The sequence below is a fragment of the Oryzias latipes genome, chromosome 21, assembly GCF_053564925.1.
Source record: "Oryzias latipes strain Hd-rR chromosome 21, Olatipes_Hd-rR_3.1".
NCBI lineage: Eukaryota > Metazoa > Chordata > Actinopteri > Beloniformes > Adrianichthyidae > Oryzias > Oryzias latipes.
The window spans coordinates 34591203-34662166 of record NC_136257.1 but is presented as its reverse complement, the minus strand read 5'-3'; the positions used below and the strand labels follow the sequence as shown (position 1 = coordinate 34662166).

Below are 70964 nucleotides of genomic sequence, written 5' to 3'. Positions count from 1 at the left end.
CAGGTGAGCCTCAGGAGAACAGGTGAGCCTCCGGAGGACAGGTGAGCCTCAGGAGGACAGGTGAGCCTCAGGAGGACAGGTGAGCCTCAGGAGAACAGGTGAGCCTCCGGAGAACAGGTGAGCCTCAGGAGGACAGGTGAGCCTCAGGAGGACAGGTGAGCCTCAGGAGAACAGGTGAGCCTCAGGAGAACAGGTGAGCCTCCGGAGAACAGGTGAGCCTCAGGAGGACAGGTGAGCCTCAGGAGGACAGGTGAGCCTCAGGAGGACAGGTGAGCCTCAGGAGAACAGGTCAGCCTCCGGAGAACAGGTGAGCCTCAGGAGGACAGGTGAGCCTCAGGAGAACAGGTGAGCCTCAGGAGGTCACGCGATCTCTGAGCCGCTCCAAACCACAAAAACCCAGAGAAGCCGGCTCCATTGTTGATGCGTAATTACCCGCCGCAAAGATCAATTTTAGATGATGAGCAGAGTGAGAGCGAGCCGCCACGTCTGAAGATAACCCCCCATCTCCACTGAGGAGAAGGAGCAATGGTCGAGTGTGGAGGAAGAGGAGGAGGAGGAAGAGGAGGAGGAGGAAGAGGAGGAGGAGGCGGCAACGCTTTGCAGGGTGGAGGGGAAGGAGCCACAGCTCACGCATACCAAACAGACGGGGGTCTCTACCACACCCCCCTCAGTGCTCCTTCTGCTCCATGGCTGCATTTCCACCTCCAAAACTCTGACGACCCCCCCCAGGCCCCTCCCACACACATTTTTACAGGATTCTCTGAAGATTGCCGTTTCCTGCGGCGGGTAAATAAATCCATCCTTATGAAGACTGAAGTCTTCCTGGATTTTCTCATCAGGACTATCTGAAGGTGAAGTGGTGGGGGGGGGGGGGTCATTCTGTGAGGACAGACTGAACTGAAGAAGACTATGGAGGAGCTGCTTCCTCCTGCAGAACTGGGATCCTAGAAGAAGAACCTTCATCTGTTCTGAGTCTAGAACGTTCCGACAGACGATGCTTCAGAGAGAGACACGGGGGGCGAGCTGGGGGGCCTGAAGGACCCGCTGCGGGACACTTTAGCGTCTGGATGCAGAGCGGCTGCTCGCCTCTCCGACAGCATCATCATCTGCTTCCAGCACGTGAACACACACGCGCACACGCGTGCACGTTGCCACATCTAAGTAGGCCGAGTAAGTTATTTTATCTCAACACCCCCCCAGGGAAACACTCAGCAGAGGTACACGGCGTCCGCAGTCACAGCGAGAGAAAGGGCAAAAGACGAGTTCTGATGATTCAAGGACCCATCTGGCATTGGTGGGATCACGGGTGTGTGTGTCTGTGCACGTGTGTGTGCACGTGTGTGTCTGCGTGTGCACGTGTGGCAGAAAAGCATGAAAGGCCTGAAGGACAACACTTCCTCTGGAGCTGGGAGCGTGCACGTTTCTGTGAGCTGCAGCATTCATTCATGAAGGAAGACCGGTGCGTGAGTGCACGTGCACTGTCAGACGTGCACTCTGTTAGACGTGCACTCTGTCAGACGTGCATGTTTGCAGAGCAGGTTAAGGTCGCTGCAGCAAACCAGACGGGCTGCAGCTCCAGAGAGTCCTTGGCATGCCGTGCACAGGGTGACGTGCACTAAGGATGTGCACGAGACAGCATGCACAGGAGGACGTGCACAGAAGGATGTGCACGTGAGGACGTGCACAGAATAGCTGGTGATGAAGGAGATTTAAGCCCTGCAGTCTTTCCTCACAGTCAGGTGGTTCTGATGGTCCAGGTCGGTTGGACGGAGATATTCCTCTCCTTCCGGGTTTTTCACAGCGACCCAGAACCATCAGCTACAGAACTACTTACACTAGAAACCCATCATTTATTCTGGAGGGCTGTTCGGGTCTGCTGGACCGTCAGCTGTTACATCCAAAGTCTGGAGCTGGAAGTTCTGCTCAGACTGAGACCCAAGAGCCTCATGTGTGCCATAGAGAAAGTCTAACAGAGTCAGAACCAGAACATTTCAACACTTAGATGAAGACCTGAAACCTGCCTGAAACGGAGGTTCTACGGTTCTCTGGTCGCTAAGCAACAGCGATCGCGGTTAAGGAGTTAAATAAAGTTGGATTTAAACGATCTGAGGAGAATCAATGAACGGTACCGATCCAGTTGAAGTGGACCGAAGCGTCTCAGAAAAAAAGCGTATGAAGAAAACAAGCAGATTCTGCATCGTAGACGCCCCCCTCCCCCCACCGACGGCCGCGGTTGTTCCTGGCAAATCAACCAAACACCTACATCGGCTCCAGGGAATCATGGGAACAAAGGGGGCGGGGCAACTATTGGGAGACGAGAATTCCTGTTCAGAGCATCAGCTTTACCGTTACTACGGGTGACAGAGGCCGAAGAAGCTCCCCCCCGCAGAAAGACGGGGCTACCAGGAACTCTACTGGGCCCCCCCACTGACAAGAAAGGACCACTGGAGGCAGGAGCCAGGTGAGCTTTAATTAGCTCCGCCCAATTACTGTTGTCAGAACATTGTAGTAAAAAAATGTGGGCGGAGCAAACCCTAGTCAATATGCACCCCCCCACTTTAAGTTTCATTTTTAAGAACTGAGATCAGAAATAATCGTCTTGAGCGATGTGTGTGTGCATAAATGTGTGTGCGTGTGCATAAATGTGTGTGTGCACAAATGTGTGTGTGCATAAATGTGTGTGCGTGTGCATAAATGTGTGTGTGCACAAATGTGTGTGCGTGTGCATAAATGTGGTTAAGTTAACGTGCAGATTGTTTCTGAGCTGAAGCTCCGCCTTCAACGCCAACTTTGAACAAGTTCCAGAAGAGAGCAGAGAGGAAGTGGATTCCCGGTGAACGAGTGCACCTGAACGCACCGCGGGCTGTTGACTGTCTGGTTTTGGCTTCAAACTTCCTTCTCAGCCGCTGTCCCCGCCTCCTTCCACGCAAAACCACTCCAACCAAATTCAACCAACCCCCACACTGATCCCAGTGATGAGGATCTACGTCAGATTTCCTCAAAGTTCTGCTCAGATGGAGGAGGATCACGGCGCTGCTGCTCCGAACCGACACCACAGCCCTAATACCCCACCCCCCACCCCCCAGACACTTCAGGACAGAACCTGCTGTTGTCCTGGGGGGGGGGGGGGGGGTGTTAACCCAACCCCCAACCTGAAATATCTGAATATCCTGTTGCGAGAACAGACTGACGTCTTATGAAATCCCAAAGGTACGGTGGCCCTGAAGGGCAAATTACATCAAAAATCACTGCTCCAGAAAACCATCTCAACCAAAATGTAGAAAAACTTTACATTTTAGAAATCAAAAGAAAAATCCAGAAAGCAGAAAAAAAAATCCAAAAAAAAAGAAAAAGAAATAAAAACATTTTAGAAAAAAAGTTATTTGTCAGAATTCCAAATGAAATGTTTAAAATGAAACACATAAGAGAGCAGTAAAGGTGGGAACTATGGGACGTCACTGATTGGACGACGACGTTTCTTCACCTTTTTAACAGGAAGTTATCTGTTACGAGGTCATCTCTTCCTCTGGCCGCTTTTGGCCACGCCCACTGGGTGTTCAGTGATCGGTCAACCAATCAGTTCAAACATCCTCCTCTTCAAACATCTTCATCCCATCAGTGACGTCCAGAAAACCAGCCTGGTTTCTGATCCTCTCTCTCTTTTCCACATTTCATTTGGATTTCTGCTAAATCTTTTGCTAAACGTTTTTTCCGTTTGTGTTTCTGAAATGTAAATATCATTTCTAAAGTGTAAAGTTGTTCTTTTATTAGTATTGGTTTAGCTTTTTATATTTCCATTGTTGTTGTGATCTTAATGTGTTTTTGTGTTGATGTGATTTGGACTTCAGGGCCACCGTACAGAACCGAGCAGAACCAGACCCGGCCTGGTGCTTCTGCATGTCTTAACCTAAGTTTAGGGGGGGGGGGGGGGGGGGGGGGTCTTCCTGTAATGTTAGGCTGCTCCCACCCCCCACCACCCACTTTCTCCACAGCAGACACTGTTCTGCATCGTGTTCTGGAAACAGGGTTCTACCCTGGAGACGGTGGGCTGCTGGTCCAAACCCGCCTGCTCCTTGGTTTTCATGCTCCTCCTTCTCCACAGCTTCCTGCTGCAGTCCACAGACGCACAACTGTGTGTGTTTATATGCACATCTGTGTGACTAAAAACGTTGGACCATCCTCGTCTCAGGGTAGCCTCCATCAACCCCCCCCCCCCTCCGGTTCGGAGCAGAACCCGGTCCGATCCGCCTTTTGGTTCCGTAAATGTCTGGAGCTGCTTTTGTCCTCCGTCCTGAGAACCGGACCGCTGACGGCGTTCCTGAGTTACCTCGTTCAGGTCCACAGAGGCAGAGGATCCGGTTCTGATGCCTCCAGAACTTTATTCTGGGTTTGGGTTTTTTTTGGGGGGGGGGGGGGGGGTAGAGTTTCTCCTCATTTTTTAGGATTTACAAAATAACTTTTTCCATCACAAAAACACATTAGGTTTGGAGGTGGGGGGGGGGGGGTCTCTCATAACTCATTCAGCCCACATCCACTAAGGACCCAGAGGTGCCCCCGCCGATGCCCGCTCACAAAGGCCCTTTGGGGCTTCAGGGTAAGCTGCTGCCTTTAAGGGCCCGTGTAAAGCACGGCGCTCCTTTGTTTCTGCTCCCAAATCCAAAATGGATTACCAGAGGAGGAGGTGAGTGCTGGGGGGCGGTGAGGGAGGGGGGCTGAGGTCATTTTCCCTTTTTTCCAAAGTTGGCCCATGACGGCAGAGCGCAAACAACGCGGAGGTTTCATCCACACCCCCGCAGATTGTGCAGGAATTAGACCGGCCCCGGCTCCAAGCGGGACCCTGCTTTACTTGGACGTCACAAACAGCCCCCCCCAGATACACACACACTCCAGCAGCCACAGGGCAGCACCGCAGTCCGAGAGGCTCTGCGGCCTTCACTCACTCTAACGGGGGGGGGGGTTACAACTCTCCCATAAACATAAATCATAATTAATCCAAGACACAGTCAGGAACGCACGAGCGCATTTTTACAGGTAAATAGAAGCAAATGTTCTCAGAAAGATTGGAATTAAAGTGAACCTGAAACATCCGCGAGGACAGTTTTATTTCTGTACGGGCGCGCGCGCGCCGCGCATTCTTCCTCTAACTGTTTTATTTTAGGCAGACTTTGGATCTTCTGAAGTTCACATGAATATTTCTGAAAAATTTTCAGAGTTTGATTAAACTCAAGTTTTTTCCTGACTTTCATGACGGAGCTTCAGTTGTTCAGAAAAAGTTCTGCAGAACTTCTCCTGAGCGGGAAAAAAGGATCCGTTCTAATTTATTTATGTAATTTTTTTACTTATTTAAATTATGTATTTAAATTACTAATTACTGGACTGTACTAATTACTAATTAATATACCATATGTGTGTGTGTTTTTATTTGTATTATTTTTGTATATTTATAAGCACACACACACACACACACACACACATAAATATAGTGCGTAACAAATAAATTCATTAAGTTTAATTTGCTTATAGTTGGAACTGTAAAGGTTGCATGTTTGAACCGGCGGGTTTTGTTTACTTTGGATCTATTTTACCCTCTGGTTCGGGTGGGTTCGGGTGGCCGCAGAAACTGCTCCGGACCGCCGGCCTGCAGCGGTTCGGACACCTGTTTCCATCCGGCGCAGAGAGCTCCGCGCTCAGGAGCCTCCCGGGCCGCAGGAGCGATGAGGAGGCGCTGCTCCTCCTCGGAGTGACGGGATGAAATGTTTTGGTTCCGTTTTTTAGCAGAAGAGTTCGGCGGCAGCCAGAAGAACTGCTGCAGTTCTGACGGCGGCTCCGCGCGCGGAGGAGAACCGCAGGTCAACAGAGACCGGGACCAGGCTGGGCCGCCGCGGTTCGGATCAACGTTCAGCAGATGGGGTCACAACGAGGCTCTCGGTTCTGACTCAGACCCGGTCCAAACGGACCAATTGCAGCTGATTAATCAAGTTATAATGAGAACAAAGAGCGCGCTCGAAGGTCAGCGGGACAACCAAGCCGGAACTCCCAGAACCGGGATGGGTGTTTGGAATCCCGAGCGGCCGGTCGGCCTCCGCTCCACGCCGCGGCTCTGCGTCTGACCGAAAATCCACAAACGGCGGGTCTGTGCGCGCGCGCGTGCGGCAGCTAGAATTTGTTTTTCTTCGTTTTTATTGAATTGCAGCAGATTTTCTGGATGACGGCGACGCACGCGCGTTTCCCTAAACAATACGGACTTTATGAGGAAGAATGACGCGCACGGCTGCGGGTCCTGCTCATCCGGTGCGCGGCGCGGCGCGGCTCGCGCTCACTCACCTGCCGTTGGTCGTGTTCCAGTAGATGGACTCCAGGATGAGCGCGCGGCACGGGTCCACTCTGAAGGCGACAAACAGAACTCCAAAATAATATCTCCACATCGAGTCCCTCCCCATGGTGACCCGGAGCCCGAGCCGAAGCCTGCGTCCTCAGGAAAAAACACGAGCAGAACCAGAACCGACAGGCTTAAATCCGGGTCCAGAGCGGGAGCATCAGCCTCTGCGCACGAGAGACCCGCTCCGAAAGGCTCGCGCGTCACTGTCCTCCGCGCTCAGCGCGCAAATACATCCTCAGACGCAAAAGTGGCGCAGCGACTGCGGAACATCCGTAAATCCTCACAGAGAAAACCCAAATCCAGACAGAGCGGAACCGGGAGGGCCGGTGCCGGAGCGGTCAGCCGGGGCAGGGGGGTGCGGCGGGGAGCGACCAACTGTGGGTGAAAGAGGCGAAAAAATGAGGAGGGGGGGTGAAGAGGAAGAGGAGATGATCAAATGTGAGAAGGAGACAAATGGAAGTTCTCATACTCGAGGTCCGACCAGCACGAACCACAGACACGCGCGCGCTCCGAGACCGGGATGGAGAGTGAGCGCCACGGCCGCAGAGCAGGAATATGTGCGGGGGGCGGGGCCTCGCACGCGCCTCCCTGCACTCTGCTGATTGGTCGCTGAGCTGGATGGGGAGCTGTCAGTCACAGCGGACGGCGGAGAAGTTCGGTGAATTCCCGAACGCGGTCCGGTTCCCTCCGTAAACCTTTTCATATTAGTCACGTGACTAAAGCGAGGCCTCACCTGAGGGGCTCACCTGCGCACGCGGAGCTGCAGGTTCAATTTTACATCCCAACCATTAAAAGATGACCCCCAAATCAGGACTCTTCGGATGTCTTCGGGTGATCTCGGGCTCTGCTGAAGGGTAAGAGCGCCCCCCCGCGGCGCACGCGGGCAGAGCGGAGGAGGCCTGGAGCGGGAACCCCAAAATGTCTCATCTTCCCGAAAACAAACAGCCTCGAGACAGAACCAGACCGGAAGTTCACTCGGAAGTCCCCACAAGTAGAAGATTGGCGCAGAAATCTGCTGGTTGTCACCCCCCACCCCAAAGCAAACACTCCTCACGCCTCTAACTTAATCAATCTGCCCCCCGCGGACGGAGGGGGGGGGGGGGTAGACGGGTCTCGAGTGTGACTCATTAGATTCATTCAGACGATGACTGTTCCCGCGGCCTCACGCGGGATCCAAAAGTAAACCAACGGATCCTCCTTTGTTCCCACAGAACCGGGACTTCAGTTCTGATTCTGACCTGAACGGGTCTGGACGCTGCGGGGTCACGCTCACGCGTCTCCACGCGTGGTTCTCGGAATCCTCACCTGTCGCTGCTGAAGCGACTAAACGGGTTTAAAATACAAATCCCAGTTTTAGGATGAAAAGGTTGTCGGTTCGATTCCGGAGGGGTTTTCCTGAAGCTCAGTGCGTGAGCGGAGCGGGGCCTCTGCGGGGCTCCCGCGTGTCCTCCCCCCGCCGCGGGGGAACGAGGAGCAGAGAAGCGGGTCCTGGATCTGATCCCGGTACCGGATCCGATCCGGAACGTTCTGTGGAGGAGGACGTCCACCGAAGCTGTGGTTTTAATAACTATAAAATGCAAATACGTCATAAAATCAAAGCAACTGCATAAACTCCTTTAACCTAAATAACGAATTCTACGCCAAAAATATTTTAATAAAAATTATTTAACATGTTAGAAAATGCAAACGTCTTTCACCCACGTCTGTTTATTCAGGCCTATTTTTGCAGAAATGTTTAAATCATTTTGAACCAAATGCCTCCACGAGCAAAAATGCATCTTATGGAACTTTTGTTCTCATAAAAATGATTTTGTGTTTTACGTTGATTATATTTGACATCCCATCCCAAAGGAACCGTATTCCTCCTGAATGTCAGGGTGACCCTCCGTTAGCTCATTCCGGTGCTTTTTTTCCGTCTTCACGTTTCTCTGGTTCACTTTAATGAAGCTGTGGCTCCGCCCCTCAGCCGTAGTGACTGACCGCCGTCAGCGTCAGTGAAGGTGGTGTCAGAGCGCGGACAGCAGCGCCCCCTGCAGGAATGAGGAGCAGCAGACGTTCGCATTCCATGAATTTATTGATTTGTTCAGTCCCTTAACAATTGAAAGCACGTGACAAACCCGAGTCCACACAATAAACTTAAAGATACCCACCTGAGGTCTCACACACACGCACATGCACGCACGCACACACACACACACACACACAGAGACCTCCAACCTGGTCTTACCTGAACTCCAGCATCCTCTAAGAATCAAACTGACAGAGACACGCCCCCAAACTCCACTGACTACAGAGAGGGGGGGTTCAGGGTTTCACACCTTCATTCAGGGACGATTCTGACACTATCTGAGCGGGGGGGTCAGGTGAGTGAGGTCCAATCACTTTGGAAGAAAAGAAGGGAGGGGGGTAACCTGTCAGGCTGTGGGCGGGTCTGTTTGACCCGTCACCTGGTTTCTCATCAGCTGACGGCATGGCGGTCTGCTGACATTTTGGGCGGGGGCTCAGATCAGATTAAGACTTGCAGGCTAAGAACGCGGTGGAGCGTCTACACGGTTTGAGTCCCACAGAGAAAATAAAAGCAGGAAGAAACATGAAATGAGTCCCGGGTGCAGCTGGTGAGGCGGGGGGCAGTCTGGGTCTCGGTGAAGCCGCCGCCTCCTCAGGTCCAGGGGGAGCGGCGCTGGCCCTCACAGGACAGGTGAGTTCTCCCACGCCGCCCCCCCCCCCATCCAGAGTTTCCTTTGACACTTCCAAAATGAAGCGAGCGTTCCGGCGGCGAGCAGTCATGAGGAGGACAGCGGAACGGACACATGAGCGGGGCGCCGAGGGTGGAGGTCAGGGGGGGTCTCAGTCGGCGGCCTTGAGTGTGAAGGAGAGTTTGGGGCGGGACTTCCCTTTGCCCAGGATGATTTTCTGCTCCTCCTTCTGCTGCCGCTGGCGGTCCTGCTCCAGCTTCACGCGCTCCTCGTGGATCTTCCTCTGCTCCTCCACGATGCGCAGCTGCTCCTCCGCCTGCGGGGGGAGGAGGAGGAGTCAAGGCGAGCCGCCACAGGCGACCTCAGAACTGGATTCCTGCTGAGCTAATGTGTTCTGACCCGGTTCCTACAGGACCGATTCTGTCAACGTAGCTTTGAATGAAGGGCTTTCAGATTCTTTCCGTTTTATAATAAAATCGTCAGCGTTGGTTTTGCAGAGAAAAGGTTTCTTTACACTCTTAAAGCAAACCTACATTCTTCTTTAATAAATCTACATCTATTATTTTTGCTTTGATTTCTTTAAATAAACTAAAACATATTTAGCTTCAACCCAAAAAATCTGTAGAGTTTTTCAGCCCCAGGTGGTCAAAGGTATTTAGTGAATTTTCCCCTAAAGAGCAGGACGGTCCTGCTTTAGTGCTTTTCACGATCAAAGCTCAATACCACGACTTAACAGCAAATATGACATCAGTGAAAACCACCGACTGTTAACAGAGCTGGACTGACTGGCCCCGCCCCCATGGCGGCTAACAGCTGTTAGGCATTCTATTGCTCAGAATCCGATACCTTTTTTTCTGTTACTTCAGTTATAAACTGACCAATCAGATGCCTCAATAAAAGTGGGTGGAGCCTGCTGGCTCTCACGTCCAACGTTCAAAATGTTTCACAGATTTGCTGTACCCCGCCTTCAAGTGGTAGGGGTGTGGCCTTCCAACAAGCTCACTCCTGATTGGTGAGTGGTCGACAACTCTGACTAATTACTGCTTCCTGATGACGTCTGACGCCAACATGGCGGCGTCCGTGTTATGAACAGGGGGCGACTGAATTGACTTCCTTTGGCTGAAGTGAACCATTCGCTGCTATGTGGCGTGACGCTCGCTCAGTCCAGGTCTCAGGTACAGACGACTGTAAAAACCGAACAAATACGAACATTTTACGAAGATCAAATCCACTCTTCTGATTATGTGCATTTCAGTGATTTAGAAAAATCATTTTACATTCTCCTTTTTTCAAAATAATCCTTCAAACACAATGCATTGTGGTCTATATTCACCAGACTCCAATGTTTTTTCGCTGAGACTTCTGGGAAACCTCCGGGCACTGCATTGTAGTTGTAGGTCGTGTCTGAATTCCTCCCCTGCTCACTCTACAGCGCGTTCTCCATGTTCTAGTTTGTCTGAATCTACAATCCCAAAATCCAGAGCCCTGGAAATTTCCCAGAAGTCTCTGTGAAAAACCAGTGAGCATCAATGCTCACTAGATCTGACAATATAGACCACAATGCATTGCGTCGGAACAATGTTTGCCAAAACCTGCATTTAAATGTGTTTTTAATAAACCACCAATGTTTTAATCTTCAGAAGACAGTGGATCATAAATGATCATCGATGACGTCACATCTGCCCCGGGGCTCGTCCTATTTAGTCGTTTGGGGTTAGGGTGGGAATTCAAACAGCCGGAGATGCAGACGCCCTGACAAAATGGCGAACGGCCTACGTGTCGCACTAAGTCATGAATGAATTCAGACACAACCATGACAGACAGGAAGTGAGGGTCGGAGGAAGAGGAAGAGGAGGAGCTCCCATACCAGTTTGGCCTGAGCTTCAGCGATCTTGCGGTTATTCTCCTCCAGGATTTTTTCCAGCTCCTCCCGCTTGGATTTTTCTTCCTCCTGGATGGGCGACACAGTGATGTGTTAGTGCGTGAACGGCGCCCGGCAGCGGCGCTCACACGCTCACCTTTCACCCTCACACGCACGCGCACACACGAAGCTCCGGCACAGACCAGCTCTCCTCTCGCTCATTGCACACCGACACTGCAGTTTGACAGAAACAGACGGGGCCGAACCCGCTAACCCCCCCTCCCTCCCTTAACGTGTGACGGCTAGGCCACCAATCTGAAGGGGCGGAGCCCCGGGTTACACTGACAGATAGAGCTGCTGCTTTCTTAACATCAGAAATGCAGGAGAAGACAGAAGAGGGTGTAGTTTTGGCTCACCGATGCACGCACACCTACGCCTCTCCTGGCCTGAGAACCTACATGAAAGCATGAAGGGGCGGAGCTTTAACTGGCCGCTCTGGGCGGCGCTCACGTGTTTGTGTCTGAGTGTGTTCGAGAAGAGCCCACCGCGGCACACTTACAGTACGGGACAATCACGGCTGAGCTGAAAGGCTGCAGGCCAGCCCAGGTCAAGTGCTACTTAGGAGGGGCCGGTTGTGTTTCCAAAAACAACAAACAAAAACAACAACAACACAAGTATTCACAGAAACATGTCAGAGAGCTGCAGCCCTGAAGGAGAAGCACGTTAGGAGCACAACATCAGGAACATCATCGGGTAACCTGGGCACACGGGAAACAGGAAGTGAAGCCCCTCCCCTGTTAAACCTAGCAGGAAACAGTGCTGTGGGCATTAGGGCGGGGCTTCCGGTGCCAAGTGGCGCTCGGAAGGCGGCAGAGCGATGACCGGATTGTCCCGCGGGAGGAGGCGCCCCGCTGAGACTAAACCCCGCCCCCTGTCAGAGCAGAGCCTGGTCAGTGGGCCATGATGGCGACAGCGGCGCCGAACAAGCTCGCTCTGATTGTGTCTTCATTACTGGGCCAGAACCAGCTGTGCCCCCCCCAGAAGAGCTGTTAAGTTGACAGGAAATGATCTCTTTCATTTGAGGTTATGGTGGCTGCATCCTCGCCATGGTAACTGTGAGGAGGAGGAGGGAGGCGTCTTCATCACAGTGAACCTCTCCAGATGGAGGTGAAGCTCTGGAGGACCTGAATGTGGGGGGGTCAGTTAGTGAAGCGGAGCAGCAGAGTGAAGCTCCAGAGACGCTGCAAAGCTGATGTGGGGGGCTCTACTGTTTTGGGGGGCAGTGCGTCGTGAACGACCGAGCGTTACCTCTCTGGCCTTCTGCGCCGCCAGCTCCGCCTGCCGCTGCCTCTCCAGCTCCTCCAGCAGCTGCCGCTCCATGATGCGCTTGGCCTCCTCCACGCGCCGCAGCACCTCCCGCTCAATCTCGTCCTTACGTTTCTCCAGCTCCTCCTCCACCCGCTTGGCCACCAACTCCTCCACCCGCCGCGCCGTCTCCTCCTCGATCAGCTTTTCCTCGATCTCCTGCTGCCGGCTGCCGGAGGTCAAGACAAAACAGAAAGGGGTGGAGCGATCAGCGGCTGTCAGGCGTGACGCCACATCGGGTGGACCTGCTGATCTGTCACCTCATTCACTTGATGAAGCTTTTTAATGCTTCCATTAATCCCACAGAAGATTAAAGGTCATGACAGTGACACGCCAATCAGGATCATGTCGCCGCATATGTGGAAAATCCCAGAAACTCTGCTTCTGGACCTCAGAACAGACATGGATCAGAACCGAAGGGAACACAAGCTCCAAGAGGTGCTGTGACCTCTGCCCTTACCTTACTGGTGTGGGGGCCTTCAGTGCATTTATAGAAGCAGTGGGACTGGCAGCCGCCTGTCAGCAGGTGAGTCAGACTGCTTAACACATTCAAACACCGAGAGCTCCTCAGCGCCGCACGGCGAGCAGCGCGCCACGGACCCAAACCCAACATCTACAACAGGTCAGACCAATTGTAGAACAGTTCTTACTGGGACCTGTTCCTACCCCTGCATTCCAAAAAAACATCTGGAACGTCTACCGGGTTAATTCAGGGGCTACAGCTTTCAGGAGGCTGCGGGTTTCTGAGGATGAAGAGCCCCCCCTGAGCGGAAACCCTCATCCATGTCCCCTCAGTCTGTTTTTATTGGCATCTCCATGTGTCAAAGCGGCCCAGCAGCCCTGTAACCACTGACCTACTGGAGGGGGGGCGCTCAGGTGAGGATCAGCAACACAAAACTGCACCTGGAGCAAAGCCCTCCATTAAACCAAGCTGCTCCTCCAGCCTGCAGGTCCTCCATGAAGAACGTCGCCATCAGGTTCTTCAGGAACTCTGATGTCACATCCGTTCTGTCTGGATGAAAACGTTGTCAAACTAAAGCAGAACAAGGCGAGCGCGCGCCCACACTGCCGTAGACAGCGGTCTGCGCATAATCTTGGCACGCGGGCTCACGCTGCCTGATGACGTCAGCGGCTAACTGTTAGCTTGCTGGTTGTTTAGCATTAGCCTGGTCGTATTAGCCAAACCCAAACAAACACGAGTCTTCTATTCCTCACATTTTCCTCTGTCTCTCCATCTCCGCCTTCCTCTCCTCCTCCTCCTTCCTCTGCTTCTCGTCCAGGGCGCTCCTCTTGCTCAGAGTCCTCCCAAAGATGTCGATGCGCTCCGGCGGGGAAGCGGCGCGCTCTCTGCGGGCCGTGACTGTCGTGGACCGGGACCGGGACCGAGACTCCCTGCGCCGATTCCGCTTCGACTCTCGGGACTTTGATCTCTTCTTGGAGCGCTCCCTGTCCCTGGACCGCGACCGGCTCCGCTTCTTGCTGTGCTTGCTACCTTTGGAGTGTTTGGACCGGGACGAGCTCCGGCTCCGCGAGCGGCCCATCTTAACCAGCTAAACCGGTTCTGCGCTCAGGTTCGGGGGCTGAAGCCAAACTGCTGCTCTTTGCACGCGATGCTCACAGAACCCGACCCAGTTAACTCGCTTGAATGGTTCCGGTTCGGAGAAAAACCATCTGAAACTCGATGTTTGTCCTTACGAGCAAAGATGGCGGCCTCCCGAGCTGCTGCTTCCCAGAATGCACTGCGGCTGTCGGTATTTTCCGTCACTCTTCGGCAGTCTCCTTTCCTTCTCGGTGAAATGCTTTTCAGTGCAGTCTTGCTCCAAACTGGAGACAAATGTCCAACATCTCAAAGAAACGTTTTCAGGCCCATATACCACCTGTTTCCCGGGTTTTTTAAATCAATGATTTTCCGTTCATTTGTGGAGGAGTCGGTGAATTTCAGACCTTCAGCTTTCAGTGGGAATACGGTTCATTTTAGTTCAGGATTGGGTTCATAATTAAACTCTTCAAAACTGTTACATAAAGAAAAGATATTTATTTCCAAGAAGAATCAATAAAGATCTTTAAATAGAAATGTCATTTTTCTTCGGGTCTGCACAGTGGTGTAGTGGTCAGCAAGGGTGCCGGTTCAAATCCTAGCTGGCTTCTTTCTGCAAAGACTTTGCATGTTCTCCGGTGGGTTTTCGCTTGCTTTCTTCCAGTGTGTGGTTGTGCTTCTGTGTGCGCCTGTTTCGGACTGGAGAACCCCCCACCTTCCCCCAGCACTCACAGGGATAGGCTCCAGCATCCCCATGTCCCCAAAAGGGATGCAGCCAATTTAGTAAATGGAATGACAGACTCGACCTTCGATGTTAGTGGAAACTTTAACAGAGTCCTGCAACGGTCACAGAAGTTCATGTTACTCCCTTAACATCTGAAAAGATTTTATGATCTTTTGTCCTACAAAAGTCAGACGAAGAAAAATACATTTAAAAAATGTTGACTTTCTAAATCTGTGATGAAGAGTTTTTAAACATCATTTCTCCTAAAAATCATCATCATACATTTTTACATCATTTGAATGACATTCAACTCAAGTGGTAGATTGTCCACCGTTAGATCAGGATGTTGTGGGTTCAAATCCACAGTGGAGCCGGTATTTTAGGCTTAGAGGGTCAAATGCAGAGACAGCCTTGGTGCAACAGGGTGTGCCACTGCTGATGGGACTTTAGAGTGTGAGAAGACTGCCAGGGCTTTGCTCCAGGAAGGGAAGCCAGACTCCAGCTGGTGTTTTCCATCAGAGGCTGCTCTGTGTGCATGGATCAGGAGCGGTTAACTCCAGCCGCAGTCTGGCTGATGCTGATGTCTTTGCCGCCTGACATTCGTGCAGGGACTCTTCAGTGCCCGCCGGGCGCGCTCAACACTCAAACCCAGCAGGCCGTCCCAAACGGGAGGCTTCAAACACAACATCAGGTGCTGGTTCAAAGACGCAAAGTTCAAAGAACTCTGAAATGAAGCCGTTTCAACAAGCAAACTCTTCAAGAGGGCCATGATGATGCAAGAAGCTTTCCCGTTTGGACATAATTTCCCATTTTGTTTGCGTTTGACCTACATCCCTCTCTGTCCACTTTTAAATGCTGCTGTCATGTTCTGTCAGGGGCTAAACTTTCTTCTCAGCTTGTAAATGTAGCCACTCGAACATCAGATAAGGGTTCAGAGAGCAGAACAAGGGAGAAAAGAGAAAACAACAAGCTGACAATGACACAATCCTCCGCAAAGAGGCTGCCATCCCACGCCGGCAAAATGAGGCCATTGTGATAACTCCCCCCGGAGAGCTGTGCTCAAAATAAACTGGATTTTCTATATTTGAAAACACATGACTCAGAAGTCCAGTGAATCATGTTCAGAAGGTCACAGCTCTCAAGCTCCAAATGAAAGAGCCCTTTATCAAGACAGATTGTTGGCATCACTTATTTCTCAATTACCTGCAGCTGCGTCTAATTTTAGTGAGAAGAACCGGCGAGTTGACGCGCGTCAGGCTGGTTTCTGGAGGAGCCGACGATGGTCGCAGATGTGGAGGAGCCTTTGAGCAGAACAGCTCTGGATACATCCATGAGAAGTTCTGTCAAAGTGAGAGTGGACCGTCACGGAAAACTGCTGCAGAGTCAGGAGAAGCTTTGCGATTCCTCTGAATGAAGCCGGTTTGAACCCCGTCTGGGGGTTTGTCATTGTTTTCTTACCCAGCCCTAAAACTAGAATCCACATGAAAGTCTTGACCTGATCTAGGAAAAGACTCATGAAGCCAAGGTCAAACACAAAATGAAATGATCACAACAAAAGATGCAAAAACTACTTTTAAAAATTGTATTTTCAACCAAACCCAGAAAGCATCTCTGCACAAGCTTTGATTTTCTGTGCAAAATATTTCCTGTGAAAATTCCTTTCTCCCTAAAAAAAAAGATGGTTTGGTCTTTGATCCACTAAATGTTCTGTCATTCTGTAGTAAAGGATTGAAATGAAGTCGCATCCTGGAAATCAGTAGAGTGGATGAAAAAGAAACACATATGTGCCCCCCCCCCCCCCCCCCCCCCCTGTATGCTGGAAAGAAGAGAGTAGATTCATCTGTTCTATTCCAGACACTCAAAGGTCTTCCAGTGTGTCCATCATTCAGTCACACTTGGTGATGGTATCTGCTGATGTACCGCCGCTGACCACGGCTCATCTCTTAACTCAGTGGTTCTCAAACTTTTTGTCTTCTTCCCCCCTTTGGAGGAGGAAAATGTTCATTTCCCCCCACCACCATGAAAAAACTGTGACAAAATAAATATGTTCAGCTTTAACACAGAATCCTAAACATAACTAGAAAAATGAAATAAAGGATCATTCACTTTGTAAGAACAATAACATTGAACCTGTGTGCAAAAAGAAACACAAAGTTGTGTTCATGGCTGAAATGTGTCTGCTTTGTTACACATCTGTTCTAAACCAGGTTGCAGGTTTGTTGCTGCAACTCAAGTCCTGCTCAGTACTGAGCCTCGCTCTGTTCTGTGTTTTCAAAGTGGCAACAGAAGAAAATGTCCCAAAGAGGACGGAGAATGGAAGCAGAAAGCCCCCAGCCTTCTGCCCCATGAGGGGATGCTCCCTCTCCAACCAGAGCTCGGTGTCTGTGCTGTAAACCTCATCCTCAGGGTGGGGTCTGAGGGACTTCAATGGACTGATCCTCCTCAGCACAAACAATAAGAGAAGAGATAAGATATGCCTTTATTGTTAATCACATACAAATCCAGGGCGCACGGTGGTGCAGTGGTTAGCACTCTTGCCTCACAGCAAAAAGGCCTCCAGTTCAAGTCCCGGCTGGGGGACATGAAAATCACAACATCAATGGGGGACTTTTCTGTGTGGAGTTAGCATGTTCTCCCCGTGTATGCGTGGGTTTTCTCCGGGGTCTCCGTCTTCCTCTCACCATCCAAAACATGCTTCATTGGTTAATTGGCAACTCTAAATTGTCCAAAGGTGTGAGTGTGAGAGTGTATGGATGTGTGATTGTGGACACTCTACCCTGTGACAGACTGGTGACCTGTCCAGGGCGTCCCCTGCCTTCACCCACAAGTGACTGGGATAGGCTCCAGCAGCCCCGTGACCCCGAAAGGGAAAAAGGGAAGAAGATGAATGAATGAACATACAAATCCACAAGACCTGGAATTCTGTTGCTTCCACTGAAGCATCTTTTCAGAACCTTTGGGTCTCCACCTTTGGAAAAGATCAAACTGGGTTCAAACCTGAAGGACCCAGAAGACGAATCAGGTCCGGATTCTGGTTCAGGCAGAGCAAACGGAAACTCAGCTGCAGAACTCCAGTTCATCAAAAAGTCCATCTCTGTCACATCCTTTGATCAAAGTTGGCCCTTTCTCTTTCACAAGCACCCCCCCCCCTCTCTTTGCTCGGGGGGGGGGGGGGGGGGGGGGCACTTAACAAACACAGGATCTCTTTTAAAAAGTCCTGCCACATTGTCACATTGTCATGTTGATGGCCCAGGAGTCTAAGGATAAAGAGCCATGGGGGGTGGGGGGCGGATCTGAAAGCAAGGTTCCCTCTCCTCCCTGTCCTCGCTCTCCTCCCTCTCCTCCCTCTCCTCCCTCCACCTCTGAATGAGAACAGCCTTTCACCTCCGGCTGGTGAGGCAGAGGAGGGGAGCAGAGGGACACAAAAGAGGAGGATGGTGGAGGTGGAGAAACTCTGAGGCCAAAGTAATGGATGACATGGGGGTGGGGGGTGGGGGTCATAGGAGGTTATTGAAGTGTAGAGTTAAGGGAATCCTGCCCCGCTTTAAGGATCGCATCAATGAAAGCCCAGAACGCCCAGAACGCCCAGAACGCCCAGAACGCCCAGAACGCTCAGAACGCCCAGAACGCTCAGAACGCTCAGAACGCTCAGAACGCTCAGAACGCTCAGAACGCCCAGAACGCTCAGAACGCCCAGAACGCTCAGAACGCTCAGAACGCCCAGAACGCCCAGAACGCCCAGAACGCCCAGAACGCTCAGAACGCCCAGAACGCTCAGAACGCTCAGAACGCCCAGAACGCCCAGAACGCTCAGAACGCTCAGAACGCCCAGAACGCCCAGAACGCTCAGAACGCTCAGAACGCCCAGAACGCTCAGAACGCTCAGAACGCCCAGAACGCCCAGAACGCTCAGAACGCCCAGAACGCCCAGAACGCTCAGAACGGCCAGAACGCCCAGAACGCTCAGAACGCTCAGAACGCTCAGAACGCCCAGAACGCCCAGAACGCTCAGAACGCTCAGAACGCCCAGAACGCCCAGAACGCTCAGAACGCTCAGAACGCCCAGAACGCCCAGAACGCTCAGAACGCTCAGAACGCCCAGAACGCCCAGAACGCTCAGAACGCTCAGAACGCCCAGAACGCCCAGAACGCCCAGAACGCTCAGAACGCCCAGAACGCTCAGAACGCTCAGAACGCTCAGAACGCTCAGAACGCCCAGAACGCCCAGAACGCTCAGAACGCCCAGAACGCTCAGAACGCTCAGAACGCCCAGAACGCCCAGAACGCTCAGAACGCTCAGAACGCCCAGAACGCTCAGAACGCTCAGAACGCTCAGAACGCTCAGAACGCTCAGAACGCCCAGAACGCCCAGAACGCTCAGAACGCTCAGAACGCTCAGAACGCCCAGAAAGCCCAGAACGCTCAGAACGCTCAGAACGCCCAGAACGCCCAGAACGCCCAGAACGCTCAGAACGCTCAGAACGCTCAGAACGCTCAGAACGCTCAGAACGGCCAGAACGCTCAGAACGCCCAGAACGGGTCACTCGATCCTACATCATTGTTGGACAGAGGGGGGTTCACGCTGGACGACCAGCCAGTCTATCACGGGCCGTTGTTGTTTTGATTTGGATCATTTCTGCATGGAGCCAAATGGACTCCTAAACCCCCCCCCCCCCCCGCCCTATGTGAACAGAGACACAAGCATAGAGGTCATTTGGACTCAGTCCACTTTCATGCATGGATTATATTTGTTCTCCTCCTTTTGGGACGCTCCCGTTTTGTCCAGTCCAGACTGATAATGGTGTCAGAACATAACCCACAACAGTGTGGAAACCACACCGAGCAGCTGATGCCTTTCTCAGCGTGAGGCTGCATCAGCTGTTGGAACCGTACTGACCCAGCACGGTTCCGCTGACCGGATCCAAGCACAGAACCATCACAGCTCACAAGCGACCCTGGGATGGGGTGACTGCACTCTGAATCTTTGGCTTTGGAGTTGCAACAGGAAGATCTGGAGCTCTGGCAGCTTTTGGATCATCTTCATGCTGGTTACACTGCAACACACCCAGACCATGAGGAGGTATCCCATAATGCACTGCATGTTGGACCTTTCTCTGTGCTCTTTTGGTTTCACATTGAAGTAAGTTGAAGGGAATTTCATGAAACCTCAAAACTCCAACGCCGTTCAGCACAGACTGGTCTCTGATGAAGATGAAAGCAGGATAACTGCTTTAGGTTGGGGCCAGGACCCCCCCCCCCCCTGGACCTTCTGTCACAGATGTGATCTCTGAGTCTGGAAGGAGAGGTGCTGGCAGCAACACAACACAAGAAGGCCTGTAGAGCCATGAGAGGGAAGTGGAGGGCAAAGAAAACCTCTTTGATTGGTCACATGGACCAATCATGTGACAGATTGACCCGGTTAGGCCAGAAAACAGTCCGGTCCGGCTTTCCCCTAGAAGCAGCGAGCTAAACGGACACCATCAGGCTGACTTTCTGTTTTCACTGATTCGGATCAGGAGTCCGAGCTGCAGACACAAACGGATGGCAAGCTAGGAAGGACAAACTGGAACACGACCTTTGACCTCTCCTTTGGACTGGTAGGAACGAGAACACGACCTTCACCGCCGGCATCCCTCACAGTTATAAGCAGACTTTGGTTCACTCTGACCGAGCCTCTCAGCTGTACCTGCAGCTCCAGGACTCGCGTCCGTCCTTTTGTCAAGCGCTTCTATCAAACCACTGGACGTCCAAACTGAGCTCTGAAACAGAGCGCAGTAGGAAATGACGTGACTCCTGTTTTCAATGAGCCTTTCTTTCATTTGGATGGTAAATCAGCAGGAACAAGCTGGACTTCTAGAAGAGTTGGATTCTAGCACAGATTGTGAGGACTGGCCCCCAAAGCCCCCTCCAGCACATCAGAGGATGGGTTTACTCCGTCTCCTGGTCTGGGGGGAGGGTGGGGGGTGACTAAAGACCTTATGGAGTCTCTTTCTGGTGCCACCTTTCTGTGTGATTGTCTGCAGACGTGAGGCCCAGATGTGAGGGGGGGTGACTCAGCATGGGAACAGCAGCTCTCCTGAGAAACCACAAACAGGAAAAGAGACACATTCACCCCCACCCCACCCCCTCTGCCGCCAAACAAACTGTACAGAATTCACAGCGACTGCTCGCCATCCTCTGTAACAATGGCCGTTTCCTGAAGACGGGGGTCACGGTGACGTGGTGCGCGGCCGTCAGCTGTGTGAAAGCTCAACCTGGAGCGGGGAGGAAGAATCCAAGGACTCACTCCACACTTTCCCGCCGCTCACAGCGCGGTTCTGGAGACTCAGACGTTTCCTCAAACGTCCTGAAGGAGCAGGACTCTGGTCTCCATCAGGGTTTGATCCGGTTCTCATACAGGAAGTCCTTCCCCAGCCAGACCCTCGAGCAGTGAAGCCACAAACACGAAGAACCAAAAGTTCTGAGTCTGACATGAAGAGCCAACATGAAGGTTCTGGTTCTTCAGGAGCTGCCACAGCAATGAGGTCTGGGGGGGTTCAGACTGTGCAGGTCTGTTTGTGTCGATCTCAATCTGAGCTGTGATTTAAGGACAGATTCATCTGTGAGATTATCATCTCAGAGCCGAAGCAGCCAACAATTCTGCCGTTTCCTGATGACGTGTCAGCCAGAAATAATTAACTACAATAAACTTACAACAAATGTTTAAGGACAGAGATGGGAGTTAAGAAATCAGCTGAACTTCAAAAAGCAGAGAATTCGCACTACAAAAAAGAAAATGTGCTAAACAATTTGTGGTGTGGATTTATGGAACGGACTGGATGAAGGTTTAAAACAAACCAATACTTTACATTTATTTAAGAAAAGATGTCACTGATGGAACCGTACAAGGCAAGAAAGGATCAATTAAAACAAAAATGTCACTTCTGCAAAGGTGCTGTGCAGAATGTAATGTCAATGTTCTGGAGAAAACTGTAAATAGATATATCACCAGGTGGTGTAAAAAAGGGGCGGAGTCAGACAGGATTTCTCTTCAACCCTTTTCCAGCACACCGTCTTGTTTCATCTGTTTTAAATTAAAAGTGAATTAAAATCTGGAGGATTTGAAAATCTTTGCAGCTGTGACAGCAGCAGCCCCCCGTCCCTGAGGATTGAACCCACCCACAGCTACACACCCTTATTCCACAAAGGTCTGAGGATGGGGTTAACCCCCCCCCCCCCCCCTGGCTGATGCCCGGTTGAAGCAGATGATTGATGGGTGGCATCCATCAGCTCCTGTCTCAGGCTCAGTGAGGGCTCTGGGCTTTTGTGCACCTCAAACGTGCACACGTGCACGTTTGAGGTGCACAGTGTGAGCAGCCGGGCCCCCGTCCTGAGCAGCGCTCTGATTTGTATTGCACATGTGTGTGGGGGGGGGCACGTGTTGGTTGGATGTGAGGTGAGAGCGTGTTTGATGTTGCGGCCGAGTGTCAAAAACTGTCCAAGACGTCACGACTCCCCACCTTCCGAGCTTCCCCCTCATCCATCTCACTGACAGTGGCAGAAACAGAAGCCTCTCTGAGCGCCCCCACTGCCCCCCAGCGAACAGCGGGGGGCCCCGGCCCGTTCTGTGCCGGCCTTGTCTCGCCAAGGACGCCCCGCCGTCAGCGGGTCGACCTCTGCCCGGACCTGCTGAGCCGTTCCGTCCCAAACCCATGCATCTACGGGACAGTTTAGCCCCTTCCTCCGGGGGGCACAGCCCCCTTAGGAACCCCATTTTAACCAAAACAACATGTTTTTTAATGTAAATGTTGCTAATAAAGTCTGGATCTCCTTCAGTCAAATGTAGATGTGGTTTGGATCGGGTCCAAACGGTTCCAGAATCACTGAACAGATCGGATCAAATCTCTTCAGATGTCTCTAGAAAGTGGTTTAATGGAGAAGTCCAGGCAGATCCAGAATCAGAACAATGTCAACATAGAACAACAAAAGGCTAGAAAGTGACAGAACCGAACCAAAGCAGAGGATGGAGAACTCAAACCTTCAGCTCAGGAACAAGAAGAACAATGTAACACAGCAGAACATGAACCCACAAACTACACACAGTAAACACAGAAACCAGGAGCGCCTGATCTGTTCAGTCCAATGTGGGGGCCACGGTCCCAGAACCGAAGAACCCCCCAAATCCGGAATAAAAGCGGCCCATCCTTCCCTGACACTAAGAACCAACCAGATGTGGCAGACGCATCACGGACCCGGCTAAGCATCGCTGCCTGGTGAGGGCAACACAGATCACTAGGGGCCCCACCCCCCCACTGGACTTTTCTCCCCCCTCCAGCAGAACCCCCCAATTGAAAAGGGCTCCTCCACCAACGTCAGTGTTTGTTGCAGGCTTCTGGTTGGTCAGCCCCGCATACGTCCATCCATGGCTTCTCAGGTTTAGCCGCTGCTCTGTCGGGCCTCAGCCACCTCACCTCCTCTGGGGGGCATCTTTGATGCTGCCCACAAACCAGAGTGTGAAGTCTGGACCACTTTGGACGGTCAGAGACTTAGTGTTGCAGTTCAGTGGGAGAAGCAGGCGGCTCAGCATCTGCACTGTAACGCCTTTCTGGGAACTACTGGATAAAGCTTTACAGTATTTTACACCAAACACCAATAAATTGTGGGGACATGTTGTAAAAAGCAATGGATTGTGGGAATTATCCTTGTTATTACTGTTATTTCCCAGTTAGAATACACGCCATCACAAACAAATACCTATTTTTACCTCTGAGTACACAGACTGTTTACTGTAAACAGGTTCCAAACACTGTTTCCATGAGGCGTCACTCAAAAATCCAGCGGACACACAAATGTGTCCCTGATCCCACATACCTTAGTTGTTTTATCATTGCGTTTTAGATCCATACGATTCTTTTGTTTAACTTGTCCAGCAGCTGATCAAGCAGATCAGAGCTGCAGGCCTCTTGTGTCGGACAGATTTTACTGTTACAACAAAAGTTTCTGGATCTGCAGACAAACAGAGTATATTTGTATAAACCCCTTTTGGATTTGAAGCTAAGCTTGATTTATGATAATTACTGTATATGTGTATGCATTCCTTGTTGGACTGAACAGAAAAGGAAAGGAGAGAGAGAGGGAGGGAGGTTAGAGATGGGGGGAGCAGTCAATTAAACAGAATCATGAAGATCCAATATGATTCTTGGTGGAAAGTGTATTGATCTAAGGGCTCATTCAGTGTGAATCATATCATCATAACATTACTGTACATTTACAATAACTCCTGGCAGAAACCACTGTACTTTATTGTAGCCTAGTACAACTGTAAAAGGAAATCCAGTAAAATATCTGTGTACTGTATTTCATTTTACAGTTTTATTACAGTAAAATGAAATGCAGTACACAGAAGATCTACTGGATTTCCTGCTGTAGCATAATCATCCAGCTGCCAGTAAGTCTTGTAAAATCGACAGCCTGTCTTCTGAAACCAAAGAGTGGATGAGGCTCTAGCTGCTGATGTGCCTGAAGAACCTGGATGCTTGTTGGTCCAGGGGTGGAGTGGGGGCCACCAAGCAGGGAGGTGGAGAAATAAAGTGGTTTGTTTGAGGCGACTGCAGCGCTGCAGGGTGGAGCTGAGAGCGCCCATCGCCCACACAATCACAGGAAAAGCATTCTGGGTTTCTGCAGAGACACCCTGAACACACCACAAAAATTCTGAGAACCGTAGGACTGGAAGGTGGGGGGGACACACGGGGAGAGTCTTTGTCACGGAGTCTTTTGACATTCTGATGAAAACGTTTTAGTAACCAATAAATCAGAATCATGGGATTTTTTATGTTAGCCTCATAAACATTTTGGGTTTGGACTTTTATGATGAATCCCCTTCCTCACATTGAACAGCTTTATGCTAACTTTGCAGTCGTTGAATTGAATGTTTAACAGGAACGTCTGTGGTGCCACGCTTCCTTCTCCCTCTAACCTTCATGGATTTCCTGCCTCCAGCGCGTGTTTTTATTCTCGGTCATTTTAATAACCGACTGTCGGTGCGCCGGCTCCATTCCAGACCAAATCCTGAAGAACCGTTTCTACGAGGCGACGGAGGAACGACGACATGAAGAGTGACGATGCTTTCAGAGGATTTGGTTTTGGATTCTCCGTTTGCCGTTTCCTCACAGCAGAGCAGAGCCCCCAGTCTCTGTGAGAACTGTCTTGTTTTCAGGTCCACAGTCATTGTGGGAGGGGTCATGGGGTGTACGGGGGGCAGAGGGGCATTTATGATGTCTGCGCCTGTTTTCACTTGTAAAATGCTTTGAGCTGCTAGGAGCATAAAAGGGATCATTTTATTAACTATTACTGATTAGTTCTTAGAGGAACATCAACAGCCCCCCCCCATTTGGTGGGATGCTGGGGGTGGAGGAGAAGGAGGTAAAATGTCAAAGTACTGTTTTCTGACCCCAGCCCCCGCATCAGGGGGCAGATCGGGAGGCTGATACCAGCAGACCCACAGGACCGTTGACATGAAAGACAATCTACTGCTTCACCCATACATGCATGAGCCCCCGCCCCCCCCCACAGTCGGTACGGAGTGAGCCGTCTGTAGTCAATCGGCTGAAAACGTTGCTGTGTCTCTGGGGCGCAGCTGAACTTTTCTGACCCCCCCACTCTGGACGTGAAAGCCTTTGATATCCCACTCGTGCATGCGGACCCCCCCATCCCGTGAAAAATTGATAATTAGAAAAAGACAGGAGAGCAGAAAGCCATCTGTGGGGAGTTGTTGGAGAAAGATGCAGATCGTGGGACACGAAAGCGGGAGCCTTGAGGGACACGTCCATCGGAAGCCTCGCTCTGTGGGGCCATGGAGGCCATTCAGACCCCCCATGGATGTTTTCATGAAGCCTGATCCAGAACCCCACCAGTCTTGGATGACGTGAAACGTTACGAGAGAGAAGATCTGAAGTCCAGATGCCGTGACTCAACTTCAAAATGACTCGAATGAAGAGCCCCTTCATCCACACGCTTCCCTACGACACGGGATGGTCCACAATGGCCTTCAGAGACCGGGTCTCTGGGTCTTCACGGGTCTCTGGGTCTTTACTGGTCTCTGGGTCTTTACTGGTCTCTGGGTCTTCACGGGTCTCTGGGTCTTTACTGGTCTCTGGGTCTTCACGGGTCTCTGGGTCTTTACTGGTCTCTGGGTCTTCACGGGTCTTTTCCGGTCTCTGGGTCTTCACAGGTCTCTGGGTCTTTACTGGTCTCTGGGTCTTCACGGGTCTTTACCGGTCTCTGGGTCTTCACGGGTCTTTACCGGTCTCTGGGTCTTCACGGGTCTCTGGGTCTTTACTGGTCTCTGGGTCTTCACAGGTCTTTTCCGGTCTCTGGGTCTTCACAGGTCTCTGGGTCTTTACTGATCTCTGGGTCTTCACGGGTCTTTACCGGTCTCTGGGTCTTCACGGGTCTTTACCGGTCTCTGGGTCTTCACGGGTCTCTGGGTCTTTACTGGTCTCTGGGTATTAACGGGTCTCTGGGTCTTCACAGGTCTCTGGGTCTTTACTGGTCTCTGGGTCTTCACGGGTCTTTACCGGTCTCTGGATCTTCACGGGTCTTTACCGGTCTCTGGGTCTTCACGGATCTCTGGGTCTTTACTGGTCTCTGGGTATTCACGGGTCTCTGGGTTTTCACAGGTCTCTGGGTCTTTACCGGTCTCTGGGTCTTCACGGGTCTTTTCCGGTCTCTGGGTCTTCACAGGTCTCTGGGTCTTTACTGGTCTCTGGGTCTTCACGGGTCTTTACCGGTCTCTGGGTCTTCACGGGTCTCTGGGTCTTTACTGGTCTCTGGGTATTCACGGGTCTCTGGGTCTTCACAGGTCTCTGGGTCTTTACTGGTCTCTGGGTCTTCACGGGTCTTTACCGGTCTCTGGGTCTTCACGGGTCTTTACTGGTCTCTGGGTCTTCACGGGTCTTTACCGGTCTCTGGGTCTTCACGGGTCTTTACCGGTCTCTGGGTCTTTAGCGGTCTCTGGGTCTTTACTGGTCTCTGGGTCTTCACTGGTCTTCACAGGTCTCTGGGTCTTTACGGGTCTTTACCGGTCTCTGGGTCTTTAGCGGTCTCTGGGTCTTTACTGGTCTCTGGGTCTTCACGGGTCTTTACCGGTCTCTGGGTCTTTACGGGTCTTTACGGGTCTCTGGGTCTTTAGCGGTCTCTGGGTCTTTACGGGCCCCTGTAGTCTCCGTTTTCCCTTCTTCTTCCAGTACATGCCGGTCCCGTGTTTTGGTCCGGACAGCATCCATAAAGGTCAAGAACATCTCTGAAGCTGCTTTGGTGGTCTGGGTTGGAGTCCCAGTCTCTGAGAGCTGCCCCCCTCCCAAAACGTTCTCATCCTCATGCAGACTCAGCACTTCCTGCTTGTGATGGAGCGGTCCTCTGGTATTTAATCTGCTTCAGTAAATGTTCTGGATGGCCAGATTTCCTCATTTCTTCACACAAACATCTGCTGACTCTGTTCATAAACCAGGACAGCTGGGGGCCGTCTCTGAACCGTCTCTGCTGAGCACGTGCGGGTCGGCCTTCCTCTCATGGAGGACCAAAGCTCTGTCAGCAGGTCCGTCACGCGGCCTGCAGCAAACAGCTCTGAGAAGAAACCAGAACCACCAGAACCAGACGGCTTCCATTCTGGTCTTCCCAGACTTCACGAAGCCATCAGAACCTTCCACTTGTCCGTCTGTGTGGACATTTCCTATAGAATTCTGTCCATGTTCTCATTTGTGGCCCGGTTACCTGAATTCATTCCACCGGAGAGTTCTTCAGGATCGAATGGGAACCTGCAGATTTCCATGACAAAACCTCACAGCAGTGTTCTTCAAGTCCCGTTAGTTGTCACGCACCCAGGTGTGTCCGCATTTGACTCCTCCCCCTGGAGGACACAGCTGCACTCCGGACCATTTGGTGGTTTGACCCCCCAATGCAACCCCTCACTGCTGATCAGCTGGATCCGGTCATTCCAGGTTTTAATTGATTAAACAGCCAATGATCTGCAGGTAGAACCGGGATGTTTGGAAGACAAGCAGGAGAAAGACCACCAGAAAGACCACCAGATCTGGAGTTCTCCTGGCAGGACAGTGGCCACCATAGCGCCCCCTGCTGCTGGGGACAGCAGCTGCTGTTTGAGTCTGTTTTACGACCCATCATCGACCCCCTCAGAAATAATTAACCCACCAAATGTCCACACAAACACAAACAAACTGCTTGATTACATTAACCAGCATGTGTGACCTCCTGACCCCCCCCCCCCCCCCCATACACATTCTGTATGCAGCGTTTCTGTCCCACCAGGCTTCACTCACTGTATGCTGGAACAACATGGGGGGGGGGGGGGGGGGGGGGCAGAGATAACACTCACCAGTCCTGTCTGCATTTTGGGGGGGGCTTTTTTACACACAATGTTTCTGATTAACGTGAGTGTGTGTGGGGGGGGGGGGGGGGGGGGGGCACCAAGGCTGGTTGATCCACCTTCATGTTGAACCAAACTTCCAAGCTGTAGGATCCAGAAAACCTTCAGGATCAGCACAGGTTCTGCAGGTTTTTGGGTTGTCCGGCTCCGTGGAGGGGGGGGGGGGGGGTACCTAGAGAGGAGCGGCTGCATCTTAGGGGGAGTGCAGGTTTGTCCGCAGTTCCCTTAAGGTCCGTACGGCCACAGGGACGCCATGAAAATGGTCATGTGTGGTAAGTGTGTCGTGGAGTATTTGTTATAGAAGTCGCACACACGGTTCTGGTTGATGTTCGGTTGATGATGTCATACGACGTCCTGACGTCACGCTCCAGTCGGTGGTGAAGCCTCCATCCCAGCTGAGGGGGGAGACAGACTGTCTGCAGGTGAGAAATTGAGGAGTGCGCACTTATCACGGTAACAGTGGGATCCTTCCACATGATTTATTTTTAGGGGGGTGGAAAAAACACGTCTCACCTACTTCCCCCTCACTTGTTGTGTAGGTGTTCACTACCGCCCGTCTGTGGGTCGTTTTCTCTCTATGCGGTCTCCAGCCTTGATACTTTCTGAGGGTCACCTGTGTGTCCCGTCCAGGTTTGACCATTTTTACCCGCAGACGGCCCGTCTCCACCCGTAGGACAGCAGGGACCGAGGCTATAATATCTATATATTTAATGAAGCTCAGTGTTGATGCTTTCTGCTTTTAGAGGTACATTTATGAACAAACTGAAATGTATTGAAATTGTTTTGACTAAACCAGAGTTCAGGTGAACTCTCAACCTTTCAGGACCATCAGTAGGTTGGTCCCACCTGGAGGATCATCAGCTGTCTCAAATGTGTCTTCCTACAGACAATAATAGTCTTTGCTGACGAGTGGACTCCAGACTGTGGAGGTTGGTTTGCAGACCAAACTGCTGATCTGACAGAAGTCTGCAGCTCCTGGTGGACATCCGTCATGTTGGATGGAAGACAGAGGGAAAAAGACGCCGTGTTGGATGGAAGACGGAAGAAGGATGACGCCGTGTTGGATGGAAGACAGAGGGAAGAAGACGCCGTGTTGGATGGAAGACGGAGGGAAGAAGACGCCGTGTTGGATGGAAGACGGAGGGAAGAAGACGCCGTGTTGGATGGAAGACAGAGGGAAGAAGACGCCGTGTTGGATGGAAGACGGAGGGAAGAAGACGCCGTGTTGGATGGAAGACGGAGGGAAGAAGACGCCGTGTTGGATGGAAGACGGAAGAAGGATGACGCCGTGTTGGATGGAAGACAGAGGGAAGAAGACGCCGTGTTGGATGGAAGACGGAGGGAAGAAGACGCCGTGTTGGATGGAAGACGGAGGGAAGAAGACGCCGTGTTGGATGGAAGACAGAGGGAAGAAGACGCCGTGTTGGATGGAAGACGGAGGGAAGAAGACGCCGTGTTGGATGGAAGACGGAGGGAAGAAGACGCCGTGTTGGATGGAAGACAGAGGGAAGAAGACGCCGTGTTGGATGGAAGACGGAGGGAAGAAGACGCCGTATTGGATGGAAGACGGAGGGAAGAAGACGCCGTGTTGGATGGAAGAAGGAGGGAAGAAGACGCCGTGTTGGATGGAAGACGGAGGGAAGAAGACGCCGTGTTGGATGGAAGACAGAGGGAAGAAGACGCCGTGTTGGATGGAAGACGGAGGGAAGAAGACGCCGTGTTGGATGGAAGACGGAGGGAAGAAGACGCCGTGTTGGATGGAAGACGGAAGAAGGATGACGCCGTGTTGGATGGAAGACAGAGGGAAGAAGACGCCGTGTTGGATGGAAGACGGAGGGAAGAAGACGCCGTGTTGGATGGAAGACGGAGGGAAGAAGACGCCGTGTTGGATGGAAGACAGAGGGAAGAAGACGCCGTGTTGGATGGAAGACGGAGGGAAGAAGACGCCGTGTTGGATGGAAGACGGAGGGAAGAAGACGCCGTGTTGGATGGAAGACGGAAGAAGGATGACGCCGTGTTGGATGGAAGACAGAGGGAAGAAGACGCCGTGTTGGATGGAAGACGGAGGGAAGAAGACGCCGTGTTGGATGGAAGACGGAGGGAAGAAGACGCCGTGTTGGATGGAAGACAGAGGGAAGAAGACGCCGTGTTGGATGGAAGACGGAGGGAAGAAGACGCCGTGTTGGATGGAAGACGGAGGGAAGAAGACGCCGTGTTGGATGGAAGACGGAGGGAAGAAGACGCCGTGTTGGATGGAAGACGGAGGGAAGAAGACGCCGTGTTGGATGGAAGACGGAGGGAAGAAGACGCCGTGTTGGATGGAAGAAGGAGGGAAGAAGACGCCGTGTTGGATGGAAGACGGAGGGAAGAAGACGCCGTGTTGGATGGAAGACAGAGGGAAGAAGACGCCGTGTTGGATGGAAGACGGAGGGAAGAAGACGCCGTGTTGGATGGAAGACGGAGGGAAGAAGACGCCGTGTTGGATGGAAGACGGAAGAAGGATGACGCCGTGTTGGATGGAAGACAGAGGGAAGAAGACGCCGTGTTGGATGGAAGACGGAGGGAAGAAGACGCCGTGTTGGATGGAAGACGGAGGGAAGAAGACGCCGTGTTGGATGGAAGACAGAGGGAAGAAGACGCCGTGTTGGATGGAAGACGGAGGGAAGAAGACGCCGTGTTGGATGGAAGACGGAGGGAAGAAGACGCCGTGTTGGATGGAAGACGGAGGGAAGAAGACGCCGTGTTGGATGGAAGACAGAGGGAAGAAGACGCCGTGTTGGATGGAAGACGGAGGGAAGAAGACGCCGTGTTGGATGGAAGAAGGAGGGAAGAAGACGCCGTGTTGGATGGAAGACGGAGGGAAGAAGACGCCGTGTTGGATGGAAGACAGAGGGAAGAAGACGCCGTGTTGGATGGAAGACGGAGGGAAGAAGACGCCGTGTTGGATGGAAGACGGAGGGAAGAAGACGCCGTGTTGGATGGAAGACGGAGGGAAGAAGACGCCGTGTTGGATGGAAGACGGAGGGAAGAAGACGCCGTGTTGGATGGAAGACGGAGGGAAGAAGACGCCGTGTTGGATGGAAGACAGAGGGAAGAAGACGCCGTGTTGGATGGAAGACGGAGGGAAGAAGACGCCGTGTTGGATGGAAGACGGAGGGAAGAAGACGCCGTGTTGGATGGAAGACGGAGGGAAGAAGACGCCGTGTTGGATGGAAGACAGAGGGAAGAAGACGCCGTGTTGGATGGAAGACGGAGGGAAGAAGACGCCGTGTTGGATGGAAGACAGAGGGAAGAAGAAGCCGTGTTGGATGGAAGAAGGAGGGAAGAAGACGCCGTGTTGGATGGAAGACAGAGGGAAGAAGACGCCGTGTTGGATGGAAGACGGAGGGAAGAAGACGCCGTGTTGGATGGAAGACGGAGGGAAGAAGACGCCGTGTTGGATGGAAGACAGAGGGAAGAAGACGCCGTGTTGGATGGAAGACGGAGGGAAGAAGACGCCGTGTTGGATGGAAGACAGAGGGAAGAAGACGCCGTGTTGGATGGAAGACGGAGGGAAGAAGACGCCGTGTTGGATGGAAGACGGAGGGAAGAAGACGCCGTGTTGGATGGAAGACAGAGGGAAGAAGACGCCGTGTTGGATGGAAGACGGAGGGAAGAAGACGCCGTGTTGGATGGAAGACGGAGGGAAGAAGACGCCGTGTTGGATGGAAGACGGAGGGAAGAAGACGCCGTGTTGGATGGAAGACAGAGGGAAGAAGACGCCGTGTTGGATGGAAGACGGAGGGAAGAAGACGCCGTGTTGGATGGAAGACGGAGGGAAGAAGACGCCGTGTTGGATGGAAGACAGAGGGAAGAAGAAGCCGTGTTGGATGGAAGAAGGATGACGCCGTGTTGGTGCAGTTTTCACTTTAGTCTTTTTTTTTTTTTTCACTTTAGTCATCCTCAAAGAGTTTGAGGATGTTTGCCTTCAGATGCCTTTCATGTCCAAGTCTTTTTACATCATATTACCATGAACACATGTGAACTTCATCGTCCATCTTCCTCGCCATTGTTGTGCCCCCCCCCCCCCCATAGGGTTTATAGCCGTATGTCTCAGAAGACGGCGGGAACTTTGGTGCTTAATCTGCAAAAAAACATGCAGATGCAGAAAGAAGGTGCTGTGGTCATCCTTTGGTCTAGGTGTTATTTTCATTACTGGACTTTGGCCAAACGGTGGTCAGCAGACAGCCACACACACACCCACTGAGGAGGGGGGGCCACGCGCACACAGACAAGCTCTGCTCTCCAAAACAATAGACATAAATATAGCAGCCTCTGGGAAAAAGAATACAAATGCTGCGTCCATCCCTGCAACGCCCAGCCTTTCCTGTTCTCTGACCCCCCAGAAGAGAGGAGCATCAGGAGGAGCAGGGGCCCCCGCCTCCTTCAGACCTCCTCTTCTGCAGCCGGGGGAAAGCCTGGTTTTTGGTTCTCCAACCGTCCTTCAGGTCCAGTTCAAACCACCAACATCTCCCAGCGTGAAGGCTAAGGCAGTGACATGGAGCATCCCACCTGCTCTGGTTGAGGCTGAACTGGTGGTTTCCGGTACCACAGCCAAGGTCTGTCGGTCCAGCCAGTTCCCAGGATTTTGGAGCGACGGGGTTTGGCCAGGATCACATGACCAAGCCTCTGCACCTTTCATGGTCTTTGTGCAGAAGGTACAGGTGTGGGCGTGAGGGTTCTGGTGGCCCATACACAACTGTTACGCCCTCCCCATCAGAGGAGTGGACGCCAACCACCGCGCCGGCGCTGGTCCTTGGGTCACTTGGTCCTGGTTCACTTTGTTAGTGATGTCAATGTAATTTTACACCTGGAGCGCCTTGAAGGCCCCGGTCACGGTTACATTCACGCACGCATGATTCTGAAAATATTCTAAATCCTTCATCTGCTGTTGATTCATGACAAAAGACGTCATCCCAGACGGAACATTAGAGCTGTGATGGTCAGAATGATTTCAGGATATTTGACTGAAACCTCTGTCATCCGTCTCTGGATCTTTGAACCTTCTAATCTTCACATGCAGACGTTCCAGCAGAGTCTGGATCAAAGGATATATTTTAATATCCTAAACTCCATCTGAAAAATGACGACTCCTTCTGATGCTCCTTTCCTGCCGGCCTCCACTTTGACCTGTGACCCAGGAAGTCTGTCTGCATCCAGGTAAGCCCAGCAGCAGGTGTGCTCAGGTGCTTCATGCAGCCTTTGATTCAGACCCGTGGTCATCAAACGCTGATCTGTGACATGAGTGTCAGCGAGTCACGTCTGTGCACGTCTTCTCCGTTCCTAATGGTGGCGGCCGTCATCTATTGTCTGATGTCTGTTTACACGAGCAGAAGCTGCTGGTGGGAGGAGCCTGACCAGACTGCGGTTTCAGAGAAAGCGTCGCTCGACTGTGTCACTGTCGGAGGAAGATGCTCGTGCTCCAAAATAGTCCTTTTGTTGCAGAGGAGGAAGTGCGGCCCGAGAAAGGACTGAGGTCATGACCTTGGAGGCCGTCCCGCCCTCAGGTTCCCACACAAACATGGAAGCATCGGAACACCTCCAACAGAGCCTCGGGATTCGTCTCTGCCATCAATCACGGGACGGGGTCAGATTCTTACGGGAGCAGGAACCAACCAATGAGAACAGCAACCAAAGACAGTAAAGAGTGATAAAATATAATGTAACTCCTGGAAAATATAACTCCATTACCCAGAGTTCTTCATTCTCATTGAGGCGACAGTGCTAACCCACTGTTGCTCTAAAAGCAGATGGGAGCAGAAAATGTACTGTTTTACATAGAGACAGAAATGTAAGGGATCATTTTAATGAGGGAGGGGGGTCAGATTAGCAGGAGCGGGACGGCGGGGAAAATCCACTCCGTCATCCTCTGATCTGCCACTGAAGAAACAAGTCAAAGTAAACTTTATTGTCAATCTCTATGTTTTCACATCCATGGAAATTGAAATTCCGTCTAAAAGGGAAATCTAACTTCAAAGATACAAAATAAAATAAGACGGGAAAAAAGTGACTATAAAAAGAAGAAAAACAACTATAACACAGCTGCTTGGAGTTTTGTGTCTCTGTTGTGTGTTTGTGTTACAGTGTTACACAATAAAGCTTTTCATTCTCCAAAATGACGTGAAATTTTTCGTTTCAGTGAGACTGACATCAAACTTTAGTTTCCCTCAGGAAGGTTGTAAGAGGCTCTCACAAACTGCAGGTTACTACGTTGTGTGTGTGTGTTGTGTTGTGTGTGTGTGTGTGGGGGGGGGGGTCCTCCTCTGACAGATTGTTCCTGTTCTTCATCCCCTCTGATCACCTGAGCTTCATCTCCGTTTGTTCCCTCAGATCCTCCTAAGCTTGTCAAGAACCTTCAGCTCTTCTCTGATTGGTTGATCTCACACAAACCGCAGACCTTTACTTCAAACAGACTCCAAAGCTGCTTTCTGCCTGCTGCCTGCGTCTTCAAAGCCGTCTGCAAACCGTCGGGAGGCTGGCATCAAAAACGCCACACAAGTCCACGGCTGTGGTGGCGGCGAGCACGGCCAGGCGTCATGACGGCTGACTCCGCCCTCTGTGCAGCAGCCACCTGCTGCGATGTCATCGTCACCTGTCTGTGCTCACCACGTGCACACACACGTGCACACACAGCGCTGAGCAGATCCAGGTGCTTCCATGACGGGCCGTCACAGAGCTGCTCAGAGCTTCTTCCTCTGAGTCTGTGATGAATGTGTTCTGACCCGGAACCTGAGCACAGCGGCTCCGACAGGAACCGGAGAGTCGTAGAACCACTTCAACGGTTCTGCTGCAGTGAGGACAGATGGTGAATCTGCAGGCGGGAATAGCACGTGCACGCGCATCTGTTCCAGCTCTGGCCTCAGCTCAACACAAAAACACACAAACGTCGCCTATCGGACAAAAACGACACACAACTGAGCAGGAAAGTCCTGCAAACCCAGACCCAGTCCAGAGCCGATCCAGAACTGAAACGGCTGTCGGCACAAATGAAGACCAGGTGAGAACACAAACAGGAAGTGAACCCACACAGGTCAGGGATCAACAAAATAAAACAGGAAGTTCTTCTTTAATTCATGTTGGAGGCAGAAATCTGCTTCTGGTTCAGCTGCTGGTCTTCAGGTCCGGAGATTTCAGATCCATGACGGACCCGTCAGGTTCAGGTAAACCACATCCTGGTGCACCTTCATCATGACGGCTGTTGATGAAGACCACTCCTTCTTTATCGCAGAGAAGCAACAGGAGAGACGTCAGCGACGTCACCATCAACGCCGTCACCATCAACGCCGCGACTTCTGAGGCAACGTGATGGAAACCAATGACCCAGAATGCATTGTGTCATTCAAAAAAATTTAAACTATGAATCCTCTGCTCTGTGACGAGGTGGACCTCTGTGCAACAGTCACTCACAAGGTTTCACGGTTTCTGTGCTGATGAAGGACTCTTCCTCGGATCTGGAGGACTCTTCCTCGTCTCTGGTAAAGTCAGCCGCAGCATCACAGTTGACCAAACCATCAGCTAGCAGGGAAACTGGCCTGATTTGCTTCCTCTCAGGACTGTTGGAGGCTCCTCTTCATCCAGGTGACTTTTTCCTGACCTTTCATCTGGCCTTAGAGTTCTGCTGAGCCGTTTTCCCGCTCTTTCAGCTCCGTCTGATGTTCACATCAGAAGGAAAACCTCCGAAGACTCGCTGATCCAGGATGGATCCGTAGCAGAACGTTTGTTCTGGCTGGAGATGTGCCCCCCCCCTCAGAAGACTTATTAGCAAGTATCAGAGCAGGTTGCATTGTTACCGTTTCCAGCGGTGAAATATTGCGGCAGTTTCCTTTTCCTCCCCCATGAAGAATGGCCCGGCGACTTTATTGTTTTCTTTCTACTACAACCCCCACCCCCACCCCCCAGCTCCAGGGGCTCCTGGGAACCGGCCTGGTCGGCCGCGGCCGCAGGGTATGGGGTCCGGTGACGCGGTGAGCTGAGTGTGTGAGCATCCACAAATAAACATCCCCATGTGTGCTTTTGTGTGTGTGTGTGGGGGGGGGGGGGTCTCGGTCTGACAGCTGTGTGTAGAACCTGAGTGGCAGCAGAGTGTGGGAAGCTGGAGGGCTGGGGGGGGGGGGTCCTCATCTCAGCGATTAGCTGCAGCGGAAATGCTGATGGCTGTTTTCACAGAGAACCACAGCTTTGTCTGGACCCCCCCAAGCTGAGGCCCCCGCTGCAGACAAATGAAAACTCAGGAAATCCACGGTCCTGAAGCTCGCCACGTTCTGGACCTGCAGCCGCCTCACCTTGCGCCTCATAAAACGGGACGCCGCGTTCAGAGACGGCGGCTGCAGGACGGAACGTGAGACCTGACACCAACGCCTTCATCTGGAGGGACGTCCTCGCCACGATGACCAGTGCTGTCTAGAAGAACATGGCATCACTTCACAGAGAAGTTCAAATGTCGGGGTTACTTTCCCTTCTGGACGTGCTTCAGTCAGGAAGTGGAAGTGTCATGGTGTGGGCCGTGTTCCCGAGGCAGAGATCCAAACTGAGCCCCGCCGTCATGACAGCACTGGTTGTGTGATGTAGAACCGACGGTTCTCGGGTCTCAGACCAGGACGGGATGTTAAGGAAGGTCAATGCCCCCCCCCCCGACGAACTTCCACAGTTCCATGAAAGATTCTGTGGAAATGGATCCACTGAGCTCAGCGGCCTGTTTCACCATCAGGAAGTCATTTCTCTGAGGCCATCAGATCGCATTCTCATGGCTGGGGGGTCACGCTGCGTGGGAGTCCCGGCCCTGGCGGGGCATCGGTAATGATACGGCGACGTGAGCGCTGAAAGGTCAGCGTGTTAACGCGGCTCTGTGATGACGGACTGAACGGAGTTAATGTGGCACAAAGTACACAGCTGGACGTGAAATGGGTGGGAAGAGCCGAGGAAAGGAGATGAAGAGTGCCGGGGGGGGGGGGGGGGGGGGGGGGTATATTTGGAGTCTGATTAAAGGAAAACATGGGCCGGTCAGAGAAAATGAGCTGCTGATTGGAGCGCAGTGATAATGCCTCAATGTTCTGGACGGGTCCACGCTTTCATCCCACCCTGCCCCCACCTTCCAACCAGAACCAACCCCCCCCTCATCAGCCACACCCAAACCCCCAATCTCATCAACCAGAACCAGAATCTGTGCAGAAAAGGCTTTTTCACGGTGGGACGTTCTCCGTTCCAAAGTACATCTCATCATTTGTCTGATCTTTGCTAATGTGCCCCCCCCCCAGTATCCTATTTGGTTGAGATGCAAAGTAACGGCATTGCTTAGAACCCCCCCAGCTGGAACCAGGGGTGACCGTGGTGCAGCGGTAGGGCGGTCGACCCATGATCGTAATATTGCAGGTTCGATTCCCGCCTTGCACGGCCATGAGTCGATGCGTTTTTGGGCAAGACACTGAACCCCACCCCCACACCCCCGCCTCTAGTGGGAGGTTGGCGACCAGCGTTCAGCAGTTTAGCCGCCATCAGTGTGTGAATGTGTGACTGTAAAGCGCTATATAAGTAGACGCCATTTACGTCTGTTAGACCCTTAGATGAGGATGTGACAGATGGACCCTGGTGTCCAGAAAGATCATGGTGGTAGAGGGGGGGGGGTGTAGTTAAGGGCCTCATGGTGGTAGAGGGGGGGGGTCTAGTTAAGGGCCTCATGGTGGTAGAGGGGGGGGGTCTAGTTAAGGGCCTCATGGTGGTAGGGGGGGGGGGGTCTATTTAAGGGCCTCATGGTGGTAGAGGGGGGGGGTCTAGTTAAGGGCCTCATGGTGGTAGAGGGGGGGGGGGTCTAGTTAAGGGCCTCATGGTGTCCCACAAAGGGAAATGGAACCTAAACTGGACCGTCCTGCACGTCCATCAGAATTTTGAAGGCGTGTCAGCAGAAAGAGGCCACGCCCCTAAGGGTCTCTGTTCTCCTGCAGATGAACTCTGGTTGGTTCACTTCAGTCCTAATGCAGATGGACTTTCCAGAGAGGAGGAGAACCAAAAGGAGGAATTGTATCCATCAACTGTTGAACTACCCTGCAGTTCTAACAGATGTTGGGGGCGCTGTTGTCTGAAATGAGCTCCCACCAGGATGGTCCTCTGAGAAGCTCCTGTTGCTCCTCACTGCACCTCCTCTACCCAGAAGAGATTTCCAAACTTCTTTCATGCTGTCGCTGTTTGGTTCTCCTCCAAACACAGAGCTAACAGCACCTCCTCCCTTCCATCATCTCCTCCCGTAAAGCACCCCCTCCCTTCCATCATCTCCTCCCTTAAAGCACCCCCTCCCTTCCATCATCTCCTCCCTTAAAGCACCTCCTCCCTTCCATCATCTCCTCCCTTAAAGCACCTCCTCCCTTCAATCGTCTCCTCCTTTACAGGACCTCCTCCCTTCCATCATCTCCTCCCTTAAAGCACCTCCTCCCTTCCATCATCTCCTCCTTTACAGCCCCTCCTCCCTTCCATCATCTCCTCCCGTAAAGCACCTCCTTCCTTCCATCATCTCCCCCCCTTGAAGCATTTCCTCCCTTCAATCGTCTCCTCCTTTACAGCACCTCCTCCCTTCCATCATCTCCTCCCTTAAAGCACCTCCTCCCTTCCATCGTCTCCTCCTTTACAGCCCCTCCTCCCTTCCATCATCTCCTCCCTTAAAGCACCTCCTCCCTTCCATCATCTCCTCCCGTAAAGCACCTCCTCCCTTCCATCATCTCCTCCCGTAAAGCACCTCCTTCCTTCCATCATCTCCCCCCCCTTAAAGCACCTCCTCCCTTCAATCGTCTCCTCCTTTACAGCAACTCCTCCCTTCCATCATCTCCCCCCTTAAAGCACCTCCTCCCTTCCATCGTCTCCTCCTTTACAGCCCCTCCTCCCTTCCATCATCTCCTCCCTTAAAGCACCTCCTCACTTCCATCATCTCCTCCTTTACAGCCCCTCCTCCCTTCCATCATCTCCTCCTTTACAGCCCCTCCTCCCTACGATCATCTCCTCCCTTAAAGCACCTCCTCCCTTCCATCATCTCCTCCCTTAAAGCACCTCCTCCCTTCCATCGTCTCCTCCTTTACAGCACCTCCTCCCTTCCATCATCTCCTCCTTTACAGCACCTCCTCCCTTCCATCATCTCCTCCTTTACAGCACCTCCTCCCTTCCATCATCTCCTCCCTTAAAGCACCTCCTCCCTTCCATCGTCTCCTCCCTTAAAACAAACCTCCTCCCTTCCATCGTCTCCTCCTTTACATCACCTCCTCCCTTCCATCATCTCCTCCCTTAAAGCACCTCCTCCCTTCCATCGTCTCCTCCTTTACAGCCCCTCCTCCCTTCCATCATCTCCTCCCTTAAAGCACCTCCTCACTTCCATCATCTCCTCCTTTACAGCCCCTCCTCCCTTCCATCATCTCCTCCTTTACAGCCCCTCCTCCCTACGATCATCTCCTCCCTTAAAGCACCTCCTCCCTTCCATCATCTCCTCCTTTACAGCACCTCCTCCCTTCCATCATCTCCTCCCTTAAAGCACCTCCTCCCTTCCATCGTCTCCTCCTTTACAGCCCCTCCTCCCTTCCATCATCTCCTCCCTTAAAGCACCTCCTCCCTTCCATCATCTCCTCCCGTAAAGCACCTCCTCCCTTCCATCATCTCCTCCCGTAAAGCACCTCCTTCCTTCCATCATCTCCCCCCCCTTAAAGCACCTCCTCCCTTCAATCGTCTCCTCCTTTACAGCACCTCCTCCCTTCCATCATCTCCTCCTTTACAGCACCTCCTCCCTTCAATCATCTCCTCCCTTAAAGCACCTCCTCCCTTCCATCGTCTCCTCCTTTACAGCCCCTCCTCCCTTCCATCATCTCCTCCCTTAAAGCACCTCCTCCCTTCCATCATCTCCTCCCTTAAAGCACCTCCTCCCTTCCATCGTCTCCTCCTTTACAGCCCCTCCTCCCTTCCATCATCTCCCCCCTTAAAGCACCTCCTCCCTTCCATCGTCTCCTCCTTTACAGCCCCTCCTCCCTTCCATCATCTCCTCCTTTACAGCACCTCCTCCCTTCAATCATCTCCTCCCTTAAAGCACCTCCTCCCTTCCATCGTCTCCTCCTTTACAGCCCCTCCTCCCTTCCATCATCTCCTCCCGTAAAGCACCTCCTCCCTTCCATCATCTCCTCCCGTAAAGCACCTCCTTCCTTCCATCATCTCCCCCCCCTTAAAGCACCTCCTCCCTTCAATCGTCTCCTCCTTTACAGCACCTCCTCCCTTCCATCATCTCCCCCCTTAAAGCACCTCCTCCCTTCCATCGTCTCCTCCTTTACAGCCCCTCCTCCCTTCCATCGTCTCCTCCTTTACAGCACCTCCTCCCTTCAATCGTCTCCTCCTTTACAGCACCTCCTCCCTTCCATCATCTCCCCCCTTAAAGCACCTCCTCCCTTCCATCATCTCCTCCCTTAAAGCACCTCCTCACTTCCATCATCTCCTCCTTTACAGCCCCTCCTCCCTTCCATCATCTCCTCCTTTACAGCCCCTCCTCCCTACGATCATCTCCTCCCTTAAAGCACCTCCTCCCTTCCATCATCTCCTCCCTTAAAGCACCTCCTCCCTTCCATCGTCTCCTCCTTTACAGCACCTCCTCCCTTCCATCATCTCCTCCTTTACAGCACCTCCTCCCTTCCATCATCTCCTCCTTTACAGCACCTCCTCCCTTCCATCATCTCCTCCCTTAAAGCACCTCCTCCCTTCCATCATCTCCTCCCTTAAAGCACCTCCTCCCTTCCATCGTCTCCTCCTTTACAGCACCTCCTCCCTTCCATCATCTCCTCCTTTACAGCACCTCCTCCCTTCCATCATCTCCTCCTTTACAGCACCTCCTCCCTTCCATCATCTCCTCCCTTAAAGCACCTCCTCCCTTCCATCGTCTCCTCCCTTAAAGCACCTTCTCCCTTCCATCGTCTCCTCCTTTACATCACCTCCTCCCTTCCATCATCTCCTCCCTTAAAGCACCTCCTCCCTTCCATCGTCTCCTCCTTTACAGCCCCTCCTCCCTTCCATCATCTCCTCCCTTAAAGCACCTCCTCACTTCCATCATCTCCTCCTTTACAGCCCCTCCTCCCTTCCATCATCTCCTCCTTTACAGCCCCTCCTCCCTACGATCATCTCCTCCCTTAAAGCACCTCCCCCCTCCATCATCTCCTCCTTTACAGCACCTCCTCCCTTCCATCATCTCCTCCCTTAAAGCACCTCCTCCCTTCCATCGTCTCCTCCTTTACAGCCCCTCCTCCCTTTGGTTGTTGATCTTCATCAGACTAAACTCCATTTTTGGAGCTGTGAGACCCAAACTCTGCTCCTCCTTCACAGTGAGGAGGTGAGCAGGAGCTCCTTCAGGAGGAGAAGACAGAATTTTCCTGCTGACAAGCACTGACCTTCGTCAGGACGGAGGCGCCGGAATGAAGACGGACCGAAGTCAGAAAGCTTAATCCCAGGTTGCTGATTCAGCAGAGATGCTCTCTCCCTGACCTTTGACCCCGCTCTGGACAGGAAAGTGGGCTCATAATCCTCTCAGACTCGCTGAGCCTCTTTCTTCATGCCAGCTCATGCACGGCGGTCCCGCTGACGCTGCAGCCGACATCCAACCCTCTGAGCTGCGCCTCTCAGCTCCCCCAATCCACGGCGCCGTCCAGAGGCCAGGCCGGCATCAGAACCTCCAGAACCTCACGGCGGCGTCCTCCACACAGCTCTGCAGGTAGAGCTACAGCGGGACCAGAGGAATCGGGTTGAAACTCGTTTCACCGTGAAAGATCAGGTTTGAATTCTAGATCGGCTGATCGTTGTCGTACGTTTACCGTACTTCCTGTTCAGCCGTCTTTGTTCCATCACTGCGTCTGTTTTTATATTTTCAGTGCCTTTGTTTGGCTCCACCCCTTTCCTCACCAGGTGATATTGAGCCCTCCACCCCCTGGAAAAACTCGGTTTGGGCGAATTTGGTCCAGAAAGGAACCGAACTGAAGAAAAGGTCTTTGTAAACATCAATAAATTGGTGAAGCTGAGAGCAGGAAGGCGAAGGTTTGATTCCATCAGCGGGTTGGAGCAGAACAAAATCACAAAACTGATCTGTATGCAAACGTCACCCCTTCAGAAGCAAAGTCAATGTTTTCTTTTCTTCAGAAGTTTCAGAGTTTCTCATCATCACCATCAGGCCTTTCTTTTCCTATTTCTTCATGTCTCCAGAGGAAAACCTGTTCAACCTTTCTGCAGAGACTCCCAGGAGAAGAAACGGCCATCAGAGGTTCCGGTCCAGAAGACGGAACGCTTGGATTCCTCTGACAACACCAGGACCAGATCCGTCCAGTCCTGCAGAACCACTTCCTGTTTCACGGTTTCACGTGTGCGAAGCTGCAGGAGACCTTTGGGTTGGAACCGTCATTCAGATCAGACGAACAAACCAACAAACGTGGGTGAAAATCGTTTTACTTTGAAGGATCTGATCAGAATAAACACGGGACAAGGTCACCGCCATGGAATCCGCTCACGTTCTCACAAATCACGTCCTTTGGTGCTTGTTGGTCAAACTGTAACACAGAGCTCATCCTGAGACCAGGACCTCCCCCCCAAAGCCTTTTGTGGGGGTGGGGGGGGGTATTGATGGCGTCTAATGCCGGCGTGAGGGATGGCTGCTGCACGCCACGCTGCATCACTTATGGGGATTAACGTTTGCCTTTGAGGGGCCATCCAGCTGCCAGCACCTGCAGCCCGCTGCTGAGGGCTCACGTGCACTGCGTTAACCCCCCCCCCCAAAAAAAACACACAGAGAGAACCTAAATAATGGACCATGTGACCCAAAACTTCACCTCAACACTTTGAACTCTTTAAATCTGACTAAAACACTAAAATGTTTGAGCCAAAATGATGTCTGCAACAGCACCATGGTTACCATGGTTACCACAGTGCAGCGCCTCCTCTCCTTATCAAACTGAAGGCAACATCTGACACCTGAGTAAAGGGGACTTCATTGCTTTGGGTTTCCTTTAGGGAAGCAGCATGAGGCAGATCTGCAGTATCCAGAACAGAACCGTGTGGATCCTCACCCGTTTGGTTCTGGTTCTCTTCCTGCAGATTCTGGATCCAGGTTTGGTTTCCCACATTAGAGCTGCTTTGGCTGCAGTTACAATAACAAGCCCCCCTCCACCCGACGGGCCGGCCTCTTCCTCCCCTCCAGCCGTCCCTGATGGGAACCTTTGGCCTCATTGTTCTGCGTCCCTGCAGGAGTGTTGGTACGCTCCGTCATGACCCCCCCCCCCCTCCGTTTGTTTAGCTTGGCCTCCACAGGAAGACGGATGCCCTCCACCTCTGCTCATTGGCCCGTGGAGGTCACATGCTTGTTGGTCTTAACTGCTGCACTTTGTCATCAACCTGGAGCATGCAGCCATTTCAGCCAAGCATGATGGGAAGTCGGGGGGGGGGGGGGGTGTCAGGACATTAGAGGATTATTCTCTGCTATTGTGTTTCATCTCACAACCATCGGATTCTTCCAGATCCGTTAACCTGATTCATTCTGCTTTTACAAGAAAAGTTCTCTGAAAGCCGAGCTGCTGGTTCTGGATCACCTGTCACACCTGTAACCCCCCCCCCATCCAGAAGACTCCTTGGTTCCTCCTCCTGACAGGTTTGGTGGAGATGACCGATGACCACCGTCCCATCAGTCCACAGATCGCTGGCTGAAGTTCCTTCAGACGTGAGGGTCTGACTCTCATTTCTGCTGCATGTTTTTAGCTCCGCCCCCGGGAAAACAGCGTCTCAGGAGGATCCATCATTAAACGAGTGCGGGTCAGTTTGAAGCCGCCATCATCACACGCTGACTCCTTCTGTCAGCGCAATCAGGCCGGGAGTCTGGGTCCAATCAGAGCGGCATCCGTTCGTCCCGCCAGCATCGCTCCAGCTGCTCAGCGCCGGTCAACATCTGGCGAGCTGCTGGTCCACAAACGCCACCGCTGAGCACCTCCTCCACCCATCAGAGACGCTTCCAGGGCTGAAGATGCTGGGTGGAGCCAGAGTGACGTTCTAAAGCGGCGTGGGAGGAGGCGGAGCAACATGAGCCGCCTTCACAGCAGGTGATCACATCTGAGGAACTCTGCTCCTTCAGGCTCCTGGTGTTCCTGGTTCTGCTGCCCATCATCATCATCATCATCATCATCATCATCATCCACAGTGGTTCTCCGGTCCTGAGTGAGAACTGTCCTCGGTTCCTCTGGGTCCCTCCTCTTTGTTTGGTTCTGGTGGAGATATTTCTGCGTCTGTGGTCCAGATCTCCTCTGGTGGTCAAACACAGCAGCACAGCTGTTGATCATGAAGGGATTCGAACCACCGGGTGTATCCATACTTTAAACATGTTTGAGCATTGAGCATAGTGGGGGTCCCCCCCCCCCTCTTTGGAAGTCAGGAGCATCTGCATGAGGAGTCCGGACTCACCGTCCAGCCGGGACGTTGGACCGGAGCAGCAGCGCGTCACGGCCCAGAGGTCAGTCGCTGTCTGCTGGAGGCCGGCCTGCAGAAAAACTGTAGCGGACCGAAGGCGGAGCGGCGAGAACGATCCTGAAAACACAGAACCAAGAGGCTCAGTTCTGACGGTTCCGGTCCGACCCACCCCAGTGTTTGCTGGGTAAACAGAGAGGAGCTGCAGGAGGAGCAGGAAACCACTGCCGTGATCAATAACCACACAGGTGTGAAGGGGCGGAGCCAGAAAAACCAAACAGAAACCTGCAGTTAATTCAGACGTCTGTGTGTCACACCAAGCCTCAGACCACATGATCACACCTTGCTTAAACAAACACGACACACACACACACACACACACACACACACACACAATGCTGATGTTCTACAGATGAGGAGAAATCTCTAATAAATATAGTGATAAATACAAATATTTACCTAATTACTGCTAGAAAAATACAAAACTACAGTAAAACCATCTTTATAGTAGCTGAGAAGTTAAAACATGTTAATAATATTATTAACATGTTAATAAATTAACATGTTAATTTATTAACATATTTGACCATTTTTGCTTCCAATCTTCCTGCTTTATGAATAAATATATAGAGAACCAAAATAAAAACACTGAATTTATTTCATTCCATTTCATTGTTTCTGTCGTGACAGAAGAGAAACTTCAGCCTCAGAAGTTTCAGCAGAAAGGCATCAGTCCTGGGGGGTTATGGGGGTCTGGGGGGGTCTAGTGTTTCCTTCGGCTTCCAGGTGCTCAGCAGCTGCTGGGAGGGAAGGAGGTGTAAACACAGAGAGGTGCTAACGTGCTGGAAGCAGCTGGAGGCCGGCCCCCCAGCTAAGACCTCATGTGTGGGTGTGTGTGTGTGTGTGTGTGTGTGGGGGGGGGGGGGGGGGTCAGAGATCATTTAAACCCAGAAATAAAAAATGTACATAAAACAGAATCAAGAGTTCACACCAATAAGAGGAAAAGGCACCGAGGTCAGCGTCACGCCATCAGGACCATTGAAGGAGCAAAGAGGAGTCCAGAACAAACGAGCCTTCATCCTCCTCATCCTCACTGCTCCCTCTTTCATTCCTTCCATCTCTCAGACTTACAGATCAACACTTGTGGTAGGGGGTGGGGGGCATAAGGTATGAAAGGCATCACATTTTCTAAGAGTGGAGACCCCCCACCCCCTCCGAGAGGCCGAAGAGGAGGAAAGAGAGAAAGATAAACAGATCAATTGACACTCAGGAAGTTAAGCCGCGAGCGACGGCGCCCGGGGGGGGAGGGATCAGAGACGAGGGGGGGTCCTTCAGAAGAAGAGCTGTCAGGTGAGACGTGGGCTGCTGGGAGGATTAGCACTTCAGATTCAGAGCTCATCTGGAGGAGAGGAGCAGCAAATGGTCCTTCAGTTAGACAGGCTCTGCTAAAGGGGCGGGGCATGGCGTCCTAGAACATAGACGTAGATTTAGAGGCAGATTTTAGGTGTGACGGACAAATAAAGCAAACTAAATGACAACCGCTGTCCTGACCATGAATGCACCGCATCTGCAGCTTCATCAGCCGCCGTGCGTCAGGCGGAGCGGCGTCTGGTCCGTGAGAACAACAACCTCCAGGAATCCGTGTTTGGAGGAAAACTCCAGTTCTGTCTGGAAACGGCAGCTTCACGTTTCTGGGAAGTCGAAGGCTTTGCTTCGGTTTCTTCACTGAATCTTTTCTCTCCAAAGAAACTTTCCAAACACTTTGCTTGGAAGCGTTGAGCTTGAAGTCACAAGACTCGTCACGTGACTTCAAGCTGCTGCTCCGAGTCACGACAGACGGATGTAGAGACCAGAATCCAGAAGATTTCCAAAATAAAACGTCCTTAGTGTCTGCAGCCCGGTTCTGTCGACAGTTCTGTCCAAGACACATTGGAGGCTTTGAGAGGAACCGCTGGTTTGACGTTATGACGTAATACAGGCATCGCCATGGAAACCAGAGCTGGGGAAACCAGTGGTTCAACCTGATGAACCACAGGTAAGGTGAGGTGCGCTGGCACAACATGTCCACTGGATTAAGCACCCCCCCCACACACACACACACACACACACACATCCACTTAGGTCAACACCCCCCCCCCCCCCCCAGAGATGTCATTTCATTAAAGTCTCCAGCTGGGCTGGAGGTCGATTTTAAGCCACCGTGCACCACTAACGATGCCACACTGGCCTTGTGAAGGCTACGGGGGGGGGGGGGGGGGGGGCGCCCCGCTGTTCGTCAGCCTGATGAACACCCAGGCTGGGGGGCCACGGCTTGGACCAGCGCGGGTTCTCCACAGAGGGCTGGGGGCTTGGAGAGCTCTAATGAGGAGCAGTCAGTTAATATTTTAAGACTATTGTTGAGCCACATGTGAGTGAGGTCTTTATCATGGGGGGGGGGGGGTTGTTACAAAGTTTATACGATCAGAGGCTTTTATTCTGAAAAATTGAGTTTTGAACATCCTTAAACAAAGAATTGTTGAGAATCTTAAAATCAAAAGCATGGCTGTGGGATGGGGGGGTCAGGGGGTAGACCATCACAAAGCTTTGACTGTGAGGAAACCTGGGGGCCACGCTGAGGGCCCCTGACAGCAGGACACTGCTTTGGGGGGGGTTGAAAGGCCCGTTCGCCGGTCTGGAACGCTGGACGTCACTAGGTGTCTTCACGGCCCTAAACCCTCTGGGACGGGCGGGGGCTGACGTCCAGCCCGTCAGAACAGCTCCTCTGGCTTTACGCAGCCCCCCCCCCCATCCCCTGTTTTGTGTAGATTCCCCCGTTTCTTGTCAGAATTGCCCCCCCGGCTGCACACAGGGAATGCATGAGTCTGCAGAAACTCGGCTCGCTGCTAAAACTGATCCTAATCTGGATTTGAATGAAGAGGTTTTCAGGTTGGAGCGACTGAAGACCAGGGGCCTCATCTGTAAAACTTTGCGTAGGATTTGCATCAGAAGTGGTGTACGGATGAAACATAGGACGTGCGTACGCACAGAAATATTGGGATTTATAAAACCGTGCGCACGCACATCCTACGCATCTTTCCCTTAATAAATTACAATCAATTCTAAATGTAGTGCAGCTTTTGCGGCTTCATGACACGCCCATAGTTGCCCATAAATAGTCAGTGAAACGCCCACAAATGAATATTCATTGATTGGGAAACCATGGCAAACACAGAGAGGAAATCAAAAAAACGTAACTTCACTCAATGTGAAGTAGAAGTTATCGTTGGCGAGGTGGAAAAGACATGGAGCATTTTATTTCCATCCATTTAATTACATCTGACAAGCTACAGATGTCGGTAATAATCCACGTGGAAATGGGAAATTGTTCTGCGTAAATGTAATTTCTTGTTGCTTTCTGAATGGTTGAGACATACGCCATACATTGTTTTATCAAAAATAAAACAAACTAAAGGCATATGCATGAATACCATAATTCTGTAGGTTATGAAGAAATGTTTTACTATGAAAACAACTTTCCCCAGTGGACAATTAATATGTCCGTCAGTTTTGTACATTATTTCGTTCTGTTAACTATATTATTTATGAGGATGAATTGCACAACATGCCAATATTGCAGAACATATTTCACTTTTCTTTCTGCAAATAAGTGTTCATTTGAATTTCTGTTGTAATTTTCGGTTGATTTTCTTTTTTGTTTGTTTCACTGCTGATCGATCAAACGGGTGTTGGTGTAGCTGTTAATTGTCAGACTTGCTTTGTGAAGTCTTCATGTTATTTCTGAGAGGCAGTATTGTCATTTTCACTTTCACGTGTTTCTTCCATCTGCCGACGGTGTCGCCGTTTCTCATTTCACCCGTTTTTGTGCGTACGCCTGGGTCAGAGCTTGAAGGACCGCACATTTTCCCGTCAGGTTTGCTTTTTATAAATCTCAATTATTGCGTAGAGAGTGGCGTACGCCTTCTTTTGTGCGTACGCAACCTTTATAAATGAGGCCCCTGAGCAGAAACGCGTGAAGAACGCACACACGCAATGTTGGGCGATGTCCCCTAAATTGCCAGTTGACGATGTTTGCAGTAAACCATCGGGCTGGACGATGGTATCGTCAGGGGGGGGGGATTTTTCGTTATTATACAATTATTATTCGTTATTTTACTTCATTACTTTATTTTATTTCCCAACTGATGACTCATCTGCGATGATCCAGTATAAACTGAGGGAAGTGACTTTAACAAAAAAAAAAAAAAAAAGCAGAAATGTGGCTCAGTCCTTAGAAACCGGTCAAACAATCACGTGGATTTGTGTTTCCAGTCGTGTCCCGACTAAATAAAGGCTGATGTTATTCCCACATGTTTACGTTCAGCCAGCAAGCAGATTACCGTGTTTCCCACATGGATTCATGTTCAAGAAGGCTAAATGTTGTTAGCGTGTGTTAGCATACTGCTAACCCGGGCTTTCCGTTCTTCCACAGAAAAAGCACTGACCACACGGATTAAAATTAATATGATGAGCGAACAGGCGCTTCATAATAACCATAACATTAATAAAAGCACGTTTAGAAGATCATCTCGATTATTACCGAGCTGCCAGATGTCTATATGTAGCCGCTCGGTGGAACTCATATCCTTTTCCGGTTTTCAAACCCTACTGCGCATGTGTGAATGATTTATTCTGACCGAAAGTGTGACCTTAGTGAACGTTTGTTATATTCTGAAAACATTTTTCTGGGCCCATGTACACGGTTGGATTCTAATCCAACCATTGATCCCATCAAGATATTTTGCACATGTAACCGCGGCTTATGGTGTCGACTCTCAGTGTGGTGGGGGCGTGGCCTCACGATGGTGTCTCTCCATCATGATGTCAGTCAGCCATCACGATGGACGATGGTATCGACCATCGGCACAACCCTACCCAGCCGCCCACACGCCCGCAGGTTCTAAGGACGTCAGGTTGCCGGGATCTAAAGGCTCCATCTCAGATGGAGAGCCAGGTTTCACATCTTTCCCTGAAGTTGATTTAACTGTCCTGGAACCCCCCCCCCCAGAACTTTTTTACTTCATCCATTTGCAGAATGAGCTGCAGGGGGTCCTCCCTGGGAATCCACTCTCACTCATTCAGTGCCGACCCCCCCCCCCCCCCCTTCATCTCCCAGAATCCTTTGGGATTCAAATGATGTCTCATTAGCTCTTATTGGATTGAAGCTTTCAGTAAAGCTTGTGTTTCACTTTTCTCCTCCAATGAAGCCCCCGTCTCTGAGAAACTGACCCCCCCAATCTGCCCTCTGTCCTGATTTATTCTCCTTTTCTTTCTGCACCCCCCCCAGGACCTCCCCTCTCTGCTTGTTTTAGGACAGTTGGAGATCAACTCCATCTTTGTAATGAACAGGACTTTCATATGGATCACACACAAATGTACACACACACACACACGTACACAACCCGCACACACACCTGTACTAGTTGGAGCTGTGAAGCTGAAGCAGCCCCCGCTGGCTCAAGGGAGCAAGGGGGGGGGGTTCTGAACCTCCTCTTCCTCAGGTTCTTTGCGGGCTCTAAAGTTTCTCACAGACTCCTTCATGCTCTCCTGACCCCCCCTGACCCCCCCACGCTGAAATCCTCTCGTTTCTGCAGCCACTCAGATGAACTCTGTCACTTTTGTTTCTTCTCCAGGAAACCTTCAGGCCTTCATGGATGGATTACCCCAACATTCTGCCCCACCTTAGGGTGGTGTCAGTCTGTGTGTGTGTGTGTGGGGGGGGGGGTCCCTTTAGCTCTGCTTTGTTTGTTTTTGTTTCCAGATGACATGAGATCATCTGGGATTTCCTTTTCTTTTCTCATTCCAACAATCTCTGCTTTTTCTGCCTCGTCAGTTCATCACTGCCCCCCCCCCCCCCCCCCATTCAATGTGAAGATTAGGGTTTTTAGTCCTTGTTAGGAGGAGGGGGGGGGTGTAATCTGGCTGTAAATTGTCATGTAAGGATGGTAGAGTCCTTCCAGAAGAAGCCTGGCAGGTGATCCTCAGCAGGATCCCTGAGCCGGTCCGGAACCCTGAGCCGGTCCAGAACCCTGCAGGATCAGCTGTTCCCACATTGTGGTGGTTCAGAACCGGCTCAGGGATCCTCAGCAGCAACCTGTATGCAGGAACGTGGAAATCCCTCCATCTCTGACATTCAGAACATTATTTTAGAATCTTGACTTTGGCGGACAGAGATGAGGACTTCTGTGGAACAGCTGTCAGGTGAAGCGAGCAGCTCCGTTCCTCCTCTGAGCGCCTCCTGCTGATTCTGAAGGAGAACCGGAAACTGCAGAGCAGCTCCTCCTGCTGTGTTTCACACACTCGTTAGGATTTACAGGGTTGTGGCTCGGATCCGTGAAGTTCCAGGTGACCCAGCAGGACCGGTCCTCTCGGGTCAGTCCTGGACCTGCTCAACACCCCCACCTGCTGGATCTGATCTCCCCTTTAATTCAGTCCATCCAGGAGTCTGAGCGGTGCTGGTGTTTGTGCGATTGTGCTTCTGCTCCGCCCCTTCCTCAGGACCTGCCTGGCATTGTGCAGCTTCCTGTGCAGGCAGACATTATCAGTGTGGGATCAGCCGAGGGACAAAAGTGGGACGGACATGAGAACTCAACCCCCCCAACTTACACAAACAGGGACTTGTGTTGGTGACTTACCTTTTCCCAGGCCTGTTGGAGCCGCTCTGTCGGTCCGCCTGCGCCCCCGCCTGCCTGTCCGCCATCTTTCCTCCTCAGTCCACATCCCACAAATCCCAGCTTTTGAGCGACCCTAAACACAGCATTAGGGCCACATGGAGCCGATCAGCCGAGATTCTGGTTCTGCTCAGACCCGTGGTCCGGTCCACAGAGCTCCTGCTCTCTTCTGGGTTCTCATTTCATTTCACTTTTGTTTTCCTTCCCTCTAAATATTGAGGACAGATCTTCACGTCTGCAGCAGCTGCATCTGTTTCAGGCAGACGCCAGTCCAAATAAAAAGGAAAATGTGACAAATCGTTCAGCAAAGTGTGGGATTCCTCAGAGCCGGTCTGAGTTTGGAGCAGAGCAGATAAACGTCTGCAGCCTCAGCCGCTGCACAGGATGTCTCCTCCAGTGCCAGCTTGTGATTTGCTGAAGGTCTCAAACACGGCAGAGAGAAAGCGGCTTTTCCTGCGCTGATTTACACTGTTTGTTCAGAAGAAGTGGGCACTGTTAGGCCCGGTTCTGAGGCAAACATAAACCTACAGAGCAGAACAATGGCGGGCTGACGCGCAGCTGGTGGGCTGTTAGTGTGAGAGCGCCGCGTTCGCAGAGATAAGATGGAAACGGGCTGCAGGAAGAGAACTTTAATAAACCGCTCAGCCATAGAAAGGAGGCGGTCGGCTCTCACAGCAGACGTCAACCCGGAGGGCTGGACCTGGAAACCATCAAAATGCGCCTGAGGCTCAGAATGGAGGCAGACGTCGGGTCAAACCTGTCCAGGACGCGCAGGTGACATGCAGATGATCCGTTTCCACCCGTGAGGACAATTAGGACCAACGCCTAGAGCGTGGCATAAGGTAACCGCTCGACTGCATCACCTGAACGTCAGAGGGCGGGACTCCCTCTATCCTCACCACCACAATGGTACGTTCCACCGCCAGGACATCCCTGAGGAGCCTCAAGGGAACTGCTCAATGACCCGGCCTGTACCGGGACAGCCCAAAAACCAGCAGGACCGTACGGGTCAAACTCCACCTTTACTCAGACTTTCTTCAGGCTGTTGCCCACCGACCCAAACGTCCATTTCACAAACGTGCATCTGTGTGCTCCAACATGTAGAATGAGAGATGTGCACGAACGCAGGCGCATGCCTGACGTTAGTCGTGCTGTAGACTCCAGCCAGATGTTCAGCAGAACCAACTGGACTCCATCTCCTGGTTTCCGTGCAGCGGGGGCCTGAAGGAACGTCTGTGGCTTGGGTCGGGATGCTGGAGCAGACGCTGGCCTCCATGTTTTCTCTCCTCCACATTCCTCCGGCGGGTTCACTGCCTGCAGAGAGGAGGACACATTCCTCAGACGGGATCAGGACGCTCCTCTGGAGATAAATGACGGGGGCGGGGTTATGATGACAACACATACTTTCCTGAACAACAGTTTGCTCTTCATCTCCTCAGCAGGAGGTCAGAAGGTCATGAAGGAGTTCAAAGCTGCACAGCAGGTTTTTCCAAAGCGCCCAGAGCTTCTGGGATTCTTTTCCATGAAGACCTTGATGCTGCATGAACAGCTCTGCTGGATCCAAGTGTTTCTCCAGATGGTTTCTATGGAAACCAGTTTATTGAATCCAATTAAGAGGTTCAAAGTTCCTCCTTGTGATCTTCCTCCAAAGGTTTCACCTGCAGAGGCTCCCACACACACATCTGGAGGTCCTCTCCACAGAACTCTGAGGAGCTATGCCAATATTTACGGGATCAATACTCCGCTCCGAGCTTCACAAAGATATCAGGTCCTCCTGATCTTCTGCCATTGTGTCCCGCTCCTCCAATCAATGGACAGAAAATATTCCTGAAGCCTCCACCTGTTCCCACGGCCTGACCCGGAACTGGCCCCGCGTGTTCGAGTCCCCATGGAGGTGATTTATGGAGCTCCAGGATTTATGACCAGGACAAGCTGCAGAAGAGTCTCAGTGGGGGGGGGGGGTCAGGGCTTGGTCGAGCAAACAGGTAGATGTTTGGAGACTTACTGTTTACTGCGTTCCTGTGCACGTGAGTGTTACTGAGTGTTCATCAGAAGAATCAAGAGCAGGAAGTGGTGGGACAGCGATCTTCCTGGTCCTGGGCTTCCATTGAAGGAGGGGGGGGGTCGGAGGTTCTTGACTTCCCATCCTACTTGGACGAGTGTCAGGAAGACACCGGCTCCCTCTGCCAGAAGTCCACTTCAAGACAACGTCACCTGGATGACGGAGAACCTTCATCGACCTCTCCTGAAGTGGACCCGCATGGGTCCGGTTCTTAAAGCCATTACAGAACCCTGTGCTCCATTGGGTCACTTCAGTAACCAAAAATAAAAAAGCTATCAGTTTTAACTGAAGTAGTAAATAAAAGAGTAACTTCCACCGTATTTAAGTCATTCTCAGGCCGTTGAAGGACGGTGGTACGACTGCAATCCTCCATCAATCCATCGTAGTTTCGCGTTAGAGAACGTCGACACATTTGAGCTCCGTGTTCACAGAAGATCCATTTGATTAAGCAGAGCAACCTGAGTTTATTCTGTTTCATCGGGCCTAGAAATACAGTCCAGTCACTTAATATGAGCTCATGTTTGGTTTACTTTGGTTACATTTATGAATTTCTGGCTGAGTAGCCTTGAAAACTTCACAAGCTGGTGAAGTTTTTGCTCCGCCCTCCACCTAGCGGTCCTCCTGAAGGAGGTGCATGGCGTTTGTTCAGCGCTGCCACAGAAACAGTCTCTTTACTCTCCGCCTTTGTTCAGCCGGGGTGAAGGTTCATGCTCCACAGAAAAGCGAGGCGAAGCATCGATTTGGCCTCCTGACACGGGCTGGGGTGTGTGGGGGGGGTCGGAGCAGAATGACCTCAGTCACGGTTGTAGTCTCTGCACTGAAGGAGAGTTTTCATTCCATCCGTGGGGGAACCAGAGATATCATCTTACTCAGCTACTCAACTGGGAGCTAACCAGGCTTCCTATTCAGCCAGCAGTGTCAGTCAATATCTTCCCCTATTCACAGAGGGGTCAGCGGGGCGGGGGGCCGGGGGGGGGGGGGGGGGGGGGGGGGGGCAGAGGGCCCGAGCAGCTCTGGACGAGGTTTGTTTACGCAGAACCTGCCTGTTCTGGAGCTCTCTGTTCAAGTGAGTTTCAGCTCATTTTAGACATTTAAAACAGAAAGTTAAAAGACCCCTGCCAGGTCTGACACCCCCTCCGCACACACGTGCACACCCACACGTGCACACCCACACGTGCACACCCACACTTGAACCCCAGGGAACCAAGATGATGACAAATGTTAGCAGAAATGAAGTTTATTGTTGAACATTTCTGAAGACGACCCGCCTTCGTCTGGTCTTGGTGGGATCCTGATTTGGGGGGGGGGGGGGGGGGGGGGCTGCCAGTTTTCCCATCAGCATGAAACAACCTGACAGGACAACCGCGAACATTTTGTGTGCATTCTCGTGCACACTCCTGAGCTGCAGCACATCTGGTACCTGTAGGCTGCATCCAGGATGGGGGGGCACCACACCACCCCCACCCTCTCCACTGTCTGGGTTAAATGAGCTGGTGAAGACTGCCTCCTGCTGGACACATTTCATCATTGAGTGAAAAACACTGAATTTCTGAAACAGACGAGGTTCCAATCAATAAGTGCATAAATATAAAAGACATTTACCTTAAGCTCATTTAAGGTGGTGCAAAAATGTTTCAAATAAAGTTGAAACCTAAAAGAACAAAACTGCATGTGGAAAGTGGTTTAAACTCGTCTCTGGAGAGATGCTGGTGCCTGAACCTGCAGGACGTTTTCCTTCTGCAAACCCATCTACTGGTTTCTGATGGAGCCAAACGTTCGTATTTCAGCTGCTGCCTTCAGGGACCTCTACAGGGCCACGTCTGATCTGGTTCATGTTTTACGTCGGACGTCCACCCGACAACCCTCTGCATTTACCCGGACTTGGGACCGGCACATGAAAGCACTGGGTGCAGCGCCCCCTTGTGGTTGCATTACCTAACCAAACCTGACGTTCTAAATCTGTAGTTAATATATTTTAGACAAACTGACACGCGGGTTATGATTACATCACCCGAAACATTTAGGTTTTATTCTAGAGGGATTTAAAAGCTTATAAACTTAAGATTTCATCTCTTTAGACATGTGATAAAAACTGTTTCTAGGTAAATGTTTGTTCAAGTTTTGTATTTAAAAATGATTTTATTTAGCCAGAAACTAAACTGTATTAAGACCTCAACTTTAATGCATTTCTAAAATATTTTATCCTATAGTTAAGTTACTTAAGCATTTCTCCACCATCGCCGGCGTTCTGGAGTTCTAACCTTCAGTTTTTTCCTGATGCTTCAGAAAGGAACATGAAAACAGACGTGGACAGACTTTTGGGGTTTGGGCCTCACTGCCACCGGTAGGATCCAGCTTTGGGGTCAGAGTTCCAGCAGGTCGTCAGAACACAAACCTTCCCATGTTTGTTCAGAGTGAAACCTTTAGGTCCGGTTCAGTTTGGATCAGTGGTTCTAGTGCTGCGGGTCAAACTACTGCAAACACGTCAGATCTTCATGAAGCAGCAGAACGGACTAAGTTCACATCATCCATTACATTTCCAGTTCTGATCCACAATCCAACTGAAGGATGGGGGGGGGGGGGGTCCAACCCCATTTATTGTCATCCATTTGTTTCCATCCAAGGTTGGAAGGATTCCCATCCCGTCGGATCTCCAGCTTCCTGTAGTCTTACAGTTATCACATTTGTCCACTGAAGAAGAACTTTGTGGAACCTTCCTACAGAACGATGAATAGAGTTCTTCTGAACTCAACAGAACCCTTCCTCTTTAAATGTTGGTGTCCATGGATTCACTACAGCCCAAATATCCAGATCAGAAGAATCCAAACTTCAAGACTTGAACTTCTGCTGAAAGATCAAAAGTTCAACATCTGACCCTCCTGTAGGAGCGTTCTCATTTATCCAGGCGACATTTAAGATCCGTTTTTCAATGCCAAGTCCTCCTTTATAGTAGACATTTTTCTATCCTCTCTAGAGGACAAAAGATTCCATCTGCGGTTTAAATAAGACCCACCAATACCGTCTTGATCCCCCTGAAAACATCTTTACAATCCAAAACCTGTTTTGGTACCAAGACATCAACGGGACAGTTTGATCTGCAGAGTGAAGAACCCGTCAGTAAGCTGGAGAACATCTGGTCTTTATAAAAACCATCAGTCCTCTAGCACGAGCTTACCTTCACACTAGAGCCCCCCCACCACAAGAACACAAAGAATGTCCTCAAATTTGACCAAAAAGTACAGATTCTGGTTCTGCAGCAGCAGCATCCTCACCTTTAAGGAAACAGGTGGAACTGTTCCAGAACCAAAGCTGGACGTTCCTTCACACAATCAGAACCTCTGTTCAAACCAACAATTACATGAACATCTTCTAAACTGTTCTCCCAAATATCTCAAACCAGTTTTTAAATTCACATCAGTGTCATTCAGTCAATGAAACAAAAAGTCAAAAGTTTGGTTTTTGCACAGGAACCAGAAGAACCCGAACCAGAAGTGTGGGTACGATGGACTTGACCAGCGCTGACCGCGAAGCAGCTTTAGGTGATGCAGAAACCTGGGGGAGAAAATCAGAGGCAGTTTGTTCTGCCAACACTGAAGCAACGATCAGAAAAACCTGAACACCTGCAGAACCACAGAAGACAAACGCTGGAACATTCCTTGACATGATTCCAGTAAACATGTTCATGCGGTTAGAGATGAAAGAGAACGACAAAAATCACAACCCAGCCTTCAAAGCTGGAATATTGTTAAAAACCTTCAAGTTCCTGCAGAGAAACAGTCGTTAGAACCTCATCCATCCAATCTGAGTGAAAGGAACCATCAATGACTGACAGAACAAACCCCAACCTGAAACATTTTTAACCTGCAGAGGAATTTTTGTGTTTTGACTCCTGTTAACAAACCTGTCAGTCATTTTGTTAAAAGCCACAACTGTATATAGAGGGTTAGGGTTAGTAAAAAGACCCCCCCCCCCCCTGAACACACCTGCAAGTAGGTAAGAGATGCATCTGTGAGGAGATCAACCAGAGATGCTGATGTGCCAACAGTACACCTCATTGTGATCATGAAGGTCAGACTGACCAGAGTCAACAGTTTTTGGTGTGAATGTGCTTCACCTGAGAACAAACCACTTCAGCCCTGACAGGTGGGAGTCCATTCCAGCTGGAGCCAGACCTTCCAGACCCCATCTGAACCCCAGTCGTCCCAGTTTGGGGCTGATCAGTTTTTTCAGTGACCATGAGATGTCCACACATGGTGGTGAACCTCAAACCAAGGCGGACTTCAACCAACCAACCAGCCGCCGTTTTAGACGTACAGAAACCTGGAGGCAACATTAAAACTCCAAGAAAAATCAGAGGATTCATTCAGATTTAAGGATTCCCAGGACAAAAAGACCAGAAACGTTTGTCATCCGCAGGAAAACTCAAAGATGGTTTTTTAAGAGGTCAAAACAAAATGTGCACTTTTATTTAAAACAAAAAAAGAAACCAAATCAGGTTAGAAATGCCCAACTGTCACTCATCAGGACAAGTTCTGAATTTCCTCAGAACCAGACAGTACAGAGGAACATGAATGCTTCATGAAGTCTTTAAGATGCCATCCTCCACCTGAAAATAAAAACCCTCTACGTTTTTAAATACTGATGGCAGACCTTCCATCATAAGTTGCTCCGAACCATGAGATGGTTTTCAAAATAAAACTGGTTTTCAGCTCTGTTCATTTGCTCTGAATGACCAAACTACCCAACTATTGTCTCAGGTGTGTCGTCTGAAGACAGGATGGTTAAAAACTTACCTGGAAAATTAACAGGATTTTCTCTGAACACCGACATCTTTAGGTTGGTAATGTCAAGAACCGTTTTTACTTCCATGTCCAGTTCCACGTTCCTTTTACCACATTTCAAGCAGCTTTTGTCAAAATCTTGCCTGAAGTCGTGTTTTTGAGGTCTGCATGTTTCAGGTTGATGTGTAGAACCTTCTGGGGTAGAAGCAGGCTTTAAATCACCTGAATGCAGCACAAACTCAGGAAATCTGAGGATCAGAAAGTCCAGGTTTGAACTTCTCTTTTGGCCGAACACCTCAGTAACAGGTTTTCCATTCCAGCATCGTTTGCTGCAGATATGCTTGAACTGTCCATTTCCAGTTTAGTCCTAGTTGGCCTCCAGTGGGTTTTAAGCCGTCCTAATGGAACGGCCCATTGATCTGGTTCCACGTCGACAGTGATGCGTCTGAATTCCTTTCTGAGTCAGTTTTCCCATTCCCTGCTTTGTGTTTAAAGTCTTCCAGATGTTTCCAGGAGTCAGCGCTCCGTCTGGGTGAAGGTTTGGTTCCACATAATCTGTGCTTTTGTCTCCACAGGTCTTGATGCGTCCGTCCACCTCAGAGCCACTGAGTTCCAACAGTTGACCGTTGTGGAGGATCGTTCACTAACCGGAGAAATCCTCACAGCATCCGTTAGATCAGCTCAGAACGTCTCCTTTGACGAATCACTGAATGTGCAGAACATCCTGGTTCCAGTTCCAACGTTCTCTGGAAGCTGCTGCAGGAAGGAAACCTGTATGTTTGCCGGTTGTTGTCCTGAAGAACCAAAAATAAAGTCCGATTCAGAGGTTGGGTCCTCTGCAGGGAGGCCTCCTTCACACTGCAATTGTTTAAATCACTGAAGTTATGAAGCAGCAACTATACTGCAGTTAAAGAGGACATTTACTGGAGAATGAGCAAAACTAATTATTTTAACTTCACATTTAATGTGGTTTTAGGTGTTAAAGTCCTGCTTTTTAGTTTAGCTTCATATAAGGTAATTTTTGATTTAATGAATTATTTACATACAATTAGATTATAGAGTATATAAGACTAACTTTTAAGTTAAGGATTTAGTTTATTTTTTAGAGAAAAGAAAGGAGGGGGGGGGGGGGGGGGGACACAGATGAGACGGCGCCAGAGAGCAAAGATTTCTGACGGTGGACAAGAAGATCCAGACAGAAGAAAGAACGGAGCAGAAGAATCAGCTTCCAGAACAGGATCTAAAAACAAAGGAGATCCACCGACAGGAAGGATCCACAGGAGATCAAGACAGGATTTAGGAAGAACCACCAAAGAAACCCAGACCAATGTGAGAGACCAGAGAAGAAGGATCCACAGAGGAACGAGAGATCAGAAGATCTGAATACAAGAACACCTGAGGCTGAAGAGACATCTAATGTGAACAGAACCACAAGTGGACCCAGGAAGACAAACCAGTGGAGAACCGATCCAGAGAAGAAGAACTTCAAGCTGTTCTTAGCCAAAGAACCACCCAGACATGCAACACCAACAGGCGGATGTGACGGGTGGAGCATGCGGTCCTCCCTGATCTGCAGCTCCCTGGTTGTGGGCTGGGCTTTCACAATCATGGACACGACCACACTAACAGAACCAGAAGGTCCAAATTCCAAAACCTCCGATCACGACCAAGCCCCTTTCAGAGAGTCCTAGTCGGACTGAACCAGAACAGCAAAAACAAAAAGGCTCAACCACGGCGGGAAGGCCGAGCGCCATAAAAGAAAAATGGGTCTTACCTTTCGTAGCACCACCTGGGAAAAAAACTGCAGCGACTGATCCAACAACAGAAAAAGAAGAAATGGACAGAATCTGACGGACCTGCAGACCAGAACTTCCCTGATTCAGCTCCAGCCCAACAGCCACAACCTCTGCTGGTCAGAACAGCTTCAGACTACAGACCTGCATGAAGATGCAGGAGCAGGACGGTCCTGAAGATCCAAACCTGACCAGACTAAACCTTAAAGCTCGAAGAACTCACAACCCTGAACCTCAACTTTACCCTGAAGACAGGAAACGCCATTGAAGGTGACTTTACCACAGAGGAGGAGGAGCTTAGTGGACCAGGATCCAAGAATTTTAAGAAACCTGTAAGTGATCACCGCGGTTCAACGAGCACAAAAACGGATACAAACAGAAAATACAAAGTGGCACGGCGGCCCGAAGGCCGTAGAGGGGCGGCACGGCGGCCCGAAGGTCAGACAGTGGCGGCACGGCGGCCAGAAGGACGTAGGGTGGCGGCACGGCGCCAGATGGCCGTGACTTTACCACAGAGGAGGAGGAGCTTAGTGGACCAGGATCCAAGAATTTTAAGAAACCTGGAAGTGATCACCGCGGTTCAACGAGCACAAAAACGGATACAAACAGAAAATACAAAGTGGCACTGCGGCACGAAGGCCGTAGGGTGGCGGCACGGCGCCAGAAGGCCGTAGAGGGGCGGCCCGAAAGCCGTAGAGGGGCGGCCCGAAAGCCGTAGAGGGGCGGCCCGAAGGCCGTAGAGGGGCGGCCCGAAGGCCAGACAGTGGTGGCACGGCGGCCAGAAGGTCGTAGGGTGGCGGCACGGTGCCAGAAGGCCGTGACTTTACCACAGAGGAGGAGGAGCTTAGTGGACCAGGATCCAAAAATTTTAAGAAACCTGTAAGTGATCACCGCGGTTCAACGAGCACAAAAACGGATACAAACAGAAAATACAAAGTGGCACGGCGGCCCGAAGGCCGTAGAGGGGCGGAACGGCGGCCCGAAGGTCAGACAGTGGCGGCACGGCGGCCAGAAGGCCAGACAGTGGCGGCACGGCAGCCAGAAGGCCGTAGGGTGGCGGCACGGCGCCAGAAGGCCGTGACTTTACCACAGAGGAGGAGGAGCTTAGTGGACCAGGATCCAAGAATTTTAAGAAACCTGTAAGTGATCACCGCGGTTCAACGAGCACAAAAACGGATACAAACAGAAAATACAAAGTGGCACTGCGGCACGAAGGCCGTAGGGTGGCGGCACGGCGCCAGAAGGCCGTAGAGGGGCGGCCCGAAAGCCGTAGAGGGGCGGCCCGAAGGCCGTAGAGGGGCGGCCCGAAGGCCAGACAGTGGTGGCACGGCGGCCAGAAGGTCGTAGGGTGGCGGCACGGTGCCAGAAGGCCGTAGGGTGGCGGCACGGCAGCCAGAAGGCCGTAGGGTGGCGGCACGGCGCCAGAAGGCCGTGACTTTACCACAGAGGAGGAGGAGCTTAGTGGACCAGGATCCAAGAATTTTAAGAAACCTGTAAGTGATCACCGCGGTTCAACGAGCACAAAAACGGATACAAACAGAAAATACAAAGTGGCACGGCGGCCCGAAGGCCGTAGAGGGGCGGCACGGCGGCCCGAAGGTCAGACAGTGGCGGCACGGCGGCCAGAAGGACGTAGGGTGGCGGCACGGCGCCAGATGGCCGTGACTTTACCACAGAGGAGGAGGAGCTTAGTGGACCAGGATCCAAGAATTTTAAGAAACCTGGAAGTGATCACCGCGGTTCAACGAGCACAAAAACGGATACAAACAGAAAATACAAAGTGGCACTGCGGCACGAAGGCCGTAGGGTGGCGGCACGGCGCCAGAAGGCCGTAGAGGGGCGGCCCGAAAGCCGTAGAGGGGCGGCCCGAAAGCCGTAGAGGGGCGGCCCGAAGGCCGTAGAGGGGCGGCCCGAAGGCCAGACAGTGGTGGCACGGCGGCCAGAAGGTCGTAGGGTGGCGGCACGGTGCCAGAAGGCCGTGACTTTACCACAGAGGAGGAGGAGCTTAGTGGACCAGGATCCAAAAATTTTAAGAAACCTGTAAGTGATCACCGCGGTTCAACGAGCACAAAAACGGATACAAACAGAAAATACAAAGTGGCACGGCGGCCCGAAGGCCGTAGAGGGGCGGAACGGCGGCCCGAAGGTCAGACAGTGGCGGCACGGCGGCCAGAAGGACGTAGGGTGGCGGCACGGCGCCAGATGGCCGTGACTTTACCACAGAGGAGGAGGAGCTTAGTGGACCAGGATCCAAGAATTTTAAGAAACCTGTAAGTGATCACCGCGGTTCAACGAGCACAAAAACGGATACAAACAGAAAATACAAAGTGGCACGGCAGCCCGAAGGCCGTAGAGGGGCGGCACGGCGGCCCGAAGGTCAGACAGTGGCGGCACGGCGGCCAGAAGGCCAGACAGTGGCGGCACGGCGGCCAGAAGGCCGTAGGGTGGCGGCACGGCGCCAGAAGGCCGTGACTTTACCACAGAGGAGGAGGAGCTTAGTGGACCAGGATCCAAGAATTTTAAGAAACCTGGAAGTGATCACCGCGGTTCAACGAGCACAAAAACGGATACAAACAGAAAATACAAAGTGGCACTGCGGCACGAAGGCCGTAGGGTGGCGGCACGGCGCCAGAAGGCCGTAGAGGGGCGGCCCGAAAGCCGTAGAGGGGCGGCCCGAAGGCCGTAGAGGGGCGGCCCGAAGGCCAGACAGTGGTGGCACGGCGGCCAGAAGGTCGTAGGGTGGCGGCACGGTGCCAGAAGGCCGTGACTTTACCACAGAGGAGGAGGAGCTTAGTGGACCAGGATCCAAAAATTTTAAGAAACCTGTAAGTGATCACCGCGGTTCAACGAGCACAAAAACGGATACAAACAGAAAATACAAAGTGGCACGGCGGCCCGAAGGCCGTAGAGGGGCGGCACGGCGGCCCGAAGGTCAGACAGTGGCGGCACGGCGGCCAGAAGGACGTAGGGTGGCGGCACGGCGCCAGATGGCCGTGACTTTACCACAGAGGAGGAGGAGCTTAGTGGACCAGGATCCAAGAATTTTAAGAAACCTGTAAGTGATCACCGCGGTTCAACGAGCACAAAAACGGATACAAACAGAAAATACAAAGTGGCACGGCGGCCCGAAGGCCGTAGAGGGGCGGCACGGCGGCCCGAAGGTCAGACAGTGGCGGCACGGCGGCCAGAAGGACGTAGGGTGGCGGCACGGCGCCAGATGGCCGTGACTTTACCACAGAGGAGGAGGAGCTTAGTGGACCAGGATCCAAGAATTTTAAGAAACCTGTAAGTGATCACCGCGGTTCAACGAGCACAAAAACGGATACAAACAGAAAATACAAAGTGGCACTGCGGCCAGAAGGCCGTAGAGGGGCGGCACGGCGGCCCGGAGGCCGTAGAGGGGCGGCACGAAGGTCAGACAGTGGCGGCACGGCGGCCAGAAAGACGTATAGGGGCGGCACGGCAGCCAGAAGGCCGTAGGGTGGCGGCACGGCGCCAGAAGGCCGTGACTTTACCACAGAGGAGGAGGAGCTTAGTGGACCAGGATCCAAGAATTTTAAGAAACCTGTAAGTGATCACCGCGGTTCAACGAGCACAAAAACGGATACAAACAGAAAATACAAAGTGGCACTGCGGCCAGAAGGCCAGACAGTGGCGGCACGGCGGCCTGGAAGGTAGAAACAGCAGGACAGACTGATGGGCATACCTGCAGAGGATCCATGAGATGACATGTGGGCGTGGTCATTAAAACCAGTGTCTCACATGCCTTCATGAAGATCCAGACGAAAATGAAAATTCAAAATGACAGAAATGAGCGCGAAGCGAGGATGCAGGTCCACGCTAAGGGAAAATTCTGGAACTTTGTGAATCTTAGAACCACAGATTGTTCTGGAGGAGTATTCTACAATCTAGAACTGATCCTATTTTATTCAACGGCAGCAAAACAGTTTTTGTTGAGGAACTCCATGACAGGAGGACAGAGGAAGATCAGAGCTGCTGATCTGGAAAAGTTGGAGCATCCAAACACATATCAGCTGCAGAGATCCTGAAGCACCATCCTCTCTGGGACCAACAAACACGCCACGCCACGAACGCCACGCCGCTCTAAGCGACAGCAATGAAGTGAAGTCACCTTCAATGGAAGCTTAGAGATGGAGGAAGAGAGCGGCGTGGCGGCCAAACCAGGAAACCAAGGACTTACCGGCTGACCACCTTCCTGAGGAGAAGAAACGTTCCGTTTCCTCTTGGGGCGCTTGAGGTCCACTTCATTTTCCAGAACCAGTGTCACTGTTCCAGCAAGGAATCCTGGGAAACAGATCAGGACAGCAACCATTAGGCCTTCATCTCCAGTTTGGTTTTAAACGTGGCTGAAGGACACTGGAGGATTTCCCTCAGGAACAAACATTCCTGGAAAGTTCTAGTAAAAACACTAAAGTCAGCTTTAAGATTTCAAACTAATAAGAAAAAGGAGTTTTTGTATTTAGTCCAATACTTCTGTTATTCTTCAGTCACATTTGTTCTGTGGCCAATTCTAAAATTAACTTTAATGTTTTGCTCGTTAATGGGGGGGGGGGGGTATTTTTAATCAAATCTATGAACTTTCTAAAAGACAAAAGAATTCCTGATCCAACAGGAAGAAGATGCTTTTCCCCAAATCCAGGAAAATAAGTCAAATGGCAGAGTAATGATTAAAAAAGTCTTTGAAACTATTTAGAGTTAAATCAAAAATGTCTCCTCCACAGAAAAAGCTTTTGGGTCTCTTCGGAACCGAACCTCCTCCTGCCAGGGTTTCATGTTCTCCATGAAGGAACCTCTAAAGTTCTCCCAGCAGGAGAACAGCTCCAGAAAACTAAAAACCTCACATTTGACCCAAAGTTCCGGTTTTTCACCAACAACCAGAGCAGAATGAAGAACCTCTGACCTGAACTCCGTCCCGCAGAACCGAACCGCTCTGCCGCAGATGGACCCAATTACCTTAATGAGCTTTCAGCGCAGGTGGGGTGCGCACGTGACCAGCTGCGCCTCCAGCGTAACGACCAATCTCTGTGAAGGTCTGATGGTGACGTCATAGTTTGTTTTGTTTTTTTTATTGACAAAATTCAAAATTACAGATCATTTTTCCATTTGCAGCATTCCAATCCAAAAACATAAGGCAGTGTAGGATTTTAAAATAGAAAAGTAGAGCGAAGTCTGAACAATATAATTAAGATAATAAAATAAAGTCAGAAGTAATAAAAATAAACATAGACATAAAAAACCAAACTAAAAGAAGCAATAAAAAAATATTATAATAAAAGAAAGGCATTAACTCAGTTAAACCGAAAAACAAACATAGTTTAGTAGTTTTATTATTTTGTGTTTTTTGAAGGGAAAAGCAGCAGATTGTTCTCGAAATAGAAAAAATGTGGCTTCTCTTTTATAAAACCACATTTATGAATAAAATTTGACCTTAAATAATAAAATTATTGAAAATAAACAGAATCTTCTTTTGTTTTTTGATGCACCCAAACTGAATGTTAAAGTATGAACATGTAAGCATTGAGCTTTTTAGTTAAAAGTCTGTTTTTGAGTTTCAGTATCTTTAGTAAATATGGGGCATAATTTATCTTGTTTATTAAATCTGAACCCCAAAATAGAAAAAAAACAGAATCCATCCAAGAGAACATCAGAAATTCTTCTGAACGTCATTTCATTGTTTTTGGATATTTTATTAACGAAGAGGAAACGTTTGCAGTAAATACTTATGGCTGAATATTACAGACACACGAGTAACAAAAACATCTTTATGTTTTCACAAAGAAACATGGAATCGTGCACCAACAAAGCATCTACTAGAACAGCTGGAGCTTGTTTTATTTGAAACCTTTCTCATTTGAAAGTATTTTTGTTTTTTTTTCAGTTTGTTCAGTTTGTTTACAGAGAGGTGAAGCAGCATGGTGTGTCCATTTAAAGATGACTTAGTGGATGAAGAAGCTCAGATAATACTTTTTCCACCGTGAGAGGGTGATAAGACCACATATGGATGTTGGAAAGAGAAACTTTATACTTTGATCTAACTTCATTATTTGCTTCAGTGAAGATAAATCATTTTTTTAGTTAAGTCATCTTAAAAATAACACACAGTTATCAGACATTTATTTTACTTTCATTCAAATTAATTCAATTAAGTAAGTAATCCGCAAGGGATTGTGGGATACCATTCCATTTGCCTGTCTGGACGGATTTGGGTTTAAGTGTGGGTTTTTGACCAAATGTGTTCAGTTATGTGTGTTAATTGAATTGGAGTAAAATTACATTTAGTTAAATAAATATGTAAGTTTGAGTTGTAAAAAAATATTGAGTTTTATAGACGTAAGAAATTAGGTTGAATGAATTTAACTCAATTACTTGTTGCTAATAGATGTAATTCATTTAAGTTTTATAAGTTGTATATATCTATATCTATATATATAAATATATATATATCTATAGATATATCTATATATATAAAAAAAATGGGGCAATTACCATGACAATGGAAATGGGGCAATTACCATAACAATGACGGGCAATTAACATCACCCAGTGAGGGTCCTTGGGCAAGACCCTTAACGCTACCGCCTACCTCACAACATGAGAGACAATGAACCACGTCATGCCGGCTCAGACGTCGCCCGGCCAAACAAGGTCTGCGTCAGGTGCTGAGGGACCAGAGCACCCTGATGGAAAGTGGGCTACTGGAACAAGACGGAATTGGACTAGATGTGAGAACAAGGTTCTGTTAGAATGCTACTACTCAAGTAATCCCACCCAGAGGGGTTACATGCAGAGAATGTGGAATGAATGGAAGATTCGAAACCCACAATCAGGGCTAACTGCCAAACAACTGGTAGCCCAGTGCTCTAACATCCACAAACGGCAACTCCTATCACAACTTGAGATTGAAGCAATACAATACAATGCCACGGGAGAGCCAGAACAACAGGTCAGAGAGGAGGTTATACCACACTCCCACCCTGAGATTGGGTACACAGCCCCAACAACCACAATTACACTGAGCGAGGCAGCAACTGACCTGAAAGACAAGATCATGTCTACAATGAACACTAGGCAACCCCGACACCAGCTACAACGGTTAAGTGACGTACCTGAAAGTCTACTGGAAACTGTGAATGAAGCATTGAGGGCAATTCCTACCACAACCATCACAGAAACCAATGAACTGGTTTACACTTCAGCAGCAGTGATCCTTGAGATGCTTGGCTATAAGAGCAACCATGGAAGAAAACAGTACCCACCATGGAAGCAACGGTTAGAGGCCAAAATCAAGGCAACTCGGAAGGATGTGAGTAAGCTGACAGAGGCTCAAAGAGGTACAATGAGAAAGCAAGTACCTAAGAGATACAGCCAGATGTCCATACCTGAAGCACTGGAAACTGCCAAACAAAGGCTCCTAGCCTTGAGCAGCCGCCTAAAGAGGTCCACAAGAGACAATGAAGCCAGACGAATAAACAGGCTCTTCGCAACTCAACCTGCAAAAGTGTACGCTCAGTGGCAGGGTCAAAACAGCCGAGCAGACCCACCAAGGCTAGAAACTGAACAGTACTGGAAAAGTATATGGGAGAAACAGACAGCACATAACAGCAATGCCCAGTGGCTGGTCTCTCTGAGAAAAGAACATAGCAACCTCCCTGAACAGAATCCAGTAACCATCACAGTGGCTGACATCCAAGAAAGAGTCTCAGGTATGAAGAACTGGACAGCACCGGGCCCTGACATGATACATGCCTACTGGCTAAAGAAGCTTACCGCACTCCATGAGCGCCTGGCAGCACAAATGAACCAGCTGCTTAGGGATGGGACTCACCCCGAATGGCTAACGGAAGGGCGAACGATCCTGATCCAGAAGGATCCCTCAAAGGGTGCAATCCCATCCAACTACCGGCCAATAACCTGTCTGTCCACAACATGGAAGCTCATGTCAGGCATCATTGCAACCAAGATAAACAGGCACATGGATCAATTCATGAGTAACACACAGAAGGGCATTGGTAGAGACTCCAGAGGAGCCAAACACCAACTCCTGGTTGACAGAACAGTCGCTCAAGACTGTAAGTCACGACACACCAACCTGTGCACAGCCTGGATTGATTACAAGAAGGCCTATGACTCAATGCCACACACATGGATCACTGAATGCTTGGAGCTGTACAACATCAACAGGACTCTAAGAGCCTTCATAGAAAACTCGATGAAGCTGTGGAAAACCACCCTTGAAGCCAATGGGAAGCCACTTGCACAAGTGTCCATCAAATGTGGGATATACCAAGGTGGTGCTCTGTCCCCACTGATGTTCTGCATAGGTCTGAACCCCATCAGCCAAATAATCACCAAGACTGGCTATGGATACCGACTCAGAAATGGGGCCAACATCAGTCACCTCCTCTACATGGATGACATCAAGCTATATGCTAAGAGCGAGCGTGACATTGACTCCCTGATCCACACCACCAGGATCTACAGTACTGACACTGGGATGTTATTCGGGCTCGAGAAATGCAGTCGGATGGTGACAAAGAAAGGCAAGATAGTCCACACAGGAGGGGTCTCACTCCCAGAAGGAACAATAACAGACATCGAGGACAGTTACAAGTACCTTGGAATTCCCCAGGCAAATGGCAACCTGGAGCAGGCAACAAGGAAAGCTGCAACAGCTAAATACCTCCAACGAGTAAGGCAAGTCCTGAGAAGCCAGCTCAATGGCAAAAATAAGACCCGGGCAATAAACAGCTACGCACTGCCAGTTATCATATACCCTGCAGGAATAATAAGATGGCCAAAGGAAGAGATACAGACCACGGATGTTAAAACACGAAAGCTCCTCACCATGCATGGAGGGTTCCATCCCAAATCCAGCACACTGAGACTGTATGCTAGCCGCAAGGAAGGAGGCCGAGGACTAGTGAGCGTAGAAGCCACTATCCAGGATGAAACCTCCAAGATGCATGAGTACATCAAGCTCAAGGCCCCAAATGACAGTGTGCTCAGTGAATGTCTCAGGCAATGGAGAGCAGAGGACACAGTGCTGGAGGACAGATCCTCATGGGAGGACAAACCCCTGCATGGGATGTACCACCGGACCATAACTGAAGTGGCTGATATCAAGAAGTCCTACCAATGGCTAGAAAGGGCTGGCCTACAGGACAGTACTGAAGCGCTCATTCTGGCAGCTCAGGAACAAGCCCTGAGCACCAGAGCCATAGAGGCTCAGATCTACCACACCAGACAAGACCCACGGTGTAGGCTGTGCAAAGAGGCCCCTGAAACAATCCAGCACATAACTGCAGGATGTAAGATGCTGGCAGGTAAAGCATACATGGAGCGCCACAATCAAGTGGCTGGAATAATATACAGGAACATGTGTGCAGAATATGAACTGGAAACCCCAAGGTCAAAATGGGAAACACCTCCGAAGGTGGTAGAGAATGAGAGGGCAAAGATCCTGTGGGACTTCCAGATCCAGACTGATAGGATGGTAATGGCAAACCAACCAGACATTGTAGTGGTGGATAAAGAACAGAGGAAAGCCGTTGTGGTGGAAGTGGCAGTGCCAAGCGATGGAAACATCAGGAAGAAGGAACATGAGAAACTGGAGAAATACCAGGGACTCAGAGAAGAACTGGAGAAAGCCTGGAAAGTGAAGGTGACAGTGGTGCCTGTGGTAATTGGAGCACTCGGGGCAGTAACCCCCAAGCTGGAGGAGTGGCTACAACAGATACCTGGAAAGACCTCAGACCTCTCAGTCCAGAAAAGCGCAGTGCTAGGAACAGCTAAGATACTGCGCAGGACCCTCAAGCTCCCAGGCCTCTGGTAGAGGACCCGAGCTTGGAGGAGAAACCACCCGCGGAGGGTGAGAGGGGCGTTTTTTTTTGTTTTTTTTTTATATAGATATATCTATATATATAGATATAGATATATCACTATATAGATATATCTATATCTATATATATCTCTCTCTCTATATATATATGCATCACAAGGAAAATGGAAATCAGATCAGAAACTTGTGCGTTTACTTTGTCTGTTCTTCTACTACAAGCAGAAACTCTTTCTTTTGCTGATGATGCAGCCGTGTTACTTTTTTGATGGACGTATAATCTTCTTCGCCGTCATTTAAATCTCAGACTCCGTCTCACTGAAGTACAGCGCTCTCTCTTTTTCTCTCCACGCGTTTCCATGGTGACTCTGGAAATCGGTGATCCATTGAGAATGTCTTTATGTACCTGCTGTGCACGTGCATTAACCCAGGGTTACCAAGTGGAGCGTAATTACGCTAACTCATATCCGGTCTGTTGGAACCGACATACCCAGAGTAAGAAAGTTCAGGCGGATTTCAGCCAGAGTTCAGGGTTAAAGTCAGGGGAGTTTAAACGGGCCTTCTGGAATACCCCCCTGGAAATGAAAACCAAAAAAAAAAGCAGAGCGTGTCACTCTGACTCTGCACTGATTTATGCACCAAACTTAAAGGTGAGTTTCTGGAACTGCCAATTGCTTGGAACAAGTCCAGCAATGAACAATCGATGAACAGGAATCAAAGCACAAAACATGATTTGAAGTTTCTGTTCATCTCAATGATGATCTCCTTTCTGCCACATGGGGGCAGTGTTGCGCTCTTCACTGGGCCTCAACTGTTCCTGAAAGCAGCAACCAAGAAAACAAAACACTTTTTGCTTTTTTCAGGGTTGTTGGGCACAAAAACGGGTTAAATACATAAAACAAGGAGGCTTTAGGTTCGTCAGACTCGTTTCCTGTTAGTCTGGATGTTGGAGGATGTGTGAGGTTCAGTAAATGTCAAAAAGAAACATTTGCATAAAAGTTGAGCACAAATTAATGCGATGTGACTGACTTTGCAAAAATAAAATTGATTTGATTTTATGTGGGACATGTCCAGAAAAAATTACTTATCCAGAGCTAGGTCACTTAAACACCGGTTTTACTTCCTGCCAGAAACATGTTGTCATGTATTCTGGTCTGTGAATTCACGTAAAATTATGGAAAAACCTCCACAAATTCATCACAGACTCTATTTTTGCTGATTTTCAACTTTCATAATTGGTTTTCATAGTTTTGAACAGAAAGGTCGTAAGGCTTTCTTTTTTATAAATATGTTGGTATTCT

At 50.7% G+C, this 70964-nt stretch overlaps 2 protein-coding genes and 1 long non-coding RNA gene across 4 annotated transcripts in view; all 3 read right to left on the bottom strand.

Annotated features, from left to right (window-relative positions):
* Window positions 1–6986, bottom strand: part of efnb2a (ephrin-B2a) — a 17005-nt gene extending 10019 nt beyond the window's left edge. For both annotated transcript variants that reach the window (XM_078940157.1, XM_078940158.1), the window contains exons 1-2: window positions 6849–6986; window positions 6325–6754 (exon numbers count right to left, since the gene is read on the bottom strand). In XM_078940157.1, coding sequence (XP_078796283.1) covers window positions 6325–6440 — 116 coding nt within the window. In that variant the 5' untranslated portion in view covers window positions 6441–6754; window positions 6849–6986. The remainder of the gene's footprint in view (window positions 1–6324; window positions 6755–6848) is intronic.
* Window positions 6987–8434: 1448 nt separating this feature from the next.
* Window positions 8435–14082, bottom strand: arglu1a (arginine and glutamate rich 1a). Its single transcript, XM_078940159.1, has 4 exons — window positions 13517–14082; window positions 12245–12470; window positions 10943–11026; window positions 8435–9391 (listed from the first exon to the last, which is right to left on the bottom strand). The coding sequence occupies exons 1-4, from the start codon at window positions 13840–13842 to the stop codon at window positions 9227–9229; spliced, it is 801 nt and encodes a 266-aa protein (XP_078796285.1). The 5' UTR covers window positions 13843–14082; the 3' UTR covers window positions 8435–9226.
* Window positions 14083–41757: 27675 nt separating this feature from the next.
* LOC144988794 (uncharacterized) lies at window positions 41758–46519 on the bottom strand. Its single transcript, XR_013652822.1, has 3 exons — window positions 46016–46519; window positions 44462–45932; window positions 41758–44304 (listed from the first exon to the last, which is right to left on the bottom strand). It is a non-coding gene; the product is annotated as an uncharacterized LOC144988794 (long non-coding RNA).
* Between the last annotated feature and the right edge of the window lie 24445 nt (window positions 46520–70964).

Bases quoted from the DNA above. Each gene is read 5' to 3' on its own strand.
- arglu1a (XM_078940159.1), bottom strand. From the start codon at position 13,842: ATGGGCCGCTCGCGGAGCCGGAGCTCGTCCCGGTCCAAACACTCCAAA. The intron at 12,471-13,516 runs GTGAGGAATAGA...GACCTCCGGCAG, and splicing joins ATGGAGAGACAGAGGAAAAT to CCGGCAGCAGGAGATCGAGG. The intron at 11,027-12,244 runs GTAACGCTCGGT...TCGCCCATCCAG, and splicing joins CGGCGCAGAAGGCCAGAGAG to GAGGAAGAAAAATCCAAGCG.